This window comes from Papilio machaon, chromosome 24 (assembly GCF_912999745.1).
Source record: "Papilio machaon chromosome 24, ilPapMach1.1, whole genome shotgun sequence".
NCBI classification, from domain to species: Eukaryota; Metazoa; Arthropoda; class Insecta; order Lepidoptera; family Papilionidae; genus Papilio; species Papilio machaon.
In genome coordinates, this window is record NC_060009.1 from 5,654,960 (window position 1) to 5,727,048 (window position 72,089).

The window sequence follows — 72,089 nt, forward strand, 5'->3', positions numbered from 1 at the left end:
TGGCGACGGGTCGCCAAGCTATACTATATTGTTAGGACTGTTGAGGGTAGTCTCACAAAAAAAAAGGTTTTATAAAGAAGCGTGCACTGCTGCTCGAGACAGTCTCTTTCCATCCGTCATTGCGGAACGTCTGACATTTTTGTTTATTTACGTTCGGTTTGAGTTTATACTACAGCGAGGATTATTATGAAGTAGAGTTAAATTCATTATTTCGCTGTTAGTTTAATTCTTTTAAAATACTTTTGCATCAAATATCTTACATCAGAAGTGGGATAGGATCCGCGTGATTCTATCCACTTTGCTCACTCTGTGTTTGTGTTTGCATTTTCGTGAAAATAAATGCAAAGAGAAAAATGTCAGATCGTTACCGTGATAATCGATGTAGTCGCAGTAAGTTGAGTCGATATCAAAGTCGTACCAGTGTTCGCGAAACAAGGGTAGCGTGGACCAAGCCGTGTATTCTGCATGGGAATATGTGAGTAGTGAGGCTCACGCGCTGTCTGTGTATTTCACAGCAGACAGGATTGTCGACGCGATCTATTCAATTTGTACTGCGGTAAGATTGAACCAATATTTTTATATTTCAAGTTTTGATGCCAAATAAGTCAACATCAGACTTTTCATTTAATTTAAACATGTGTTCTTTACTAAAGACTGAAATTGAATACCTCGATCAGTTTATTAGTGAGGGTCAGGTAAGGCCGAGTCGTGGCAAGATTTAACACGTTACATGCCAATATGATTTTTTCATTTTAAAGTAAACTTGTAAGGCTAGTCGGTTGCACTGAGTGTGTTAAGCCATTACCTGAGTCAGGCGTATGTCATTATGTCGTAATAGTCATTGATGCGCTTTATTAGTTCAGTTTGTTTTGTCCATGTATTGTCGAGATGCTCAGCGTTGCGTAGACTGCGGGATACCCAACTGCAGAAGTGAGATTGTGAACGGAATGTAAAACGTTCTGTATCAGGAGATGCTTCTAGGGTATTTTCAGGACTGACAAACTGCGGGTTGCCATTAATATCATGTAGAGGACGGACTGCGGGACGCTTGCCCTACATGGTGCCACGGTGAGGGGAGTGGACTCCCGAGACATGCTCTGCTTTTTTTTAACGGTGAGACATCTTATGTTCGTATGACACGCAAACGTCGTGCCTATGTTATACGAACGATTGTGTGATACTACTTGCGTATAATAAGCGAACGTCGTGCCTATGTTATACGAGTAGTTATGTATCTGACATGTGTGTAATAAGCGAACGTCGTGCCTATGTTATGCACATGTAGATGACACATGATATGCGAACGTCGTGCCTATGTCATGTGCTGAAATCATTTGTGTAGATGAACTATGCAAACGTCGTGCCTATGGTTCAGTATGTTGTTGTAAACGAACTATGCAAACGTCGTGCCTATGGTTCACTATGTTGTTGTAAACGAACTATGCAAACGTCGTGCCTATGGTTCACTATGTTGTTGTAAACGAACTATGCAAACGTCGTGCCTATGGTTCACTATGTTGTTGTAAACGAACTATGCAAACGTCGTGCCTATGGTTCACTATGTTGTTGTAAACGAACTATGCAAACGTCGTGCCTATGGTTCACTATGTTGTTGTAAACGAACTATGCAAACGTCGTGCCTATGGTTCACTATGTTGTTGTAAATGAACTATGCAAACGTCGTGCCTATGGTTCACTATGTTGTTGTAAACGAACTATGCAAACGTCGTGCCTATGGTTCACTATGTTGTTGTAAACGAACTATGCAAACGTCGTGCCTATGGTTCACTATGTTGTTGTAAACGAACTATGCAAACGTCGTGCCTATGGTTCGCAAAGTTGCAAAGAAGTACAAGAGGACGAGGACGTCCTCCAGTCAGGAGAGGCCGTGTTAGGACTGTTGAGGGTAGTCTCACAAAAAAAAAGGTTTTATAAAGAAGCGTGCACTGCTGCTCGAGACAGTCTCTTTCCATCCGTCATTGCGGAACGTCTGACATTTTTGTTTATTTACGTTCGGTTTGAGTTTATACTACAGCGAGGATTATTATGAAGTAGAGTTAAATTCATTATTTCGCTGTTAGTTTAATTCTTTTAAAATACTTTTGCATCAAATATCTTACAATATATATTTTATGTGTAGTAGAGTGTATGGTGTCGCGACGGGTCACCACGCTATACTGAGGTATACATATATATTATTTTATATTATTTATTTATTTAATTATAATATTTAATATTTTATGCATATTACTTGTACACACACGATGTTTCACATCTGCCAGGCGTCCCATGACGGCTCACATTTTTTTTTACATATTATCATCAGTAGTAGGGCAGTAGAATTCTACGGTTAGGCCCTTCATACACGAGGCGAAAATTTGGATATTGGATGTAATTGTTTAGGTTAACCAATTTATCCAGTCTGTTGGCAATTTTGAACAAGATATACCATGATTGGCAATAGTGGTGAAGCTATTGTGAAGACATATATGTGTAAGTTCCAACTTATTAATGCGATGTTCCGGGTTCGAATTCATCAAGTCATCGTATTGGTTGTTGTTAACATAGTAATAAATTAAGATATGACGGCTGATGGAGATGTATGGTACAGTAACAGGGAAAAGAGCAGAAAGAAATTTAACTCATAAAATTTTTACATCATAAAAAATTAAATTCACTTCAGGAAAGAAAAAACAAATTTGATATTACATAACTTTAAATTATTTTAAAACATTCATAAAGTTCGTACTAAAACAACTGTCATTTTATATTCATATTTAATTTATTAAAAGTTGTGTGTAACAAATTGAATTATCGCATCAACATAAAAACCGGTTAATGTCGGTCCATTCAAGGATTATAAAAAAAACTCAATGAAGTTTATACTCATCTTGGTATTATTATTATTATACAATACACAACGGACCGGAAAATAATCTACACGTCCAGGTTCGATCCCTATATACCAACGTCTTTTTCGATTTTAAAATGTCTTATGTACAGTAGGGAAATCTAGCGGTTGCTTTTTTAATATTATCCCTTCGCAACTCACTATTAAGTTATTTTTCTAGATGATTAATATCTAAGATGCCAGAAAAAATTCAAGTCTTACCTAACTTCACTTCTGATTTATGGTGTTAAATTAATCTTAAATAAATATTATTAGAATTTTATGGTCATGTGAAAATAAAATATAAAAATTAATAAATTAGCAAGTATATGCCAATGTATATTATTATTTTAAATTGATTAAATATAATCTTAGATTATGAATTAAGTTAAAACAATCTAGATTGAATCTAATATAACTGGTTTAAAGCAGTTCTACAAAGTTCACGAAACGCTAATAAAAATCAGAAATCGTATCCATAAAGATGGTAAAATTCTTTCAAATCGCATTAAATCAAATAACTTGAAATTCAAAGCCACTAAGTAAGAGTAACCATGAGCTTATGTTTCGAAACTATTGTCTTAAATATATATTACTATCTCTACTTTCTTAAAGCAAATGATAGAGATAGGAACATATCTTCATACAGATGTTGAGTAGTAAAATACCGCTATAACTTAAGTGAAAACATTATCAATTGAACTTATTTGGTATTACAATTATTAATGTCAATAACAAAGTACCGGAGAGGAGCATTCAACCTAAGATGACCGCTTTTATGACGTCATCTTACTAAGTTTAAACTTTGATAGGTTTTTTTTTATATTATTTGATAGGCTTCATATATCTTAATAAATATAGTCTTGTGGTTGTTCCATATTCAGGTAAATTTAATATGTTAAAACTTGGCTTTTCATATTACATGATGTGTTTAATTAAACGCCTACATTATATAAAAAAAGTACAGCCAAATTCTATATTATATCAGTTCCATTACATTATACATATTTTAAATTATTTTATGAAAAAAAGAATACCTAATGTTGTATACTAATAAAAACTGCCTAAAACAAAATTCAATCGAACTGGGATAAGCAAGTAATGGACAGATGACCTCAAGAAGCGAGAAATTCTGATTAGAGAGAAACCTCTATTAGCGAGAAAAAATCGGGGTTCTTTGGACTTATGCTTAATCAGTTTCAACTGGATACGTTTTATATTTGGCATTTGAGTTATTGTTAAAGAATAATAAGGTTGTATTTGTCGCAATGTCACTGTTTACTACACTCTTAAATGGGACGAGACGTGTTAAAATATTGATTTAACGTGTTATCTTTCTATGAATCACTGCGGGCAGCCTCCGTCGTGCTTGCAGAGTTTACAATCTAACGAGATTGCGGAGCGGCGCGTGGCTACCGCGTGGGAGAAATGGCTTACGTCAATAGTATTAGAGATAGATACATAACTAGATAAGTGTAACTGCCGACGCAGAGTTATTTAAACTTGTAGAACAGGTGTGATGACTTAACACATTCAATGCCGCCTATTTGTATTGTTGACTTTAGTAAAATCGTAGTCGCATTAAGATTAAGAAGTCGGTGGCTCAGGGATTAAGCACTTTACTTGTAAGCTTGTAACCTGCAGGTTCTGGGTTCGAATTCTGCCATGTGCTAATGTGTTCTTCGATTTTCGATTTATATATGTATATTTATCCGACTTTCTTATTTCTTCGTCGTGATGCAAACTGCAAATATCTGAAAAAAAAAAATTCAAAGCTATGTGTGAAGTCAACCCGCACTGGTCCAGCTTGGTTGACTAAGGCCTAGTACCCCTAACTTAGGGTAGACTCCGAGACCCTCAGTGTGGACTTATAGCTGATGATGATTAAATGAGTTAATACAATTACTTGTCTGTACTGGAATAATTGATATGGAAATTACGAATTACTTAAAGTAAAAAAAGAAAAAATAACGATCATCTCTTTAAGAAGGGTATACAGAGTTTACAATTAGGTTAGTTTTATTAATATCAATGAGCCATAAATTGCATAGAAAGATAAGTAAACTATTTTTAAAGTAGAAAATTACATATATGTTATAATTATTTGTATAAACAGTGTTTTTTAATAACATAATAAATTAAATTATCCATTAAGTTATATAATTTTCCTAAAGAAAACATACTAAAATAGATTGTTTTCGGAAATGCAGCGAAATGTATTCGCCCATTAAACTAATCGCCTGCGGTTACCGAAATGGAATATATAGGTCGGTATCTGGTAGTTTCCATGATTACTGTTGTAATTAAGGATTACGGATAAGACAAACAATAAGACAGACAAACAATATTGGTAGAATTCTAGATAATGTAAACAACTGCTTATTGTTAGTAATATTTTTACTGGAGATTCAATTCCTTCAATAGTCCCCCTTTCCATCTTTACCGGATAAAGAAGCCATGGAAATAGGGTTGTCAGGTCACCAAACCTAATAGCCGGACAGACCAGCCAGTTTAGCCGGACATTTGGGTAGAAAGGCCGGACACAACCGTCAGTCGACTCTCGTCGCTGGCGCTCCGCCACTCTCGTTTGGGAAATGTAAAAAGCCGGACACGCAATAAAAAAGCCTACCTATGTCCGGCTTTATCCGGACGCCTGGCAACGCTACATGGAAAGGTGAAGAGGAAGTATTCTATTTCTTAATTTATATGTAAAGGGCCATCTTAACGAAATTCATCCGGACGCGAACTCAGCCTTGCGCCCATACTATAAGTAAGTCATTTTAGCCGCACCTGGTTAACATAGCGCTGGTTCCCTGTTCTATTCAAGTAAGAAAAGCATCTCATAATCTTATAGAGGTCACTTAAGATCAGATTATTTATAAATAAAGCATTATCGTCAAAGCCTTCGATACTTCATACATCGCGTGATCACGCATTGATTTTGTGATATTTCCACACGAGATTTTCTGATATTTTTGATGAGAATATGATTGATCCATGTGAGATCGCTCGATAAGATACGACCTCGTATTTGAGAGCTGCAGATTTTCACCGGCAAACTGCTACTTATCTCACGTAAGTGATATTTATTATGTAAAAGCTAATCGATATTTAAATGACCATCCTAAATAGGTTATATTAAGCATACAACAAGAGATTCAAACCTTCTATAAGTTGACTAGACTTTAATAGACCATGCTTGACAGGTGCGGATAAGTTGACTGCAAAAATATTTGAACTTTTTCGCATATTGAGTAGTTTGCATCATAATCTTTTCCTTCACCGTACATGATACAGTTCGAACACGGACCTGTAGATTACAAGTTCTTAACCCACTGTTCCACCAAGACTCTTACGCAAAGTCAGTAGACGTTCGCAAGTATATTTAAAAAGAATATATGGATAAATATATCTCTATACTTCTTTACAGAAAACAAAATCTTATCCTTCTTAGATATTTTTATGAAAAAAAGAGGAAAGAGGTTTAACCTAATGTTATAAAATATCGACTCAGTAATTAAGAATAAGATCGTGTGAGATCGATTACTATTATTTCTGGTGGTGGTGAATGGTATTATCCCAACAAAAAGTTTCGATCATCATCTAAAGTAGCACTCAAAAAACAGTTGGATTAAGGGACCGATACAAAATGCAGTTATTTTGTTAACCGCGCGCATTGTGAGGTATTTTCTCTGCAACTCAGGCCTTTGGTTGTTTGAGTCATAAGATTCCGCAGCTGGCTGTGCACAATTTTTTACATACATAATATGTATTAATTATTTAGTTGTTTTTTTTATGTTTTACAATGGGAATAAGAGAATAATTGAACGCTGCACTTTTACAAGCATTTATTTACTTTCACCTGTCCTGATGTTTGTCGTCAATTCTTACAAATTAAATTTAATCCACTTACCGTTTACTGATTTAACCGAAATTTTGCATACATGTGTAAATCGCGTGACAGTACAATACTATGGTAAGATGCTGATCTGATGACGAAGCTGGATGAAATTTATAGTTCTTTTAATTAACAAGAAAATAATAATAGATTTTTTTTCATACTCTTTTAAGGCTATCCGTGGTAAGGTATGACACACGTACCTCGTATGTCATAACTTTATCTTGTCAATGTGTACACAGCCTTAAACTCTAACCATGTCAAGAGCCTAAAAATAGATAAATGAAGTAATAATTACCTAAATTAGATACAAAACAACATTTTATTACAATTGAAATTTATTATATTATGTTTTTATGCTTTAAAATTAGACTCATATCTGAGTAGGTGAAGGTGATATAGTTAAGCTATTTTAAAACAATACGATAATCTTTCGGTGGTCTTTTTAGAACGATGTTTGTGTTGGTGACATGAAGAGTCATATATTGTGTTCTACTTTAATTAAGTTATTACAAATAACAAATAATAAAAATTTGGAGTGAAAATGATTAAAGTAAATGTCTTTACATTTTAGATTTGAATCCGCTATTACGTTTTGAATAGTTCCCTTGCAGTGTTAATGATCATATCTTAGTATAAGCATTAAGGTTAAAAAAGGTATTAATACAAAGATACCTCTTTCTTACTAGTAGGTACTTCATACTAACTTAACAAATCAAATTGTCTAGTTTTTGTTTTTATGAAAAAGCATAGTTAAATAAGGATATCTGAACCGCTGTGAGAGGCGCTGCTATCGCGTTTGGTTCTGCTAGAATATATATAAAACCTATTTAGACACATAAAGTGACATAGAAGAAAAAAAATACATAACAACTACAGTACAAAGAGCAACAAAGAGGATCTTTGATATTTTTTGACGTTGATAGAGGGGCGAATTTTAGTTTTTACTTACGACCACCGGTTTAGATAGCCTTATATAAGTCAAAAATTACATAACGCAATGTCATGCTGTTTTAATTGGAGTGCTGTAAAACCTTATAAGAAAACCCTTGTCAAAATATCGTTAAAATATCTCTAAATTTATAATTTATTTTAAAAACCTATCTCTTAAAGATAATCAATGACATTCATGACATAAGAAGTTGCAATAACAGTGTATTGCATTCAAATGTTATCGTCATAAAGTCAATCACAAATCACAATCGAATCGATTTGGTTATACCTTTTAAACCTGTCTCTTCATCTGTCAAATATATCAATTTAAAAGATATCATGAATGCTAAGTGTAAAACTGTAAATATTATGATGTATTGATAGTTATTTTTTTATTAAATTTTGTAAGGATTTAAAGATGATGATCAAAAAGTTTAATAACTTGCTCGGTCACTTATTGTGGGTCCCTAATGCCGAAACCATTGGATAAATAATATTATCGTCCCTTTCATTTTCTTTGAGAAAACAGAGATAACATAATATTTCTTTGGACTGTATAACATCTTTACACTTTTCTATCTTCGTACATAAAACGTATGTATGAAACTTTGTTGCATTCATTAATTGTTAAAAAAAATAACTTACATTTTTCCTTTGCACTTTTCGCTTCTCTTACCAAATAACAGATATTTTTTCACTTTGTTACTTTGTTTAATAACGAATTAACGTCAATATTAACTCAATTCACTTTAAAAAAACACTTTATCGATGTCCATAACTAATTTTTTATATTCAAAGAAGTTCACGGTTCAAACATTTACAAACAGATACATTGTTAGCTAAATAAAATATAGCAAAAATAGTTGATTTATTAATAATAAATGGTATTTAATTGCAAGACGTCACGTATGTAGGAATACGTACTAAGTACCAATGCGGGGACAATGATGTTGACGCAACATTTCGTACGTGCCTTTTGTAATGAAAACGGCTTTGTTAACTCCATTATCACAACGACATTACGTATATCGACACTGTTCAATTGTTTCGTGTGATTAACGAAGTTTTCAGAATACGTACTTTACTGTAAAAATATTTAACAAGGGATATGCAAAGATATTTCTAGTAACGCGAAACATATCGTCCACTGTCGCAATCAGAATTGTTAAGTCGTCAGTGAGAAGCTCCAAGTTCTACCCAAGTCAATTAATTACACACATATTTTTGAAATTCTTCGCAGATTTCTTTTAACAGTGGTAGATCCCGCAACAACAATATTTGTAGGGTGCATGAATTGGCCGGGTCGACCGGTGCCACCACGACCACACAGAAGACAGGCGTGAAGTGGACGCAATACCGCGTACAGTCTGATGAGTGTGGTACCGGAGGCCTAATTTAAGTCTTCTTTCTCTTCCCATCCTTTTCTTTATAGTAAAGGATGGGAAGTGGATTTGGCGGAAGAGGGGACGCATAGGAAGGAGAAATATCCTATTTGTGTGCTCCCCTTCTCCGTTGATTAAAGGTAGGCAACGCATCTGCATTTGCGGATGTCTATGGGCAACGGTCGCCTCGCTATTGCGGCGAATCAAGGTGGCCGTTTGCCACCTTATGTTATATAAAAAAAGATAGTTTACATATGAATTTCGGCGGGGATCGAACCTGCACGTATAGATTTCGGTTCAATCCGGTTATTAACAACTGTACCACCGACGCTTACCGTTTTTAGTGATAGTTAAATGATCTCCCTTACTGTATATTTAGTATGTAAAATCTACCCTTAGGGAACAACTAATCTATATACAGCAATCAGTTGAAATTGAATTTCAGTTTGTTTATATAATAATTACGGAAAAACGAAGTTTTAACTCACAGTTTAGTATGGAAGTTGCCTGTATTTCTTATTCATATTTAAGATGGCTCAGAAGTTAACCTCTTGACTTGTAATTACCAGGTCCTAGGTTCGAATTTCGTCATGTACCAATATTTTTTTCCATTTACGATTTACATATGTATATTTATCCGACGTTATTACGATGAAGGAAAACATTGTGATGTTGCACATATCTGAAAAGAAATTCAATGATATGTGTGAAGTCACCTGCACTGAGCTGTGGTTGACTATGACCTAGTCACTCCTAACTTGGGGTAGACTCCGAGTCCCTCACTGGAGACGTATAGTGATCTGATGATGGAATAAAAAACATAATAAATTGTCCAATGTAATTTAATAATAACAAATAAAAATATATCTTAATATTTTAGGTAGGATACAATTTTTTGGTTTCGTTTTGCCGAAATTACAAAAATCTAGCAAAATATGGATTTTTTTTTTCAATAAAAACAATTAACATTTTGTAAAAAAAATTTTTTTTGTTTGGTCTATTCATGGCACTATATTTTGTGGGTATAAAATCTTATAGTTATTGGTTAACATTTTCTCAAATTAATATAATCTTTATCACTTTAGATTAAAATTGATAATTGTTTGAAATCACCGTTAACGTAAAATAAAAAAATTACTTTCAGCAAGAAAACAAAGTTATTATGCACTTAAAAATGAAACAATTAAATGTCGCAGTCATTACAACTTTTCAGGCAATCCTGAAAAAGTCCGAAACTGGAATGAAAAAAAAATGTTTGTTTTTTTATTATAAATATAGATAATATTGATATTTTAATTCTATAATTCTAACTATTTTAATATTATAAGAAATTTTAATGCCTTTATTTTTATTAAATAATTAACCTAATTAACTACTTCAGTTTTATTTAACAATTTTCAGATATCTTAGCGGCTTTAAAACTTCTTGATGCTGCGTATGACACAATGTTAGGTATAGAGGATAAGGGAGGGAGGGGGGGAGCAGATTATTTGGGCCACCAAAATATATAAAAAATAATAATATCAACAATAATATCTTAATATAATTTTGTACATACAAATTATGTATATACAATGCTGTGACTTTAAAGCGTAAGAGAAATACTCTATCGTATCTCTCGCTCTAATATGTTTGTCTCGCTCACACCTACAGATTTTTGTTTCTAACTTATCTATTTAAAAATTACGCAATTACAATACTAAACAATTATTTTCCTATAAAAACAATATTTCTTTAATGTATTTTATCACAACTAATATCAAGATGTTTTGATCGCACTATAAATTTACAATCAATATAACTAGAGGTAACATTGAAAAAAATTGGAAGAGCTAAAAATTTACTGTTTTAAATCTTAAAATTTTGTATCAAAATTCTTTAAGTTACTTATAAAAATATACTAAAGCAACAATATATAGTTATTTACTAAAAAAATGAACTATGACACTTCGAGAATGAAAATTGTTAAAATATTAAATAACTAGCTTTTACCCGCGACTCCGTCCGCACGGAATAAAAAATAGAAAACGGGGTAAACATTATCCTATGTCCGTTTCCTGGTTCTAAGCTACCTGCCCACCAATTTTCAGCTAAATCAGTTTGACCGATCTTGAGTTATAAATAGTGTAACTAACACGACTTTCTTTTATATATATAGATAAGGTGAATATACACTAGAGTATTTTCTCAAGCATTTCTATATAATGTTCTTACGAATATTAATAATACAGGTAAAAGTGCAGTTTCCAAAACACTGGTTAATAAAAGTGTGATATACTAGATTAGGAATCCCCAAACTATTGGACAAGTGACCCCTTTTACAAAATGAACTGTTACCTCAGACTCCCCCATGGCCAAATTACCTACTTTTAAGATCTATTATTATTATTTTTCATTCAAACTTAGATCTATAGACAGACCCAAAACTAGATGGAAAGATGTAGTGCTAAAAGACACGAGTGAGTGCCAAGTCTCAGAGGAAGATGTCGATGAAAGGGCGAGGTGGAGGAAACTGATTGGGGAAGCCGACCCCACCACCATGTGGGATACGAGCTAGGCAGAAAGAGAGAGATAGAGACTTAGATCAATAGAAGAAGACAGAGTGAGAATTAGCAATACTTTAAGTTCGTTATCGACCACTTTGAGAATCCCTGCATTAGAACAAATGATAGAGTTGCTTCTTGTTACAAGTAAATGTCTCTAGTCCAGTGATTGTCAAACTTATTTTCTTTCACCGCCCCATTTGAAAATCAATTATATTTCAGAGCCCCCTAATTTTTATTCAGCTCTTAAACTTAAAAACCACAATTTCATTACTTTAATTAATTTCAATGCCCCCATTTTTTGGGCCCCTTATCGCCCCCTCCTAGGTTTCAAACGCCCCCAAGGGGGCGTTATCGCCCACTTTGGGAAACACTGCTCTAGTCTATACTCACCTTTAGATGAAAGTGTCAAAGCTAAATTATTTGAAAAAAACACGTGAAATAAAATTCAATAAATTATAAATGTTTATCCTTCTGAAGATTATTATTACTTACTAGCTGTAGCACGTGACTTTGTCTGCACGGCATTGAAAAAAAAGTAGTCTATATGTTCTTCCAGACTTACTTCTGTGCTAAATTTCACCAAAATCTGATGCGTCGTTTTGGAGATACCTTCTGACAAACATACATCCATCCATACATTTGCATTTATAATATTAGTAAGATTCTGTTTAAGAAACCAATATAAATAACTACAATAACTGTATATAAGTCTAATGTATGGATATTAAGGCACCATCTCTATACATAATATTTACAAATAATAAATACTTCTTTCAAATATAAAAAACTAGCTGTCGCCAGCGACTCCGTCTGCACAGTAAAAAAAAACATAATAAGTAGCCTATATGTTCTAGACTATGTTCTACATCTGTGAAAAATTTCATCAAGATTTGTTGAGTTGTTCCGGAGATACATTAAAAAATCCATCCATCCATCTAAACATTCGTATTTATAATATTAGTAAAATGTATACAACATATTTGACCTACCTTTTTTATTTAATATATTTTATCGTTAGTTTCTGAGGATTAAAATCTTAATATAAAAGATATTGTTAATTCTGTTTTGTCAAAAACAATGAAAAGGTATGAAGATATGTTTCATACAGTTATTTAAGTCTCAGAAACCAACGATAAGACATTGATTAATAAATCAACAATTCAATAACGTCTAAAACTATTTGTTCACCCTAAGGGTGGAAAGATACTTGTCAGATGATGGGATGGGAGATAAAAATCACCTATTAATTTCTTATTAACACATTTAATGCCACAGATTCTCATGTGGAGTTTAATTTTTAAAAAATAGTGGCATATAAAGTGTTAGTTAGATTACTTTTTGTAACCAATATTATAACAATATCAAATGGCAGAAGAAAACTGAGTAAAGTAAAGAGATAAGAGAGATAGAGAGAGAGATTTATCTCTCTATTTCTTTTTTTTATATCATAAGGTGGCAAACTAGCACCTGAATTCGCCTAAATAAGCGACCATTCCCCATAAACATCCACAAATGCAGATGCGTTGCCTACCTTTAATCAACGGAGAAGGGGACGCACAGAAAGAGGATATTTCTCCTTCCTATGCGTTCTTTCTTCCGCCAAATTCACTTCCCCTTCCCATCCTTTCCTAATAAGAAAAGCATGGGAAATAGGATTAAAATTAGTCCTTTAATCTAACTTTCAACTCTTCGTATGATCAGGCATTGTTTTGTGCGTTCTTCTTCTTAGGTGGTGGTGTTGGAGGACGATCATTTCTTCTTGCAGCTATAGAGTTATATAAAAATGAACCACGAGGTGTCCAAACTGTGTCATAATTATTCCTTGGTAATACTTCTGGATTGTTATTCTGATCGCTGTCGATCTCTGAATGACGTTGTGATTGTGACTGCTTTTGTGGTAATGGTGGTGGTTCCTCCTCTTCCTGGTTCGAATCTGTCGTACCTGATACAATTAATGATTGGTTTAATTCTCCTCAGTTTAGTCCTCGGTAAACCTACCCTAAATTAAAGTTAACTTTACACATATCTGTAAATATCTTCTCAGATATGTGCAGCATCTAGATGTTTTCCTTCAATGTAAGAAATTTAAAATGGTTTAATTAATTTCGTATAACTGAAAATATGTCAAATTGTTTATATTACTGAAGATCAATATAACTATGATATGGAATATAGCTTAGTGTAAGGATACATTAAGGACAGTCCCTAAGTGACTAATTAACTCTGAGTGCGGTAATTAATCTTCAAAATCGATGAAAGCTTGGAGTGTTAGTAGTTTTGTTAATAAACTTCACAGTTAAAGACATTGTATTCTACCAATCTTTAGTGTTTAGGCTTAGGGGTTAAGCACTTGACTTGTAATCTGCAAGTCCTGGGTTCGAATCTTGACATGTAGCAGTGTTTATAGTTTATTATATACATATATAAGAAGAAATTCATAGATATAGAAGTCAGTGTTGTTGACTATATCCTAGTCACCCCCAACTTAGGGTAAGTCCCCTCACTGATGATGTACTTTAGCTAATCGAGTGTGACACTAGTTTCTCTGATGGTGTATATGAAGTCCTCACCGAGTGAATCCCTGTTGGAATGTGGTGCTGATGATGATGAGGCGAGCAGACTGGCGCGCTGTGACAGACGTCTCTCGCGCTCCGCCTCCGCACGCAGTGGACGTTCTGTCACCAGCTGGAATACAACCAATATGTACAACTGGATTACTTCAATATATATCAAAGTAACACTGTTTAAACCTTACAGAACCATAACATTTCCAAGACCAAAAAACCAATACAATACAATATTTTAGCTAGAATAATAATAGTATAGTGATTCCTAGTAATAAGTGATTTGTTATTGTATTGTATGTTAAAAAAATTATATGTAACGACGCCTAGAAAAGGCAAAATGTTCAAATCACTACATAGTATAAAACAAAGTCGCTTTCGCTGTATGTCCGTATGTATGCTTAGATCTTTAAAACTACGCAACGGATTTTGACGCGGTTTTTTTTAATAGAAGGAGTGATTCTTAAGGAAGGTTTGTATGTATAATAAATGCATAATATAGTAGAGAAACACTGATAAATTTAAAGTTTTCTAATGTGAACGCTGTGAACGTTGTGTATAAGGACATTCTGTAGTAGGTATATTTTGCATTGCACCCGTGCGAAGCCGGGGCGGGTCGCTAGTAAATAAATAAAAATACAATAACTTAGCACAGTTTTTTTTATGCGTTCAGAAGAAAAATTTGCTACTTTGGATATAAATTTTATTTTGAATTTCAGTAAAAAAATATCGAATTGAATAATCGATAACGATTTTTGTAGAAGGAAAAAATATTTCCCTTTTGAGCGAAATCGTTAAATTAGAGTTAATGAAAGGGTTAGTCTAGAAACAATTATATCTGTCTGGGTTAGTCTTATCACAAAATATAAAGACATAGGATAAAAGAGATTTTGTGACAATTTTTTGACATTGAGTGGCGCTAATTAGCTGTTATAATTTACTTTAACTTATTCCCACCTAGTCAGATATGTTTATCGATGTATAGAAAGGTTCAATTTAGTTATATTAAAAGTATAATATAATAGTAACAAAAAAAGATAAAAAAGGTGTCTTCTCAAATATTTGTTTCAGAATTATAGTCATTTTTAGCCGACTTCAAAAAGAAGGAGGTTATCAATTCGACTGTATTTTTATGTGTGTTACCGCGAAACTCCGCCCCTGGTGGTCCGATTTTGATGAAAAATATTTTAATCGAAAGGAAGTGCTTGCAGGTGGGTCCCATTTTTTTGTTTTTTTTTTTTTAAATAACTAGAAGACTAGTACATTTTTTAGTGTTAAAAGATAATAAGACAGTGATAAAGTTAATCAAAGTTACTAAGTAAATGTATGTATATCAGACCTCTTGTCTCAGTTCGCGTAATGGAGAGGAGGTGGAGTCAAGACTGGGTGTGGTGGGTGTGGCTTGAGGTGCGAGGGGCGTGGCCTGCGGGCTGGCGTTGCCATTGAGCGCTGCACTCGGCGCATACCATTGGCTACCGCCGCGTTCCGGCGTCTCCGATGACGCCTCCTATTGGACAATCAACAAATCAAATTAAAGAAACCTCGACTATAAAAATCAAGGGAAAAATACAATAAGACGATAAAAATCTGTTTGCACAAAACTTGAGAATGATTTTTTTCTTTTTGGAACGAAGTTCCTTATCGCGCGTTGTGAAAGGGGGCTAGACGGAAAAAATTCTTACGAAAAGTTGTCACGACACTTTTTGCTATAGTAAGTATGTTAACGACTAATGAGCGCTACTTCACCATGGCAACGACGTGACAATATATAACGAAAATTCATAGAAATAAAATGTACTTCTTGTGAAGACTTAAGTTTTTTATTCAAAGAATAAACAATGATTCCTTCACTAATTAATTGAAAGGAACTTCGTTCCATTCGGGTGTCCCAACACACCTCTCAAGTTTTTTTACACAAGTAAGTAAGTTTAATTTGTATGTAAATTAATGTCTTACCTTTTTCGCTCGCCTTTTATCTCGTCTCCTGGGTGAGTTCTGCAATGTACCGAAATAACTCACGACACCTCCGCTACTGTTCCTGTTAATAATAACTAGATTGAAGATTTGCATGTATTAAAGATACAATAATGGAAAAGATAAAAAATTTCACGTACCTTGTCAAAGGATTAATAGCACTGAAGAACTTTGACTTTGCAGTACTAAAACAATAATTTTACAAATTAATCTCATATTTTTATTACTCATTTTGAGTTTCTAAGAGTCGATGGTCTATTTTTTGAAGAAAATTTAATAACGTTTAATAGAAAAGATTATTTATTAGGAAAAAAGTCAAGGCATTTTATTTCAGTCTGCTCGAAGGACCACATACTAACATAGGAATTGGAAAAAGAAAGAATAACCTAATTTAAACTATTAACTACTGTAATTAGTTATTAAATAAACACAAAAGGGTGTCCCTTAGTGTAGATTTTTATTTTGACAATAATTTATATACATTTTGGTTAGAGCCTTGGCTTCTATTAATTCAGTACATATTACGTTTAGTGTATAAATGGAGAGAAAAGTTTCTACACATTTATAATGAGTAATCTACACTTAGAAACTAATGGCTTAGTGACCACTTAACGACTGTGAGTGCGAAATTTAGAGGTACAATGTAATGTTATCTCACTCGTTTCCAGTAGAGATGTCAGATATCCTGTTGTTGATGATGCCGGGCTCCGTCTGTATGCTGTCGCGTAGTGCACGTCGTCTCTCCACCAGCTCGGTCTCCAGCTCGCAGTTCTAACAAACATAGCGCTGATATAACTGTACCTTTATTTTAATACGTACTAGCTATCGCACGCGAAATCGTCTCTCGACTCATCGTCCGAAAAAAAACGTAATTAGGAGCTTATGTGTTCTTCCCGACTATGTTCCTACATGTATGCTAAATTTAATCCAGATGCATGAAATGCATTCTGGATATACCTTCTACATATAAACATATTACGTATTTATAATATTACTAGCTGTCGTCCGCGACTCCGTTCGCGCGGAATAAAAAAAATAAGAAAAAACTAGTAGCCTATGTGTTTTTCCAAACTATGTTCTACATAGTGGCTAAATTTCAATAAAATCTGTTGAGTCGTACCTTCAAACATACATCCATACATCCATCTAAACATTCGTATCTATATATATAAAAGAAAGTCGTGTTAGTTACACTATTTATAACTCAAGAACGGCTGAATCGATTTGACTGAAAATTGGTGGGCAGGTAGCTTAGAACCAGGAAACGGACATAGGATAATTTTTACCCCGTTTTCTATTTTTTATTACGCGCGGACGGAGTCGCGGGTGAAAGCTAGTTTATAATATAAGTAAGATTGTCTGTGACACATGATATATATTCACCTTACGTCCATACCGCTGGTGCACGTGGGTCTGCACGCGCTGGAAGCAGAGCTCCATGTGCTCGTGCAGCCCCTGCAGCGCCGGAGAGATGCGCGCCTTGTGCACCTCCAGACCTGGTGCAACTTCCACATTGGTACATCTCGCAACAATATTTCCTCCACGACGGCCGCCACGCAGAAGACAGGCGTCAAGTTGAAGTCAAAGATTTGGTGCAGGAGGTGACAATTGCAAATGTCTATTGTCGGCGGTCGCTTCACTATTTCAGCGAACTTAGATGGCCGCTTGCGCATTTGTTACGTTTGAATATAAAAAAAAACTAACGTAAAAAGACCTTGAACCCTTGTTAATATGACCCGCGACACTAAAATTGTTACGACAAACTTTTCTGTCAGGGTGGACAAAAGAGTAACTAAAATACAATAGCACACTAGCGCCACTGGTAAAAGAGTTACACTAAATAGTGTGACTGACCCATCTTGAGCAGCGGCACCTGATCTGCGATGAGATCTCGCAGCTGGTTGAGCAGCGGCAGGTGTTCAGGACGACGCGTCTCGTAGGCAGGTGTGAGGAACGCGCGCTCGTAGTTGACGATGCCGCCCTGCACTGCCGGGTCCAGGATACCTGAACATATATCATTACTTACAACTTCATCTCAGATTACAAAATAACTTTAATATTCATCATCAGCTCTGTATACGTCCCCACTGAGAGCCTCGGATCCTACACCAAGTTAGGTATGACTAGGACATAGTCAACCACAGCCAAGTGCGGTTTGACTTCACACATATCATTGAATTTCTTCTCAGATATGTGCAACATCACAGATGTTATCCTTCATCGTAAAGTTCCAAAGTTTAATTGCGAAGGATAAATAATAAATTTATGTATAAAATACCAAAAACTGATTCACATCAAGAGATATAAATGTATGTATCATATAGTAAATAGTAAATAAATAGTTTCTATTTTCGAAATAATAAAATTGATACTTTAAAATAGTTTTACATGTGGTAGATCTCATAACAATATTTGTTGGTTGCACGAATTGTCCTCGCTCAGTGAAATACCACAACCTCACAGAAGACAGACGGAAAGTGGAAGTAATTACAAGTACAGTCTGATGAGTGAGGTGCTGGAGGACTAACATTAGTCCTCTTTCCCTTCCTATCGTTTTCTTATTAAGAAAGGATGGGAAGGGAAATTGGATTTGGCGGAAGAGGGGACGCATAGAAAAGAGAAATATCCTCTTTCTGTGCGTCCCCTTGTCCGTTGATTAAAGTTAGGCAACGCATCTACATTTGCGGATGTCTATGGGGAATGGTCGCTTATTTAGGCGAATTCAGTTGCTAATTTGCCACCTTATAATATAAAAAAAAGGTTTGTATTATAGAAGGCGATTGTGGCGCCCCCTTTGAATAATCTTAATGAAGCTATATTCAGTTATATACCGTTTAGTCTCATGCTGAGCTGGTGTAAAGGCGCGTCGCTGGTCCTGGCTTCAAGCACGAGAGCCTTAAGGGCGCGGTTTGTCTCCCGCAGCGCCTCCACAGCGGCCTCTAGCGGAGACACCCAGTATGTACGTACACTCACCACGGGGAACCAACGTAGGATACCTGATTATTATTTATTTATTTACACATAGAAGACTGACATATGTTTATATCTAGACTAGCTGTCGCCCGCGACTCCGTCCGCGCGCAATTAAAAAAAAACTTAATAGCGGTATGAAAAATAGATGTTGGCCGATTCTCAGACCTACTGAATATGCTCACAAAATTTCATGAGAATCGGTCAAGCCGTTTCGGAGGAGTACGGTGACGAAAACTGTGACACGAGAATTTTATATCTAGATATTTTTTTGTTAGATAATTTAGAACCAATGACAAGATATTGCTTTTAAGTCAATAAATATGTAGGCAATTATGACATAAAAATTTCAGAAGAAACCTTTTAAAACTAGTTTTTTTTATTAATTGACTATATTAATATAGTTGGTTTCGATTTCATTTTCTTGAATACACCACTCACCGGGCAATTTATCACTAATTTCAAGTTCAGTTCGCTCCAGCCATCTTGTAGCGAATTCGTTCTGACTAGACACGTCCTCATTCGATCCTGTCACGGAATCATCTGAAATATTAAGTATAAAAATATGTTACAGCGCCATCTATTTATATTCCCCCACCAATTATAAACAAAATGCCTGATTTATATTATACCAGTACAGTTACTGGCGCCAGTAAGTACATACAGTCTTCTTTTACGTAAATCTGTAGTAATATCCTAAGAAACTAGTAGGACTATTTCTAGTATTAGTAAACTCACCCGGTTTATGATAAGGTCTGGAGAAGACAAACTTGTCGACATTATTATGTTTGTAGTACTGGAGTATCTGCTCGGCGACGGGCCGACCAGACAACCGCTTTAACTTGTCCCCCATCACCGGCTCTACTGCATTGATTTGGAGATCTATTTACACTGGTTAAGGGAATCCAGTACATGTGAAGAAAAATTGACTATTTAAAATTCCGTGTCTATGAAAGCATATCTAAAATAATTTAAAATAACATTATTTCAGTTCAACCTTGTAATAATAGACAAACTGACAACACTTGATCTAAAACTAATGGTGAAAAGTGAACGGATCAAGATTTGATTCTTCGTTAGCCATCTTGGCTGCTCATCATGAGACTGTCAGATGGTGTAATGTACAAATTATCAAAGAATAGATTCGTAATGATGAGATAGTCAGTTACTGTATCTTCCTTGACGTCCACAAACGAATACTTCAACACTCAACCAGCGTTAGTTTTTTTTTTTTTTTTTTTTTCTCCTTAATCCCCCGACATATTTTTGGGTCGGAGACTTTTTTATGTTTTTGTTGCAAGTATTGTTGCAATGTGCGGCATTCACTCTGGGTATGGAAACATACCCTCAAGGAAGCCGCACTGGTACTTAGCCGTTTCTGCCACAATATTTGCATCATTATTTTACAATTTCCAGGTATGCTTGACCATATCGACTTTACCAGCGTTAGTTGGCACTTCGTGTCATTATATATACAAAGGATACACTGTCCATCTGAATTGGTGATGTCTTCACCAGGTGGGTCGAGACGCGGCAGTACTTCTGCATCAGGCCACTCATCCAGCAGCCGCTCCTTGAACTCCTGCAGCTGCTCGTACTCGTTGCCGCGATACACAAACCCCTGATAAACATATTCATTCTTACCATAGACACATTTTAATCTATATTATCAATTACATATATAAAAGAAAGTCGTGTTAGTTACACTATTTATAACTCAAGAACGGCTGAATCGATTTGACTGAAAATTAGTGGGCAGGTAACTTAGAACCAGGAAACGGACATAGGATAATTTTTACCCCGTTTTCTATTTTTTATTCCGCGCGGACGGAGTCGCAGGTAAAAGCTAGTTTGGAATATATAACAAACATTTCAATATGAATGCTAAAATGTATTAATCCATACATAATAATATAAAGAGAAATGATTTGTTTGTTTGCATTGAATAAATTCCAAAAGTCCTGAACCGAATTAAAAAATTACTTTCACTTTTGGGAATAGACACAAATCCCGAGCATCTTAGACTATGGTTTTTTTATATATAAACTAGCTTTTACCCACGACTCCGTCCGCGCGGAATAAAAAAAAATGCACACAAGATAAAAAAGTTCCTATGTCCGTTTCCTAGTTCTCAGCTACCTGTCTACCAATTTTCAGTCAAATCGATTCAGCCGTTCTTGAGTTATAAATAGTGTAACTAACACGACTTTCTTTTATATATATATATATAGATAAAGAAGAGAGAAATGAATTAACAACTGACATGAGGCACCCTGAGATGTTCAGGGAATCCAGCGCCGTGGTACATAACACGGAAGTACCCCGGATGTGACCTGGGCGTGCGCAGCATGGCCTCGTACAGTGCGGCGAGCTGGGCGTGCAGCTCCGCCAGCGGGGCGTAGCCCAGCGCCTCCTCCTCGTACACGCCCACCAGCTCCTTCACCACCTCCACCGCCAGCTCCCACTGACGTCCGCGGTTCAGGAGCTGTGCTATCTCCAGGTACAGCGCCTCCTGTAATATACAATAAAGGTTCGATAACTACAATAAGCAGAATTAACCTTAATGATACACTAATCGTTGGTTTCTGAGACCAAAATATAAATCCCCTCATTATCTCTGACAAAACAGAGATGAAAAATATCATTTATACTGAGATTTTGGTCTCAGAAATCAATAATAAGTTGATAGTTAAATTAATTTTACATAATATGTAATTAATTATTGTATTGAGTTATTATTTTTTTAGAAAGCGAACCACATGAGAAGTCTGATAAGTTATTAATTACTTAATTTAGATTTTAAATAAAAAACACTAAGAAATTAGTTTAGTAACCATTGAATTACTAAGCTTACGGCAGTTATAATAAATTTCATAAAACTCCGATGTCAAAATATTCCTTGACGATTCTAAATGAGGTATTCAATTCTTGTTTGTATGTGTATGTATTTGTATGTGTGTATGTTTGTGACCTTGAGGTCCCTGTGCGTGGCGTGGTGGGCGCAGTCCTGTGTGGGATGGCGCAGGCGCGGCGGCAGCGGGGCATCGCTCCACTCCAGAAGCTTGGCATGCAGCCGCAGCGCCAGCCCAGCCTCCGCCCACTGCTGGGCCGAGCTGTGCATCTGCGCCAGCTTGTGCACGTACCTATATAAAATATATATTGTACATATAGATAATCAAATTACAATTTAACAGCGCTATCCTACCAACATTAGTTACTAAGAAAGACAGGCATTAATGGGACATATTTATTTTTACATTTGCATAGGTGGCCAAATTCCCGGAATTCGACAAGCGAATTAAGCCGGGGTAAAGACATATAGGAAGAAAAAAAAATCAAAAAGATTGAAAGGTGATTGTAGGAGCGTTACCGAAGTACACTTACCGTATATACATATGTGGTCGTTCTATCTGCTCGTAGAAGCGCAGCACTCTAGTGGTGAGATGCATACGATGGTGAGCTGCGGCGCGGTACTGCAACAGGGCGTCCAGTTGCCGTGCTGCAGCCGCCACCAGCGCTGCGCCCGCACCGCCGGCCCCGCCCTCTCTGCAGCGCGCGCCGCACGCGGACACGAAGCGCGCGCGCCACGCCCCGTCACCCAGACCACGTGACGCCAACACGTCCACTTTGTCTATCAGCTCGCTCTCCAGAGCACGCAGCGGGTTATCACCTACATTACACATTTATAGTCACTTTATGATACATCCATACAAAACCTATTGTTATCTACATTTTTTTAAATAGAGATGACGCACAATATAATAATAATACTGTGATATAAAAGCATAATAAAACAAAAGGCACTGATTGACAATTGCATTTATTGTTTACTAGCTATCTCCCGCGACTACGTCCGCACAGTATTAAAAAAACGAACATTTATCCATCCATCCATCGTAAAGACGACAGTACTTACTGTTCTCCCCGCTGGCCACACTGTGAGAGTACTCAGTGATCATCATGTCGTAGAAGAGCGGGATGGTGGTGTTGCGCACCTCATCATCAGGCAGGAAGCTCACCTCCAGGAAAGGTCCCACCAGTGACGGGATGAACGAGTGCTTGTGCTCGCCTACACAAATATATCGTAAAACTCATTATTGTATAATATTTAGTGAAACATTGGAGTGAGACAATTCGGTAGAATTTCATATCTAAATGGTTAGTGAGATTTTTTTAATGTCAATTTCACTGTGTGTAAAATCTTTTGAACATCACAACTAACTTATTTTATGAAAACAGTACAGTTATTTAGTTGATTTTACGAGGTAAATTTGTGAATGTATGAAATTATATATTTTTTATGGTAACGTCAGCTTTTACCAGAAATCCATTAGTTAAGTTTAGTATTAAAAAATTACACTATAGAACTGTTTAAGTAACTATTATTTTTTTATATTACAACTTTGCAAACGAGTAAGAGGCCATCTGAATTCGCCGAAATGGCGAAGCGACCGGTGTTCATAGACGATGCAATTGCAGATGCGTTGCCTACATTTAAATAACAAAGAAGAGGACACACAGAAAAGGGATATTTCTGCTTCCTCCGCCACATTTCTTGCTCGTCTCATTTTTGCGTCATAAAAAAGGTTGGAGTAGAATTAGATCTGCGGTATTCGAGAATGGCAATTAATTTAAACATCTGAGAGATAAATTATAAAAAGTATAGAGTGTGTACTGACCGAGCGCATACCACATGTCTGCGATGGCGGTGGCGACGTCGCGACGCAGGTCGCCGTATAGCGCGGCGACGCGGCGACGTCTTGCTGCGCCCAGGTCGTGCAGCTGCAGCGCAGGCGCGGTGGCGAGCTGAGCACACACCATGAACCACTCGCGCAGACTGCTCTGCAGCGACTCCGTGTTGCACTCCTCAGAGTGCAGGCGCTCGCGGAGAGTGCTCGATAGTAGTCTGCAGTATGTTACATTAATTACCGCTTGAACTTTGCTTAACCTGTCACTTGGTCTACATTTCTCATACAAAATCTTGACTCAAGAAACCAAACGAATTGGACTATCTGACATATTTAGGAATCTCCATTAATTTTAAACATTTTAAGAACAATTACAGTTGTTTCACTTTTTTGTAATATTATTATTATTTTCAAGGAAATCAGCTTGATGTGCGGTATCTTTACCCCACGTTTCGCTACACTTAATATTGTATTCTGAGTACCGACTCAGGCTTAATTAAGAGACCCCAAGATATTTGAAAAGACTTATACTTTCTATTGTTTACACAAAATTGAACCTTCTGCTGATGCTAATAAGAACCATTATTGATTTATGAACCTGAGCGCGTGCAGCATGACATAGTGCTGCAAATGCAGCATGTCAGCCCAGTGCGGACGGAACACGGGTCGCTGCAGCAGCTGCAGCATGAGCGCCAGACAGTCGTCCACCAGCGAGCTGCCCGCGCCCCCCGCGCCCCCAGAGCCCCCCGCCTCGTGCTGCAGCGCGCGCACCAGCAGCGAGTACTGCTCCTCAGACATCTGCCGCACCACGTCCAGCAACACGCACACCATGCGGCGCTGCTCACAATGTGCACGAGAACATCCTTTTGTTATCGACATCATAATTTGAAGAGGACCACTTATGTAAGTACACAATATAAGTTTTCTTTCACTGAAAGATGACTACTAAGGCAGGATGAATGGTACAGCAAGTTTGTTACAATTTGAACAGAACATCTCACTGGCTTTATCCCGCTCATGTAGAGTCGTAGCTCCAGGTTCATCATCTAGATCAGTAGTTTATGGCCCAAACTATTTATTGACAAAAAAAGTTTTTGAGCAATGGAAATTCCTCAATTCGAGAATTGTACAATATCTCAAAATTTCTTCCTTACATCACTAAACCTAAACTTAGTGAACCGAAACTCACCACTAACGGATCATCAGCTACGGATCCATCTTTGTTAGTAGCTCGATCTCTGAGCATGGTGGCGGTTGTCTTGAGTACAGTGGGCAACATGCGCCGCGCGAACTCTCCCCTGTCCGCCTCTACAGCACCCACATCATCCCGCGCGAGTAGAGATACCACCTCGCCCATTGTCTCCACACACAGTTCCACCTATGTAAGTTTAACATTGCTAAAAGTTCCTCCTATAAAAATATTTCAGTGTCACTGATAATTCATTAAAAAAATACTTTGTTTTCATCATAAAAATTGATAGAATTACTTATGAATATAGCTTTCAAGTAAGAGTTTTTTTTTTTAAGTATTCTGAATTTACCATCAAATACAAAATGATTTGATTATTTAGTTATTAAATATACAGATAAATCGACAAAAATATCTGATCTGGTGGGCATAAGTCAAACTAAATTATGACAGCTCACTAGGGCCACTACAGTCACTGTCAAGAAAGTATCACAAGATTTTTGTCATACTGTAGCTGTCTTGTATTTTTAATTTTGACAATTTCTATGCCTAAGTAGGTTTTATATATTTTGTAACAGGACTAACCGCGATAGCAGCGCCCCTATCACCAGATCAGATATCCTCATTTGACTATATCTCTCTTAACATAGTAAAAATGATCTAAGCATTGCAAGTTATTATTGACACTAACCTTGTTTTCTAGCGGCGGCATAAAAACAAACAATCATTTAATCAAATTATATCATGATTTATGAGCCTTGATGATGCAATTGGTAAGCATAAATACACATTTACATTGTTCACTAACATTTACCCATTCAATACAGCAAAGATTTTGAATAGAGCTGTATAAGATTGTTTATTAAAACAATATGGATGACAATATCTATAGTCTAATTCTATTGAAATTAAATGTATTTACACATTTCACTAGCTGGTTAATCATTAATTGTCTACTTGCTGTCTTCAGCGATTCGAAAATTTATTTTACGCGAATTAAAAAATAAAAATTATAAGTAGCCTATGTGTTCTTCCAGACTATCTTTTATAACTGTACCAAATTTCATCAAGATCCGTTCAGCGATTCCAAAGATACCTTCAAACAAACATCCATCCATCCATCCATCTAAACATTTCCATTTATAATATCATATTCATAAGATATAATGATTATGGAATTTTTTTGTGATAAAACATGTCTGTTTTAAATAAGTCTGTGATTACAACCTTATAAAGGTAAAATTGATTAGATGGGTTTGTTGTAGTTTCCCATTTCTATTGTATAAGACTATACAAGTATTTAGGCAGTGGATACCTACGGTTATTTAAGATCTATAATAATAGACATTTGTCAACTTAAAACATTACAGCAACTGTAGAACTGTGCCACTCTAACGATACATGTGCTTTTTTGACTTACATATAATTAAAAATGCCCACACCACAGTGCATGAATAGACTACTATAGGGTGTTGTCACAGTAGATATACTTACGATGTGTTTTATGACTACTTACTGATAATTTTCTGCTCTACGTATCATAAAGACACTCCAAATTGCACATACACAGAGCAGAGTACTTACAGCTTGTGTTGTATATAAGTTAGGGTAACTCCACAGGACGTGTACATAGAGCAGGTTAGGGCGGTGTCACACTAGCGGTACGTACGATGTGGGCGTGGTGCGTGTGCTCGCGCAGACGGGTAGCGTCCGCGCCCAGCAGCCGCGCCGCCTTGCCCGCAGAGCGCGACTTGTGCGCCGCCTCGCGCTCGCACTGCCACACGCACGCACGCTACCGCTACCGCTTACGCTAGCACAACCTGACCGCACCCTTAACTAGTGCATACTGATCTTACGTTGTTTACACATACAAATTACTTTATCGTACACTATTTGCCAAAAAAAATAGTCGTATAGATTTCACTAAATATTTTATTGAGAACAAAACGGGAACGGAAAATTACTTGTGTTTTTTTTTTACTAGTCTTCGTAAATCAGTATACACTATAAGTATCGAAAAGCGTAAAATCAATCATGATTGCACATGCTATTGTTGATCAAAGTGTTATTTTTATTTAAACACTAAATAATTTTAAACTTTTCGACATCGGGCAAAGGTCAGAAGCACGCGGTAGCGTTAGTAAGCCAACAGTTACAAATATTACAAAAAATATCTTAAATTCTTAACAACTTTTCCAATAATTTAATTTATAACAGTTGGCTCTAAAACAAGCTGAATTGACAGTTCGTGAATGTAGTACACTCGACTGCATTTTAAATGTTCCAATTACTTTGAGTATAACAAAAATAGCCCTGTACAAAACATGTTTTTTATCTCTATTTTCTCAAAGTCAAACTGAGAGATGCTAATATATTATTGCAAAGTTTGTATTTCTACAGTGTAAAATAAAATACAATTATTTAAAAATCCGTTCCACTAAAAATGCACTCGATTGTAATAGTAACATCAAGAGATTGCACACAACTCATCTGTCAAGCGACATCGAAAGCTCGCTTTTTTAATTTCATTAATATTTTAATAGCACATTTAATTCAAATTAAAGAAAAAAATCATGTTACATTCAAAATCAAAATTGGTAACAAATTTATTGTGTTTGTAAAGTGTCTTATATACTGGAGGAAATAAAAAATAAAAAAAAAATTAGGTAAATTCTTAGTAAAGGCTAGCTTAAGGTAGTTAGATAAATTAATAATTAATTTAGGAATAAACATCACAACCGAGGGACTCGAAGCCTACCCTGAATTAGGGGTGACTAGGTCATAGTCAACCACAGCCAAGTGCGGTTTAACTTCACACATATCATTGAATTTCTTCTCAGATATGTGCAGCATCACGATGTTTTCCTTCATCGTAAGACATGTACATATGTAAATCGAAAAACACATTAGTACATAACGGGATTCGAACCCAAGACCTACAGATTATAAGTCAAGTGCTTCACCCTAGAGCCACCGACGCCCAAGGAATAAACTAAATAAATAAATTGTATAAAAAAATGTTATATCTGTGTTCGTGTATTGATTAATTGGACATATGACATACATACAACATATAAACAAACAGACTACATATAATACATTTGGTTAGTAATATAGTGATGACACACACATACACACAGACACACACAAAAACGCTGTGAGGATTATATAACAGCTCGTTCTATTTGCAAGACATACAAGTTATTTTTATAGGTTATGTAAAACTTTTTTTTTCGTCAAGATCCAAACGAGCTTACATTTATGTATAAAGCCTCGTCATATAAATTTCCATAATTAACAGAAAAAACTACAGTATACTACTAGTCGACACAAAAAAAAACATAAAGAAATAGTCCCAAACATTTAAACTTTCTAATCTATAAAGTACGTGTTACACAAAAGGCGTAGCAATATCGTACAATCTCTTTATTCCTTTCTTTTATTAAGAGAAAGTCTGTCTTCCGTTTTTTAAATCAAAAGAGATATGATTTCACTACACCTTTATCTATAACAACCCCGATTTTATATCTACCCACATAAAAACTTTGACAACAAATCTTCCACACACACATTAACTATCGAATTAAGCAATTTCAGATTAATTTCTCAACATCAATAATAAAGATTTCGAATAAAAAACTACAAAAAAATGAACAAAAAAATTCTAAATTTAAATTTAACTACTTAAAATATATCGCGATTATGTAACTTATATTGTGGAAATTAAAAAAAAAATCATATAAATGTATTGCTTAATCCGACCCTGTACATTGACCATACAATCTACATACAAACATACAAGTGACGAGTATTTGTATGCGATATTCTGTTACGTTAGCTCACGTTGTGTGCAGACCTCACGATGCTTGCGCCACGTGGATTAAATAAGTTACAGAATTAATATTACTAAAGCAAATTTATTATTACTAATATTAGTAAGTTTGTATCAATTTTATTCAATATGTCAGTATTCTTAGGAATATTTTTGTTATTTGTTGGTTATTTTATCTTAAATGTGAGAAATTACTAATGTAAAATATTAAGTTTTACTATCACAAGTTATTTGGAGTTATTTAGAATTTACGTACAAATTTATGATTATTTTTATTTAATATATAATATATATTTACCTTTTATTGTTCAGATATCAATTAAACAAAGAAAAAATGATTAAAACTGACATATACAAAGGTTTTTTATATATATTATATTATTTTTTATTATTTTTTTATATATATATATACAATCTGCACTAGTTTTAATGTAAATAAAATTGCTATCAAGTCCAAAATTAATATAAAGTTTAAATAACATTTACCATTGTCAGATTGTTACATTTTAAAAGCCAGTATCGATACGCATATTCGCTAAATGTTTACTAAGGGCGTCCTTTAATGTATATTTAATATCAAATAACTTTGAATGTGTGCAATTAACCTTATAATTATTACAATAAGCATTTTGTTAGTCACATTTTTGTCAATAAACACTTGTCAACATTTTTTTCCATTTATAAAAAGAAAAAGCTTTTGTATTCATCAGTCACTTTTGTCTATAAATAAATAAAAAAACTTTTATCCATCCATTAATCAAACATCTGACTCGAAGGACCAACTTTTATTATGTACCATATATTTAATATTTTACTTTCTATTTTCATATCTAGTCCAAATAAAGCTATAGTACAACATACAGAATACAAAAGCTTGTCCAGATATAACCGTGTAATTCCACTGCCGCAACTTGTACTTACACAAACGGGTCCTATGTATAAGGGCCAAAGTAACAAATAGAAAATTTTACTTTTTTACGTTAAAAGCTACCTCTTAGTTTAGTTTTCCTATATGGTTGAAATTTTAAGAACCTCTCCTGAAAAGTCAATTTAGACATAGGTCCTTATTCGTAGGAGCCATCAATATAGAATGAAAGGGTTGTCAATATGTTTTTGTACAAGTTTTTCAACAGTGGAAACTCAACAATTACAACATATAAAAACACATTACATGCTTCATGCGTGCTTACCTCAGGACCAGCGACCACCAACTGCCGGCTCTCGCTAATACGACCCAGTTTTGGGCAAGTATTTATAAAAAAACATCCCCAATGAGAGGTTCAGAAGTCTACCCTAAATTAAGGGTGACTAGGTCATAGTCAACCATAGCCCAGTGCGGGTTGACTTCACACATATCATTGAATTTCTTCTCAGATATGTGCAGCATCACAATGTTTTCCTTCATCGTAAGAACGTCAGATAAATGTACATATGTAAATCTAAAATCACATTGGTACATAGCGGAATTCAAACTCAGAACTTGTAGAGAGCAAGTCAAGTGCTCAACCCCTGAGCCACCGATGTTCAAAAGTCACTTTGTTTATATAAAATACTTCAAACATAGAAAAAACCAGTACTCGCCTAAGACTGAGCCGTGTTATAAAACAGTGCATGTGCATACATACCATCACAGGTGAGGTGTAACAGACGGACACAACGTTAATACCACATGTATGGAGTTGTATGATGATACCTTCATCAATTAGTGTGTATGTTATTGTATGACAACAGTATGTTTTGTATGACAACAGAGATTTTTGTACTTTCTATATGTTAACGCAAGGAATATTCAACTTTAATAGCGCCTGAGTATTTCCATCCATGGATGGATAAATTTAAAAATAATAAATGTTGAAATACACAGTTGCTGCACATTTGCGTGTGTTAGTATACGTATAAGTTACGTACTTTAGTACGTATACGTGTTTTTTAATTGTGGGGAAAATGCCTTGGATTACCCTCAGACATGAGAGCTACCTGTCTTGTGTTTAGATCTTAGATCAGGGATCCCCAAACTAATGGACAAGTGACCCCCTTTTCTAAAATGAACTGTTACCTCAGACCCCCCCATGGCCAAATTACTTACCTTTAAGGTCTATTATTATTATTTTTCATTCAGACTTAGGCCAATAGAAGACAGAGTGAGAATTAGCAATGCTTTAAGATCAATATCGACCCCTTTAGGAATCCCTGGTCTAGACTGATTAATGTTCACCTAATTTAAGAAGAATCCATACATGACGTACATGTATGTATGTATGTTTTTAGAGGAAAAAAATGCCTTAAGGCACCGTCAGACATAGGAGCTACATGCCTCGGGTGTCGGGCTCAGGCTCATTAGTGTTCACCTAACCTACCAAAAAGTCCATAGAGAGGATCTATGGACTTTTTGGTACCCCTCCGGGACTACCTTCAGGTATATATGTGTGTACCTCTGCGGAGGCGCGCAGCAGGGCGCGCAGCGTGGCGGCGAGGTGGGGCAGCAGACGTGCGCGGGCAGCTGGCTCCCGGCCCAGCTCTCCACGTGTCAGCTCCAGCAGCGCCAGCAGCCGCTGCTTGCTGAGCCGGCCCAGCGGCAGCGCGTCCAGTGCACGCACGCAGTACGCACTGGATACGTTGCACACAATTGTTTAATTATACACAAGTTTTAATACTTTCCCATTTTAATTCATCCAACTAATATTTGGAATATACAATTTGTATAGATACTATTTATTTCGGAAAACTTTGGTACAGATTCGTAATAAGAACAAATATTTCTTTTCATATTGTTACGCACGATTCTGGTATATCTTTTAAAGTAATTAATTTAAACTTTTGCCATATTTATCGAGTTATTTTTAATTTTATGGAATAAATAATGGCGACTGTTATAAACAAAAAAAAATATTGTAGAAAGAAAACATAAAAAGGAAAAATAACTAAAATAAAAAAGGAACAAAAAAATTGATTGCTCGTGAATCCGTTGATTATTTTATTGTCTTTGAATGATTATTTACTTAATATTAATTTTTTGTGTAGCTTTAAACTGTATCAGTTTGTACACTGACCTGAGCTCGACCTCGGGGAATATTTTGATGGCGTGAGGCACAGCGTGAGGCAGGTACTTGAGGGCGGAGCCCTGACATGTGAGTGCATGGTCACCACAACGCATCAGCCACACCAGCGCCTCCAGCAACTCCTAAACAATAATTCAAAGTTATAATATAATTTATGAAACCAACTTCATATGTGAATGCAATGACTCCAAGTTTTAGATAGTATACCTCAAGATGATAACAGACGGGATCACCATGATGCTGGTGTGTGTCTAACGCGGCTCTCAGTTGCCAGCTGCGTACAATGAGCCTCATCAGACTCTCCAGACACTTCATACAGAGCAGCAGCCGCTTCAGCGCCGCCTCTCCGCAGTCCGCCGCGCGCACCGCCCACACCATCACTGATATCAACTTCCTGGAACACATCACCTTATTCATTAATATATAAACATAGTCTTTTTTTATATTACCACCATACATAAATTCGCCGAAATGGCGAAGTGACAGCTGTCCATAGACATTCTCAATTGCAAATGTGTTGCCTACCCTCAATCGACGAAGGAAGAGACGCACAAAAAGAGAATATTTAACCTTCCTATACATCTCCCCTTCTCATCCTTTGGGAAAGAGGACTAATATTAGACCTCCGGCACCACACTCATCAGACTGTAGTTGGAATTACTTCCACTTGAAGCCTGTCTTCTGTAAGGTCGTGGTATTTCACTGAGCGAGGACAATTTGTGCAACTGTTGTTGCTGACGTCTACCATTGTTATACTGAATACATTGTATTGATTTTCACAACCAAAACATCTTTACAAAGACATATCCTCATCGTATATCTAAAGTATATATAAAGATTATAAAGAGAACAGATTTGATTGTTTGTTTGTTTGTTTGCATTAAATGAGTTTCAAAACTACTAAACATTATTTAAAAAATTCTATCAATGTTGGATGTTAGAAACAATAAAATGTTTAAAGTGTTTGACATTTATGATTAAAGACATGCAACTGTCAGTTTACTATGTGTCAATGTGTATGTAATATTTTTTAAATACTTGCAACACTGTAACGCTCTCTATCTCTTCCTTTTGTAACTATGGCTATCTCACAAAAATAAATCAAATTATCTCAAGTGCATCTGCCATTTTTTGTTCATAATCATTGGGAAGCGACACTAACCCCAAATTATATTTACTATTTTTTTTTTTAATTTCACACAGACAAAGTCTCGGGCAACTGCTAGTTTTCTATATAATAGTGTATATTAAATACTAACTGATAAGCGAGCGCGTCACAGAAGCTCTCATCAATGTATACATGAAGAACGGGCTGAAAGTGCTGGTACTTGTGATCTGCCACCAGAGAGATGACACGCAGCAGACACTCCAGCACCAGCACACCGTAACTCTGCTCCTTGTACTCCGCTACATCACCTTCACCATCCTCCACCTGTACATACATCACTACATATTATCAAATGGTAACTGTTTTTAGCCGACTTCAAAAAGAAGGAGGTTATCAATTCGACTGAATTTTTTTTTTATGTGTGTTACCGCGAATCTCCGCCCCTGGTGGTCCGATTTTGATAAAAATTATTTTAATCGAAAGGAAGTGCTTGCAGGTGGGTCCCATTTTTTTTTTTTTTTAAATAACTAGAAGACTAGTAGATTTTGAATATAGCTTCAAAATTTTATACTTTTTACTAGAACGTCGGTGACTCAGGAGTTAAGCAGTAGACTTGCGATTTGCAGGTCTTGGGTTCGAATCCTGACATGTAACAATGTTTTTCTATTTACATATGTACATTTATCCGATGTTGCACATATCTGAGAAGAAATTCAAATATATGTGTAAAGTCAACCCGCACTGAGCTGTGGTTGATTCTGTCCTAGTCAGCTCTAACTTAGGGTAGGCTCCGAGCCCCTCAGTGGAGTATAGTGAGCTGATGATGAACTACTTATTACTATGAAATTACAACACTTGTAGAGTCAACATCTGACAAAACAAACACATGCTTCAACTTAAAGCATTTCCTCCTACAGTCTAATGAAAATGCTAGCTGGAGGCTTTATTTTGGTCCTCTTCTCTCTCCCCCCTTTTATTAGGAAGAGATAGGACGATGCATCTCCCCTTTAGATTTACGAGTTGACACATGAAAAAGAGAATGCCCTTTCTGTGCGCACTTGTAGATGGGCAAAACCTATGGGAAGCTATCACTTCGCTATTTTGGCGAAGTTAGGTGGCAACTTGCTCGTTTACCACATACTGTAGAAGAAAGAATCTCAGTGTCAGATTCAGTATGAGATCCTCTGTTCCATCATGGTGTCACAGTATACATTGTATACCTGTGTGAGTATGGCGAAGAGAGCATCGAGGATGTCCTGCAGGAACTTGACGAGCTCCTCGCTGGGCACCAGCAGCAGCCGCTCCAGCGCAGCGCGCAGAGACCCCGCCTCGTGGTGCGCGCTCCACTTCAGCACGCCCAGGATCTCCTCTACACAAACACAAACAGCACTCAGAGACGTTCAGTGGTCATTGAAAGTCACTTAGTGTAGATTTAATCTTATACTACATTCAGGGAGACTAATTAATAAATCTGAGGAAAGATTCTAAGCAGTCATGTAAAATAGTCCTTCGAGCCGGATATACCTAAATATCTGAAAAATTGCCATAAAATAAATACCTCGTTGTGTTAACTTAGTGGAGCACAACTTGGTGGCAACAGTGAGTGAGTCTCGGTAGACCAGTGAGAGGGGAGCTCTGGTGAGGCCCTTCTCCGCACCGGCGGGCAGCTCATCTCGCTTGGACGGCAGACCGAGGCACACGGCCGCCGCCTCCACTTCCACGTCACTACTCGCTCGTTTATTATCAATCTGTGGGTTAAAATACACTTAAGTAAAGAAAATTTAAAGTTTATGGACAATTTCGATTAGAAAACTATCAAGTACTTTAGAGATAGAGTAAGCTATCCACTATCTTGTAGTCACCTTGTAGACACAGAGATTGTGCTGGTTGTCAGGCGTGGTGGTACCCTCGCGCTGCATCAGACGCAGGTAGGATAGCGCGAAGTACCGCTCAGCTCGATCCTTGGCCTCGTTGGAGCTGCGATGTCGGCACAGGAACACTATGTGTGCCTCCTTGAAGTCCTCGATGTTCAGACACACCTGACAAACATATTAGTTTCGTAAGTGTTTATGTAATCAACCAATTCGCATTTGACTTTAGCTTGGTACAAACGCCTTCGGTGAGTATGAACGATATAATAATGTTACCTTAAAAACTTCTTGCCATCGTGGTCTATCCTCATGGTAGTAGACTAGAGACGTATATTCATCCACTAGTGGAAGGTCTGCACCTATCGATATCACGCCCTGGAACAACACTATATTTGTCTCATCTATATCTCTTAAATGCAAAGAAATCTTTTTTTGTTTTGGAAAAATATTTTAAAGAAAATAAACGTACGTGAAACACGTCTCACGTTCGTTACACGTGCCTCTCTTGCGTCAGACGTGCCTCACTTAAGTCAGCAGACATGCCTCACTTGCGTCAAACGTGCCTAATTTACGTCGGACACGCCTCACTTGAGTCAGACGTGCCTCACTTTAGTCGGCAGACATGCCTTACTTGAGACAAACGTGCCTCGCTTGAGTCAAACGTGCCTCACTTGAGTCAGACATGCCTCACTTAAATCAGACGTGCCTTACTTTCATTAAACGTGCCCCATTTACGTCTGCTGACTCAAGTGAGGAGTTCACTTGAGTCAGCAGACATGCCTTACTTGAGACAAACGTGCCTCACTTGCGTCAGTATACATACCGGGACGAGTCTGCCGTGCTTGTCTACAACTCTTGCTGTGAGCTCTATGTTGCGCTCGCTGGACTTGCCGCCGCCGCGCGAGTACGAGCCGCAGCACAGCGTCACATACAGGTCATTGCGCGCGTCTCCCGGCAGGATCACCTCGGGGAAACCCATCTTTCTTGCCACGGCACGGTGTCCCACCACTAGGTGGGGATTTTCTTCTCGTACCTGGATGACATTATAAACAATTAATACGAGTACATAAAGAATTTAAGGAAAATCCCTAATATTGTGTTTGCAATAAAGTCGTTCAAAGAATTAAATTTCCTATCCATTTTAAATAGAATATTGTAAAGCATACTATGTACGTTGCTATGGCAACTTAAAAAAAATGTAGGTGCATACTAATGTTTGTCACTAACTTGTTTCAAGTCTCCTTCAATGAGCTGCAGCGACACCCACAGACCTAATGGATTCTTAGTGTCTTTCAACTCGCGATTTGCAATCACCTTCTTCAATAATGTATCCATGTTCTCTTTCTCGCAGCTGAAAGTTAATTATCTTATAAAAAAAACGCTATTTAAAAACGAATTAACCGTCTATGAGAGAGACTTTCATTGAGAGTACAACGTGGAAACAATAATCAATAGGACAGAGGATAGTCAGTCAACTTTAACTAAGTTTCAACGGAGTAAAACTCAAGTTAAGTAGTCTGGAACCTAAATTGTTGAAGTTATCAAACCACAAGCACTATCAAATGGTTAAAACTACTTCAACACTTCGGCTTCATTGATTTTTAGGCCAGCATGGTTGACTATGGCTTAGTCACTTAACTTAGGGTAGAAATCGAGCCCCTCAGTGGAGACGGAACAATGCAATTATTGACTGTAGGTGTGTATTTAAGATGCTACTCACGGGTAGAAAGGCACCTGCATCTCCTTGTCAGGGCAGTCAGTGGCGAGACATCTCGTGACATCAGCCGCAGCTACACCGAAGGGACGTCGCATCGCGTGTCCTGTACATACACTCGCCGCCACAGAGCTGCGTCTGCGCACACAAGTACATTGCCCGACTTACATGAGGGCAGTTTTACAACTGACACACTCCAGAGTGACTTTGAACAAGGGACTCCTTTGATGTACTTAAAACTTTTTTCCTCAGAATGTTAAAGGAGTATTTTTTTTTTTATTTATAACAATTAGACTTCCCTTTTTGTTGACACCTTTGTATTTTTCAATCGCAAAACCATAGATAAATGTGACATTGACAGTTGACAGTAGTAAAATACATAGATAATAAATTTTATCTCTACCCATAAATAATGTCATCATTAAATGTCAAAAAAGCAAACAAAGACAAAGTGAAATGCATCTTAACTTTGTAACATAGAGCTTACATTTCGAGTATTTTAACAAAACTGAATGAAAAATTTAACTTACGATAGCTTACTTCTGGTGTACGGCGATAGACTAGCCCTGTGGGAAATTAAGCCCTAATCTATATACCTATATTTTATATACATACGTCATAGCAGATACATAATCTATTTATATATAAAAGAAAGTCGTGTTAGTTACACTATTTATAACTTAAGATCGTTCGAACTGATTTAGCTGAAAATTGATGGGGAGGTAGCTTAGAACTAGGAAATGGACATAGGAACTTTTTTATCTTGTGTGCATTTTTTTTATTCCGCTCGGACGGAGTCGCGGGTAAAAGCTAGTTTAAAATAACAAAAATTATTGATATTTAAAATTATTTCTTCTATTGAAATGTAAACTCGTATGTCACAAAGCCAGCTCTGGTTTGGAACTACGAGTATATTATGTTCGTTGCATATTTTGGATGGAGAAGACGGAGGACCACGTACCATGGAAGGCATTGGGAAAGTCATATGCCCAGCAGTGGGCAGATAGAAGCTGTTGACGATGAAGATGATATTTTGTATATTTACAGCGACTAGTAACTTACAATATCCAAGATTTTGTTGACGGATTTATATTTTATTTGTTATATGTGTTTTGATAATGCCGTTGAAAAATAAGAAACATTTAATAAAATCTCATGGAATCATATTTCAACCTGTGATCGATGTTCTGCGCCTCCATGGAGCCGATGCGCACCACGTGACACACCAGGAACACCTTCTCCTTCTTTATGTCACTGCCCAGGTCCTGCAAACAGTGTTACAACTGACATAAAGTTTCATTTTAGAGTCTACTTATTACATCACCACTCGAAAAAGTGGGTCCGAAATGATATTTTGTAGGCGAACATACGGTGAACATGAGCTGCGCGGGCGCAAGGTGGTGCGGCGGCCAGGCCAGCACCAGCTGCTCCGTCAGCTTCTGTCCGGCCGCGTCGTGCAGCGCCAGTCTCAGCTCCGCGCCCTCCGGCACGCGGCACACGAAGTTGTGCACGCGCACCACCAGCGTGTGCGCACGCGCAGCCCCGCCCCCAGTACTGCTGGGCCCGCCCCCAACACCGCCCCCACCCGGCGCACTCTCCTGCACGAACAAATAATTGTAACTAGAGTTGTTTCTTCGTGTAGATTTAGTATGAGAAATCTACGCTAAGCGATTTCCCGAGTGAACAATTTCCCGAGTGACGCAGCGGGACATACAACGTGTGCAAAATGCTTGTATGCGCTTTTGTTTTAACATACCAAGGCGGGAACACATTACTCCATACTATAACAAGTACAATATATTAAAAATGTCCGGACGCCGACTGTTGCATCTGGCTAATATTACCCATAAAGTGGTCATCTGCAATCGCCCGAAATACCTCTACGAGAAGCTAGAATGGAGAAAAGACACGTCAGTCCATCTTACTAGGTGCACTATACAAAAAATAATGATAGTTCCAAAGCACAGTACTACTGGTTTTAGAGGTGGTTTTAAGTTTTCAGCCTCGAAGGTTTGGAACGATCTTCCTCCACCACTAAATAAAATAATATCGCATTCAGGTTTTGCAAAGAAGTACAAAAAAATTCTACTGGAGTCACAAACCAATCAATGACGTAAATAGATAAGACCTATAGAGAAACAGTTTGTTATGTATTTATATTTATATGTATATCCTTTAAACACCTTAACCTTTTTTGTTGTTTATTTATTTATTAATTTTTTACTCTCCATATAATGTTATTGTTATTGAAAGTCAAAATTATTATTAACTTCGCACAAACATTGTTTAAAAAATTGCACTATAATTCTCTTTTTTTGTTATTTAGTTTAGTTACCCTACACCTAAGTGCATATGTTGTGAGAGCAAAGGGGCCTGCTGAAAACCAGCTCAGGGAAGGCCGATGTCGTCCCTGTATCAGCTGAGCTGGCTACCTTTTGCCACGTTTTTAATCTTTTTGTTTAATTTTAGTTCATAAGTTTCTTTTGTGTGGCAATAAACGCTTATTCTATTCTATTCTATTCTATTCTAATTAACAACTCTGAGTGCGGAAGATAGTGGGAGTCACAAAATTTGCATATTTCTAGAAATATTACCATATTCTTATCAAGTCTTGCGTTCGCCTCGTCGTGCAGCGCGTTCAGTTTGTACGTGGATATAGTGAGGGGGTCCACCAGCTGGCCGCTGGGGGTCCGTACCGCTAGCTCCATGTCTAAAGTTCTACAAAACGATACATTTTATATGCAGCAGTCTTTAATCAGTTAAAATACCAAAAAAGTAAAAAGATCTCATATTATAGGAACTCTTCATCTTATGACTGAGACACCGTGGGACTAATCCGCTTCTAATATCCTCCCTTAATTACCTGTTGCCCTTGTCGATGGTGAAGATGGCGGTGCGCGCGACCTTCCGCAGCTGGTCCTGCGGCAGCGCGCTGGAGGCGGCCTGCGCCCGAAGCTCCAGCAACGCCCGCATACTCACTTCCATAAACTTGAAGTGTTCGCTATTCGTCTGACAGGATACAACCAATCATTACAACAGACAAGACAAAAATTTCAACCAATCCGTAAAGACACAGCTTATTTGATGTCAAAGAGTTGAAACTTTTCGGCTTTACACTCACAATATAGAGTTTCTTCCAGTCCTTGAGCCATTCTCGTAACGTGACGGCGATATCGTGCACCACGCCGCGCCCGCCCGCTGACGCCACGACGACGTCTCCACATCTACAGCAACGACCACACGTGTCTCAATGTAAAGTACTGATACGTCACTAGCAAGTGTAATATGATCCTATTGCTTACAAACACCAACACTTAAAGGAATTATTGAAAGTGATTAAAAGCTAAATTTACCCAGACCAGCCCGGCAATCATTTTCTTCGTGAACGTTTCGTAATATTACACGTGCAAACATCCTACACACGTATATAGAGCATACGGATGTTAATAGCAAGATATATCACGCCTCAGAGACTGCTCAACTCTTATCACGTCTATATTTTTTCCTGCAACATTATTTACTACGAGCCGTGCAAACGTTCTCTAGGGAAATAAGGGGAGAGCTCACATGAGTTGAGGATAAAACTTACCATGTACAAAATTGTGTAAAAATATCCTTAATGTTAACTTTCCCCAAAAAATAAAAACCCAATATTGAAACCAGTTTTTCGAAAAAAAAAATGCTCTAAAGTTCAATTTAAACACCTATTTTTGTTGGTAACAAGCTCCATAATACATAACTATATTTTCAAAGCCATAACATTTATCCCAAATATCGTTATCTCGGTTTTTTCAACAAGTTAAAAATATTGCAAGGACTCTAGCATTATCTATATTTAAATAACATATTATCCAACCACTGGCTAATCTTAAATGCAATCATATCAACAAAAGTTATACTCAGTACCGGACGCTCGGTTACCCAAAGCGTAAAGATTATCTCATTTGATAAAAATATTTTCATTGCCATTATCTTATCTATCCTGGTACAATGTTTAAAAACAAACGAGATTTTTTTATATATATTATAAACTGAGAAACGAACAAGTGGCCACATGAATTCGCCGAAATGGCGAAGCGACTGATACCTATTGACATCTGCAATTGCAGATGCGTTGCCCAAAGGTATTAACGAAAAAGGAAACACATAGAAAGAGGATATTTCTCCTTCCTATGCAAAATTCACTTATCCGTACCATAATTTCCTTATAAGTAAAGGGTGGGAAGGGAATGTGGACTAAAATTTGGCCTCCGGCAAATGCAATTGGGAGAGGGATCTCGCAAATATCATATCTTTGATACTTGAGTTTATATTGTGCTCCCCAAAAAAATTAGCTCCGACAAAACCAATACAGCTAGATCTAATATATAAAATTCTCGTGTCACAGTTTTCGTTCCCGTACTCCTCCGAAACGGCTTGACCGATTCTCATGAAATTTTGTGAGCATATTCAGTAGGTCTGAGAATCGACCAACATCTATTTTTCATAACCCCCCCCAATTTAGTTTTTTTTTAACTGCACGCGGACGGAGTCGCGGGCGACAGCTAGTATTCTATATAAAATCATCATCTCCTTTCAATCGTATTATTCCTATCTTCTACAAACGGTTACAGATAACGGAAACGTTCAACATTCGACTAAAGATGAATGGTAGAGTTTAAAAGGAGCGTCACGCCCTCCTTGTTATTACTGAAGCTATTCCTTACAAATTGCCGAAGCGTGTTCAAAATAACCAAGTTTGTGAGTAAATTTATTTTTAACACTCTTATCGACGTCATAGAATTATTTTACGTAGAAGATGATTTTTAAATGATTTCTAAACAAGTTGTCGCCGCAACTCCGTCCGCGCGGAATAAAAAAACCATATTAAGTAGCCTTTGTGTTCTTCCAGACTATGATTTACATTTATGCCAAATTTCATCAAGATCCGTTGAGCCGTTCTCGAGATACCTTCAAACAAACATCCATCCATCTATCCATCTATCAAACTAAACATTCTAATTTATGATATTAGTAAGATATTAGTAAGAAGCAAGATTATAAAGAAACGTTACATTCAAAATATCCATTTGAAAAAAAAATGTCTTTACAATTTGGCTAGGCATAATATAAAAAGGCAATTATAAAAACGAGTCAATCACAAAAATTTGATCATAATTAATAATAATTATATAATAATAATATTAGTGTACCGCTCTTTACGATGTAGTACAAAATTTTACCGGAAGCATTGTCGTTGTACAGCGGTTGATAAATTGTTAAGTGAAGTGATAATATCAATTAGCCGGACGGCCAGCTATCAATGGGGTCAGAGACCCGGTCAATTGGTGGCCTCGGACATCAAATATGAGGTCACGGGTTCGGTACTCGCGTGAATTAAAACCTCATTATTGAATGAAGAATGGCTGACATCTATGGTTTCCACCTCCAGGAAACCGTAGATTTAGTCGGTGCAATCCGAAATAATCCGACTTCGCCCCAAAGAATCGCATATGAGCAGTCATTTCCCGAATGAATGTCTTCGGAACATAGCAAATTTTCAAAACCCTACCACGGCAATGTCACTTGTTTTCTTTATCCCCTAAAACTTAACATCGCTTTTTTGTCTTTTATCAAGAGATTAAAAAGTGGTCACTTCTCTTAGTATTTTTGGCTGCCAGACTTTTGGTATACGTATATTTTAATATGGCAACGCTATTGATATCATAAAATATTGCTTGTTATCAAGATATCTTACCTATCGACGGTGCAGTCTCGTATGACGACGTATGTCTTTGGGAAGGCGCCGCTGGTACCCGCGCGTAGGCTGGTGCCCCAGTACCAGTGGCTGGTCTCACGGTGCAGATGCACCAGCTCGCCCACCTCCAACTGCAGGTGATGCGGCGAGCTGCTAGTGTAGTTGTATACAGCTGGAAACATTAATGCAACTTTACATAGTTTGTCTAGGTTTGCTTGTAACACAAGGGATACAAGCTCTTCGTTCTTTTCTGTTTTCCTGGTAATGTGTGTGATAAATTCCGATTATCGTATTACGTAATAAAGTAACTGAATTTCGTACTAGCATTGTTAATATGAATTATGTTTTATGTTCATATTACCGTAGGTTTCCACTGTTGAAATACAAATACAAAAACGTAGTCATTTATCATCCCTCTCGTTCCGTTTAAAAAAACAGATATAGTAATATGCCTTTAATTTTATTCGGCAGTAGCCAAACCTGTATACTGCAACAATTTTTATAATTCTATTTCTCTCTCTCTCTCTCCTCTTCTTTATTTGCTCTTTTGTTCAACAAACGATTAATCAACCTATCCATACATATTCAGGTTCGACTACCAAACTGAGTTAGACAGTACAACGTACATCGGCATTCCTTCGACCTTACTAACAACAAAATACGTGCTAATTACATACCAAACACTTGCCATTACCGCACGCTGAATAGCTAAGCATCCGTTACCATTGTGCCGAGTCGGGCAATGTATGGAATTGATTGCTAAGTCAACACGTGGATATGGCATTGCGGGTTCGATGCCCGGTTATTTGCTTTGATTTTTTTATACAGTGAAAATAAAAAATGACATGTTCTATGTCATGAATGATTTGAAAGAAATACATCAAATATTTCCACGTATAGAAAGATGTAATGGGTCTAACTCTAATCACACTCAAAGATAATATTGCTGTCTACGAAAACTGGAATTTACTTTAATATTAACTACAATTTAAACACAAGTTACAAATTAAACAAATCAGGGTTCAAAGCTTCTATGCATGCAAAATATTAACTCAAAATATTTATTCATATTTACTCAAACGACAATAAATTTGTAAACAATAGCGAGTTTCCTTCCTTTAGCAGACAAACCGAGATGGTCGCTTCGTCATCGTGTCACAAAACGAATTATTAAAGTCAGAGGTAAATTGTTTAGAACGCACTGTTCATTTTATCCAGCGGTCCAAGAGGACAATACAGCATCGTTGTACGTATTTTGTGTTCCAATACAAACATCAGAGGGTCAGATCACATTTTTGTCTTAAAGATGAATCTACTAAAGTTTAAAGTGAAACAACAGAAATAAAAGCAATTTAACATACCAGAATCGGGAGATCGCGCTAGTTAATTAATATCCCAAGATACACAATTATTAGTTGTTACTTTAAAGTCCAAGTTATACTGGTATTCTGGTATACCTGTATATACGATCTTATATCACAATAGAAATGTTAGACCTCTGGTAGGTACAATTTACATCTATCTCTAATCACGTAAGAAGCAAAGAACTAAAAGCGGTCGATCTTGTCTACACTATCCATTTACTATTGAATTCCCATCTAATATATGTATTAAAACTTTTCCTGTTTTATTATACTTTTTGTTTATTATCCGCGTATTGTTTGTACAGATTTATTATTAAAACAAATCCCATAAGTATTTTATTAGAGAACACAGAAGACTTGCAATAGGACGTGGAAGTCGTTAAGAAAAATACATATATCGCAGAAGTAGCAGGTGATTTAATAATCTCGTGAGTGACGCCAGGTAAACACTAGGCTTATAATAATTTTTCTATCTTCTTGACACAGTGGAATACTTATTAGTGAAGTCCAGACAATTTCTATCAAAAATAACACTATTTGTTAGTTAAAATATTAAAAAACTCGACTAACTGTCCCCCATGCACAGATAGTACAAATTTTGCATTCATAAGATAATTTAATACCAGGAAAGTGCTTTTACAAAAAGTTCTATATTGTAAATCTCTATAAAAATATATATTTTTGGGGTGGATTTAAAACCGTCCCTGTGGACCGCCTGGTTACAGTGATAAGGGACCTTTCTATTGTCATATGCATTATCTTTGCTTCCCGTCGACAATGAATCCTTTAAAACATTTCTCAATTTAAAAAAAAACAGTCATGAAATAAAGTGAAAGAAAATGAAAGGACGTTTTAAATATTAAATCCACCCTAAAATTTGGCATGAAAGCCCTTCCCTTAAACCATTTTTGTTTTTAGAGATCCGTTGTACCGATATGACGGTACTTAAAGTTTGCATGGAGTACTTCGAACCTTTTAAAAACCAAACTTTTAATCCGTAGTATTGTACTCGTACATATTACGCATTTATGTTCTCTAAAGACAGAACGCAGTTTGCAGGTTTACGAATGAGTATAAAATAGCATATTCTTGTAGACCTTCAGTTCCAGATTCATCTAGCTAATGTAAAATGGCTCCATCTCTAAATTATATGCCCGTTAAAGGATACCATTTTTTGTTAAACCTCTAACAAAACACAATTATTATCTGGCTTAATTTTTGAATACAATATTTCTTATTCTAAAGTTAAATACAGATTAAAAATTATTTCCCGTCAAACTTTACGATTCAATCTCGGGATCCTTATGAAAGATTAATTTGTATTCCTCATTTAAAAAATCCAATAACACCGGCCGAGGAATACTGATATTCTTTTATCACTTGAGAAAGTCGCTTTGTCTTCAAGATATTGTCGAGTTGTTGTCCGTTGGCGGGAAAATTTATTAAAATTGTCTAAAAATTGCGCAGTAGATATGTAAAACTGAGAGATTAAGGGGAATATTTATTGCCAAGGCGGTCTGATCCTGCTGGATTAAGTGGTGATTGATAGAGGGATAGAAACGTGGGAAGGCAGCACTTTTTCCTGAAATTTTTAAAGACAAATTGATACTTGTTAGACACTTCGTACAATTCTGTCTTACTTTGAAATTCCACTGCCGAAACAATTGCAAAAACCATATTATGTTAGTCTATTTTTTTTTTTTCAAAGATCGGTTTTATCAATTTTTGTTTAAGGCGAAAACGAGTAAGCTGCTGATTAAAAATCGTATCAATATCTTCAATGTTCTTGCATGGAAAAGAGAAGTAGCTAGGAAAGGACTTTTCTTTTATAGGGTCTGGAAAGTATACTCGCCCTTAAATTTAGTACTACAGTGTTTTTGTAAGTGAAGCAACCTCCAGCCTTCAGAAACGTATACTATCAGGCTTAATTTCTGTTTAAATGTTTCTTTCTTGTATTCTTCTTTATACTACATATCGATAATCTTACTAATATTATAAATGGGAATGTTCAGATGGTTGGATGTTTGTTTGAAAATATCTCTGGAACGGCTCGACAGATTTTGATGAAATTTGACAAAGATGTAGAGCATAGTTTGGAAGAACACATAAGCAACTTATAAAGCTTTTTTTTTAATTTCGCGCGGACGGATTCGCGGGCAAAATCTCGTATTGTTATAATTACCATCAGAGCTTTAATATTACTTGTTTTTTATGAGATAATAAAGAAGCTGTTATAAGATAGCCCGCATCCCAGTTATGATTACATTTTAAAACAATAACGCCCCTAGCTAAAGATCCGCGTACAAAGTAAAGATATATCCCGCTTCGCTTTTAGTATCAGATTTTTCCTAAAGGCAAATTGTCTGCATTATAATAAAAATGCTTACATTTTACAACAAAATATTATATATACAGCATTCAATTTAAGGTTTTATCGCATCATGTCAATACCGGGAGGATACAAAGACCAACATCTTCATTCGAACGTTTAAAAACAACGCCATCTAACGGAATAATTATTAAAAACGATAATACGTATTTCTCAAGCGTTTTATTTAAATACTGCTGACGCGACATGAAAACTTGAACATGTGTTTAATTCAATATTAACGTACAAAACGAACAGTTGTATTCCAGACGGGCCGGATATAATAAGAAGCAATTAAGAATCACTTAAAGCTGTTAATTGTTAGCTTTGTTTATTTCGGGGCGGGATTAATTTTAACATGGCGGCATTCGAACGCCGTTTGAGATGATCGAATTTAAAACAATAATTTAATAGACGATCGTTTAATTTTAAAAATTTAAATGTAATTAAAATACAAACTATATATATTTATATACAATCTGAGACAAACATATAACAAATAGCAAATAGGTTTGTTTGTTTTTCTGTATGGAAATATAGAGAAATAATTTATTTCCACTCCATTAAGATATTACGATAGTGGGCGTATTTACAGTTATCCTTATAAGTAAGAATAACTTAACATACGTAATATTTAACATTGTGCGAAATCCGCGAAACCCTACTTTCACATCCCACGCAATCAGCTTTTATCAAAACCCTTGTCGTGGCTAAACCGGTATAATCGCTAAATATATGAAAAGGATATTTTTAAAATCAAACATACACAAGATTTAGGCTATGGAGAATCAAAAGGTTTAATATTCTTGCAATGATTCGTTGTCTAAATTACTGATTTAGATACTTTCGCAAGAATTATTTTTTTCCCAATTTCTTCCTTTTATATTTATCAATTACTAGCTGTCGCCTGCGACTCCGTACGCACGGGATTTAAAAAAAATTCTAGCTAATTAAAAAAGCTATTGAAGCTTATGTGTTCTTCTAGACTATGCTCTACTTATATGCCAAATTTCATAATGATCTGTTTAGCCGTTCCACAGATACCATCAAACAAACATCCATCCATACAAACACTCGCATTTATAATATTAGTAAGATTAATATAGTACTTTATTCCAATAAATTTGAAGTTAATGTCGTAGTTAATATATCTTCTACTTTGTTAAAACATCGTCATTAGCTGCGGATATCTTTAGCGCGGTGTCGTATGCTAGGTGCACTGGCTCAGATGTCATAGACCATGAAATTAATAGAGGTGGAATTCTATTCTCGAATTTATTGAAGTTATAGTAAGGTTAAAAACGAATATATTGACCAAAATTGTATTACGCTAGAGGCGTGAAAATCAGCCAGATATGTAAGGTGCATTATATTGGGGATTGCATTCTCGTACTTCGTATCTCAATGGGTTTTATTTTTGTTTGTTCTTACTCGAGGGAAACTTTGTGTTAAAACATGGAAGGCTTACGATAGGCAATGAACTTTCAATGAAGATCCAAACGCTAAGTTCGTGTCGTATATGTTGAATAGTATCTCTATCCAATGAAATTAATGCATCAATTTTTTGGTATATCGTATCCACATCTTCTATATTCTATAGTTATCCAATCAACATGCAGTGCGCGACGATGCGTGTTTTGGTGCGCATTGTTGCCCGTTGCGTACGCATTGTGTCATATTAGTTGTCGCCTTGTTTGTACCATGGCATATATGTTATGTATGTATAGTAATTGCTTCATAGGAGGAAAAAACTGGCAAGCGGTTGAACTGTGGTTAAATTACTACGCTCATAAACATCCACAAAATGTCTTCGAAAAGAGACGCATCTTATTCATTAAAAAATTGTTTACCATGCATTTTAAATCCTTCCATCAAACGGCAATCTAATCACACAATAATTGTCCGTGTTTTCTATAAAAAAAATACAAAAATATCAAAATCGTGATGTACCTAGGAATCATACAATCCATTTCGAGGGTCCGGATTGCATTTCGGGCAACGGCGACGGCGTCCCCGATTATGTGACGCGACTTTGACAGTTTACAATTGGACTTCCTCAGGTGGGGAATGGGGCCGCGTCGTGTACAGTTAATGCGAATTTAGGGGGACCAGACGCAATGGAATGCCAATTTTATTAAGCAGCATTTTACGCATATAATTTTATCCGCTTTAGCTTACAGTAATACTGACAATAGATACGTTAAATACTTCAATACCTACTCATCTTTTACCCACCCATTTGGGCCATATTAATAGCTCACATTTGACAATTCATCAAAATTCAACAAGGTAACCTTGTAACGGCGGTTATAAATATATTTAAAAATAAATATGTATCTTTGAATTTCTTTCTAGATATGTGCAGGTTGCATCACGATGTTTTCCTTCAATGTAAGAACGCCGGATAAATGTAGATATAAAATTTAATAACCGAAAAACAAATTGGTACATAGCGGAGACGTTTTTAAATTACGGTCTGGTCCGGTCAAGCACTTAACATCTGTGCCACATCTACATACTTAAAAAAAAAAAACCCTAATAGAATTTAAGTAATTTGTAAGTTAAAAAAGGACGCATTGACATCGTTTATTTAGCTAATTGTGTCATACAACGGTATCACAAACAACTGGCAATCCGGCCCTGTGACGATTTACCTACACACCATAAAATCTTTGTACAAACGAGGTTGCTTTCCAAAAATTAAAATTGTAAATAAAGCAAATGTATCTGATCAAATCGGGATACTCCGACTAAAGTTTTTAAAGACGTGAAAATAACATATTTCGAAGTCAAAACATTCAAACAAACACAAATTGTTGTCTTTGTTTAAACAAAGGGAATAAGATGGATAACGACAAGACTTTATATACATTTTAAGAGCACATTATTTCGATACACATTTTCCTTGTATCCAGATATCTAACAAGAAAAGAATTGCTGTAAAAACTAGGCTATTCTCAGCATCTCCTTGTATGCACTAAGTTAGATCTAAGTTTAGCACTTGTAGTGCAAGTATTGGTTAAGGAGAAAATCGAAGGGGAAAGTTACCTATACCATAATGTGGTTTATAAATACACTTCATCTTGATCAATTTATCGTTGGTTTCTGAGATGAAAATCCCTGTATAAAAATATTATCACCATTATATTTGAAAAAAAAACAAAAATAACAACATGATCAGAAACCAACAAAATTCCTTACTTGTAAATTTAAGATTTAAAAGATACGGGAAAAACTTTGAAAGTTAGTGAACATTGAAACAAGTACATTCATATTAATACTAGTTTCTATTATATTTATACTAGCGGTTGTCCAGGATGTCCTCAGCACAGAATATAAAAAAAAGTATTTTTTGCCCGCTTGCACCTTGCCGTCAAATCGGTACTGCCTCCAAGCCTTGCAGACAGATAGACAAAAATTTTAAAATGACATCATGCATATGAAATATTTTTTTTTTTTTCAGCATTACATACAGACACTCCAATATTATCATATATACAGATGACATATAACATAAAAAAAAAGTTAATTCCGATTTTTTTTATAAATAATTACATGACAAGTACTAGGAGCTCATAAACTAGTAACATGACTACATACTCAACATCCAGAGGTCACTCAAACAATAGCAGTGGACTTTATAACGATTGTATGAGGAAACACTGCAGGAAACATAGGTTGGCTTCACATGCAGTATAGCTCTGACCAACCTTTGTTGTGTACAAAGGGTTAACCTACTTTAAAGGTTAACCTTTTTTAATAAAATCTGACATTATTCAATCAATTTAGATAAAATATATAGTTCATTTCACACAAGTAGGTACTTATTATAGGAACAGATCTAAACAAAACTTAAATGGCCTGAGAACTTAGTGTTAAAAGGCTGTAAGTTTATATTATTGAGCTCAGCAACCTTCTTAAGACATTCCAATAATTACTATCAATATGTAATAGCATATTTTTGAAAAATTTAAATTTGACCAACAAGTCTACCTAACATTAATTGATCTGATAATAATCTTACTAATATTATAAATGAGAATGTTTAGATGGATGGATGGATGTTGTGTAGGTATCTCCGGAACAGATCTTGATAAAATATTGGCACAGATGTACAAAATAGTCTGAAAGAACACATAGGCTACTTGTTAAGTTCTTCTTAATTCCATCCAGACAGAGTCGCGTGCGACAGCTAGTTATCAATACATTTGATAATAAAAAAATTAAGGTTCATAATACTGCTTAATGCTGGTAATTTATTGTTAAATCAATTCTCTCGACAGATTGTAACAGCAAACAAATCTTTATGAGGTATTTCCTCATTTAAACATCACTCTGCAAGGCCTTGTACTTGACCCCAAAACATGTCTATTACAGGCCTACACATATAAATACTAGCGACATCTATTATAAAAAGAATTAACTACTGTTGGCAGAAATTCTTTGAAAGATGTTAACTTATTTCTTAGGTAAACATGATTTAATGCTTTTACCTTGTCTTTATATTCAACTAACTGTCGACCAAGACTGTCCGCGCGGAATAAAAAAAAGCTAATAAGTATAAAATAATAAGTAGCCTATGTGTTCTTCCAGAATATGTTCTACATCTGTGCAAAATTTCATCCAGATCTTTTGAGCCCTTCCGGAGATACATTAAAAAATCCATCCATCCATCTAAACATTCACATTTATAATATTAGGAAGATACTTTAAAACTTTTTTTAAAATACTTGTAAAGCATTTCTTATTATTTCACATCCTTATTTCTAACATAGCAAAAATAGAAAATAGAGTTTCTGCTGCAAAAATGTTTATGTTGAGATGGATACCTGTTTCTCAGGCAGATTGGTAACAATGAGTTATAAATGAGAAGGAAATTCTGAAATAACATAACTATGAAACCATCAACCAAGTAAAGGATTCAATGGAATCACTGTTATTTATAAATTTAAACTAAATTTTAGTCTAGAAAAATATTTTTTGTAGTTGATGCGGGACAGAGAAAAAAAAGTATCAGACATTCTTTCAATGCACTGATTTGAAACTATATATATTTTTTTCAATAAACATGTAGATAATATAAAGATATTTAATAAAAGCTTGACCATTATCTTCTTATTGTCATTAATGTTTTTATTTAATTCTTTTATAATTGTTAAAAATATGTTCATTGTTTTAAGTAAAGACTTATCAGGGATTTATTAAATTATTTCTTCTCGTGATTTTTGGAATTCAAAAATATTACTTAAGTCACTGAATAGGATTAAGATCATTTAATCCATGCTCTTTTTTTTTTTTTTTTTAAATACAAGAATAAATATATTACAGATAAATACAGTTGAACTGTGAAAAGTGAGAACTAGATACCTCTTGGACTGTATATGACAAACAGTACCGTAATTTACAATATATTAGGTCCTTACATATGAAATTGGCGTTTTTCGTACTGGCCACTTTAATCACGAATTTCTCCTCTTTGGTAAGGAATTCCAAATTCAAATTTGTACAGCTATAGACTCATGTATTTGTGGTTCGATGACCGTCATTCATTTGTTTTTTTTCTTCTGTTTTTTTCTGTTTGCGTCACTCATTTTACAAAATGGAAAACTTAAAATATCGCATTATTTACGAGTACGAGTTCCGCCGTGGCACTAGTGCTGCGGAAACGACTCGAAGGGTGAATGATGTGTATGGCGGTCGTGTTGCAAAAGAAAACACAGTTCGTTTTTGGTTCCAACGTTTTCGTTCTGGAAATTTTGATCTGCAGAACAAGCCCCGTGGACGGCCTGAGACTCAAGTTGATAATGAAGAGTTGAAGGCTATTGTGGAAGCGGATCCATCGCAAACCACGTCCGAGTTAGCTGCAGGCTGCGATGTTAGTGATAAAACTGTTTTAATTCACTTGAAGCAAATTGGGAAGATTAAAAAGCTTGAAAGGTGGGTACCTCACGAATAGACTGAAGCAAACCGGCAAACGCGCGTCGACTGTTGCGTTACATTACTAAACCGGCACAATAATGAAGGTATTTTAAACCGAATCATTACCTGTGATGAAAAATGGGTTCTTTACGATAATCGGAAGCGCTCAGCACAATGGTTGGATCCTGGCCAGCCAGCCAAATCCTGCCCCAAGCGAAAATTAACCCCAAAAAAGTTACTTGTAAGCGTTTGGTGGACTAGTGCCGGTATTGTTCATTACAGTTTTCTCAAATCTGGCCAGACTATTACGGCTGATGTCTATTGTCAGCAATTGCAAACCATGATGGAAAAGATAGCGGCTAAACAACCTAGGCTGGTCAATCGTTCCACGCCACTGCTGCTTCACGACAACGCTAGACCACACACTGCGCAACAGACGGCTACTAAATTAGAAGAGCTTCAATTGGAAAGTCTAAGACATCCTCCGTACTCCCCGGACCTTGCTCCAACAGATTACCATTTTTTTCGAAATTTGGATAACTTCTTGCGAGGGAAAAAATTCAACTCCGATGGGGCAGTCCAAATCGCCTTCAAAGATTTTATTGATTCCCGTCCGACTGGTTTTTTTAGTAAAGGGATCAATGAACTACCTATGAGATGGCAAAAGTGCATAGAAAATAATGGTTCATACTTTGATTAATTAAATATATTATATTAAAAAATATTCGACTTTTTGTTCCTCCCATACAAAACGCCAATTTCATATGTAAGGACCTAATATAAGAATATAAAAATACAGAATATTAGGTTTCCACTGTCTAAACACTTGTATAAAAACCGGTTGCTATCTTGCTACATTCAAAGGGTTTTTTCATGATAAAGATTAGACATCTTACAATTTTGTTCTGTACTTTAGCTTATTTTTTATGTCCTGAAGAAGGTATAACAACCCTGTTTGGTATTTTTAATGAATGTAACAAATATATTCTTTTCAACAATTGTAAATGGCAAAATAATTAAATTGAGAAGCTCCACTGTTTATTTACTTTTTTACACATTTATGAAGAAAAATACAAACAAATACTACTCAGATAAAGAACGCCAAAAGCATGAATGAAATGATAATTGTTTAGTGTTGTCTCCCGCGTATTTTCCAATTGTTATAAATCACTTATCATTATACTTAATCATATGTTTATGGGAGTGGTCAAATAACTCATAAAAACTTTAATAAGATGTTATGTAAAACTGCAATTTTGTACCAGGATGGAACTGATAGCAGCGAAGGGAATGAGGCAATGTTTATATTTATCTGGACTCCGCGGGAGGGAAGGTCTACAAGCGATTAGGAAACTATATCAAAAAATTTGATAACTCCTTTATACGATCGTTATAAGTTATGAAATAAAAAACTCACCGACGGCGTAGCATTCCTCATTTTCAAGGTTTTTCCACACAGTCATGTTTATAAGGCACTTAATTTTATTTAAATTTTAATTAAAATTAAGGATCGTCATTTTCATCTCACGACAACTTTGTCAAAACACAATGTCTATGGGCAACTGTAGTGCTGTGCGGCGCGCTGCGAACCATAATGGCTTTTCTTATGTCTGTCTATGGTGCGCTGCGCTTCGTGCCGTTGTTTTTTTTTTTAAGTTTCCTATTATAGAAAAAAAATGTAGTAAGCTGATTTTAAATAAATATTATGAATTTTATCGTTAATAATTGCTTATACACTTGGGAAAAAACAACGATGTTGTTCTTGTATGAACTCCAAAAACCGAAAAACGTCGAGCCAAAATCTTCGATTTAATCCAATATGCGTGTTTTGCAGTATTTAATTTTAACTTACAAAAAATGGATGCTCATACAAGATGCAAGCGTCGTCAGGACGCTTTTTAAAAATAACCTGCTCTATAATTTTACTCAACTATCAATTTATTAGAATTCTGTCAAAAAGTTTAGATTAAAATGTATACTTTAAATGTTTGCTATTAAAATAATTCAGGCACTACGATTCTCATTTGGTATAATTGTTCTTCTCGATGTGCCTATTCCAAGTATATTACTTTTTATACATAGTCGAGGTAGATACGTAAATTTTATATAGGTACAATTACAACAATATAGAAGAAAAGAAACTTAGAATGTGTGTGATTTAATAATTAATAATTAAACATCATACTTACAATTCCAAAAGACGAACATTTGTAATTTCCAGTTAATTTGTCTAACAAATTAACCTGTCCACATAGTATGTAGAAATCTAATTATTGCCAAGACCCAAGTTCCAACTATCAAGGGATCTTCAAGTCGAATCCAAATGACCTATAAATTCCTTTTAATTTATACCACGTGTTGAAGTTTCGTTCAATTAGTGAAATCTAAATGGAACGTGCTCCACAAATTAACTACATCAACTCCAGGACTCGGGCGAATAAATCTAATTAATATATGATTTGATGAAATTATTTTGCTATCGAGTTTATCTTTTGCTATCAATTAATTAAAATTGTTGATATACGCTTGCAAATTAATAAGTTATGTATATTTTAATATGAATTGAATTACAAATTAATAATATGATTTATTAATTATTTGTATGATTTACCTTTTAATTTGACTTTACTCTTAATTAAATATTTATTATTTGTAATGTTACCTAGTTGTTTCAAGATGAGTTGCGTATTTTCATATTGCATTCAGAAAAATATGTTGGATAAAATGAATTAAAAAAACCTTTAAAAATCTTTAAAATCGTTTTTGTGTTAAGACAAGGTTTTTAAAAAAGTTTTTACAAGAATATTTTTGCCGCCATTACTAGCAAGATTTTGAGCGTTCCAAATACAAAATTCAGGGCTACTTAATACAATGACGTAAGCAGTTAAAGTTCGTTCTGAAAGAAAGTTAGAGAAGCAATTTGGCTGTTTGTGACGTCATTAACACATTGTTTGGTGCCAGATGTGTTCGAGTATTGCTTAATTAATACAATGAGTTCAACGACCTTTGGTCCTGTACTTTACATTCTTAGACAGATTATATTTATGGAATTCTAGTTTATTTCATAATATACTTTTACAAATAAATATTTTTTTTTTTTTGATTATTCCTAAAGGTTTCACGATTTAAATATTTTTGTCGATATTAGGGCTGAAGAATACAAGTTGCAGTTGTTATTTTTTCTTTAATGTTTCTTTTTAATCTATATAGGCCACGGTTGCGCCTACAAATAAATGTTTTCATAATTAATTAATTAAGAAACGGCTTAACTCACGTTTTGATCGTCCGGTGGCGGCACCGACTAGTTTCGGACCCATCTCGCAGTGCGAGACGCGACGCGACCGCGAAGTCCTCGAATTAAACACTCGCCCTGAAGATGGACCCCCGATGGGTCCGAAACTAGTCGGTGCCGCCACCGGACGATCAAACGTGAGTTAAGCCGTTTCTTAATTAATTAATTATGATGTCTCACGAAAGTTTAAACAATTTAAATGTTTTCATTTTTTTTTTTTTTTTAGAATTTACGGTCTATGCATAAAAACAGAATTTTATGTAATGGCGCGAGCAAAACTGCAATAGTAATTTATTATAGTCATTATCTTTTAGTCCATGGTTTTAGTATCAATGTCACCAATTTGTGACATGGTGTTATCACAGTTTGAAATTTTGTTTGTAAAATTTCTACTTTTTCGATAGATAAAGGTCGACCTCTTCTAAAACCCTTTATTTATTCACAAATTTATTTAATAACTGCTACACATAGTTAACTTCCTCGTTGACGCATACATATTTAGAAAAAGTTTAGAAGATAAAAAAATGGTAAAAAGAAAAGAAAAACAGTGAGGCAAAAAGTAAAACTACTTACAAACTATGTTTCCACCAGAAAGGTTTGCTGTGACGTCATTAAACTATAAACTATGACAACCATGTTGTGTATTTCGTTCATAAAAGGAGCATAGACTATAACAAGAATTTGCAGGAGTACTTATTATAGATGTAACTAGCGACCCGCCCCGGCTTCGCACGGGTGCAATGCAAAATATACCTACTACAGAATAAATGCACAATTTATTTAAGGTACTTAAATGGATAAGGATTAATGCTGTATTGTTTAAAATCACTTCGTAAAAGAATAAAAATGGTTATGCTGGGTTATCCCTAAGAGATAGACATATACCATCGCGGACTTTTTTGTTGAACTTTTTAAGGTGAACAATACTGTAGTACATTATTTTGGTCTATCTCGTAGGGTTCAGCCAGCGTTTGCAATATAAGCGCAAAAAAACGTGCTTATTTACGACATCACATTAGAAAACTTTAAATTTATCAGTGTTTCTCTACTATATTATGCATTGATTATACATACAAACCTTCCTTAAGAATCACTCTATCTATTAAAAAAAACCGCGTCAAAATCCGTTGCGTAGTTTTAAAGATCTAAGCATACATACGGACATACAGCGAAAGCGACTTTGTTTTATACTATGTATTGATTGATGATGCGGATCGATAGATTGTTCCAGCGATTGCCTTTTGTGTAGCTCAGAAAAAAAAAACACGTATTAGCATGGGTTTTTACTGCCGAAACACTCGTTCAAATACAAACCCAATCCGGTAATAATAATGAAGTAACAGCCCGAGCCGAGGCTCCTGAGGGAGCCCTCGAGACTAGTTACTCTTAAACGAGGTTTAGGCTAAGCGCCATCTGCGCCCGGCCACCTCAAGCCCGGTGAAGCTGTAAATGCCTCTTCGAGGCAAACAGTGACGACTCAGTCACAAAAAAAAAATCAAATACAAATTGTCATTCTTTTCATACTTAGTGACAAAGATGAGACAACAATATCAAACATTCATAACCTAGAAAGGAAGAATTTTGTACATAATTTATTAGTTATGTAATTTTAAATAATAACCTTGTTCATTTGCCTTTGCTGCAATAAATAAGAAAAATCAATTGTATACAAAACAGCATTAGATTATGATATTATTAAAAAAGAAATCTGCAATAATTTGACACAGCAGTGCTATAATTGCCTTTTTCGTATCACAAATCCCGTCTTTGGTTGCGATCCAATTCATGCAGATTCTGTTTTCAGTCTGCAGTGTTCACACAAGATTAACTTTGTTGATCTCGTAATTGCCACGCAGCCACTCTCATTGCTATAAAATTAAAGTCATTCAATTTGAAATAAAAAAAAGAAAAAATCATATACATATTTGCAGCGACTTGTTTCTAAATATTAATTAGTGTTTGTTTAATCCAAGGGTTTTCATTGCCGAAACATCTTCGCAAAAACATATTGCCCAGATAATATGTTTTTGTAAACATCTTGTATACGTATGTCTGTATGTGTTTCGACTTTGGACGTTGTTTTGCCAACTTTATAAATTAAATATGGTATTTTTTTCTGGAACCTTCTAAGGTCTTATTAGTCTAACTGCGATTTATATTTCCAACAAAGTCCCTAACTGGCAGTGGTTGGCAAAGTGCGGCTACAGAGCCGCATGTGACTTTTTGGCTCCTTAATGATGTTTCTAATGAGCTTTTCCTTTGTAGTGGAAAACACGCAACTGGGTCACCGAAATTGACCGTCAAGAATTGCAATTCGTTATCAGAAAAACAAATATGGTAAGAAAACTGAAAAATAGTGAACCGAAATTTATCTCTTTCTTACTTATACTTTAGTACAGTTGTTTCGGTAGTGAAAACTCGATTTGTAACTTGATATTTAATTGTAAAGCTCATTAACCTTAGTTAAGTTAACAATACGACTGGTACACTTACGATCAAAAGCGAAACTTTACGAGAACTGAAACAGAGCAACCGGCGTGGTACAATTCGCTGTTCTAATTAACTAATAATTTAACTCCGACAATTGTACACTTTCTAGAAAACTATCCTTTTGGAAGGGAGCAGTTTATGGTGGTTATGGCTGAAAATATATAAAAAGCTAATGATAAACCAGCCCCCGTAGATGATGTAACATTCGATTATCGCTATCGCTAGTAGATTCGACAAAATGTGTCAAAATGTATAGGAAAAATACGTGACATATCGAAAGTTATTGTCACTTTCATACATTTGACTTTTCGCTTAACGATTATTAAATTTTACTTTGTCTATGGTGCAGAGCATACCGACATAACCACTTAATATCAAATGACATCGTGGTCAAGCGCTTATTTGTATGTTAAAGATATTGTTTTTGGAACGAAGTTCCTTATCGCGCATTGTGAAAGGGTGCTAGACGGAAAAAATTCTTACGAAAAGTTGTCACGACACTTTTTGCTATAGTAAGTATGTTAACGACGAATGAGCGCTACATCACCATGGCAACGACGTAACAATATATAACGAAAATTCATAGAAATAAAATGTACTTCTTGTGAAGACTTAAGTTTTTGTTGTTTTAACAGTTTAACATTGGCTCCTTCACTAATTAATAGAAAGGAACTTCGTTCCATCCGGGTGTCCTTTGACACCTCTCAAGTTTTTTTTTTTAATTATGTTTCTAATATATTTTTATATTATGCATAGACAATTACTCGATGTTTTGGAGATACAGTACGCAGACAGATTTCAATCTAATTAGCGCTTAGGCTACTGATTTTATTTAACAGCGCATAAATTTAAGTAGTGTAAATATTAACTTTACATTTAAACATGAATTTTAATATATCATATGTATTTTTTCAAAAGACTAAAAGTGCGCACAATAGTATGTCAGTGATTGTTCCTACATCTTGAACACAGAACAATGGCCGCGCAAATTACAGCACATTGTGTTCCCCTTGTGTCCTTTTTAGATTAATTCAGCGTTTCACACAATTACACATTCAGTTTCGAGTGAAATTTTTCATAACACAGTCCCCAGTTTGGTTTTTAATTAAAAAAAAATTAACAACTTTCATTTGTTTTTAAGTTCTTTTGTCTTTTATTTTTATAAAAAAAAACACAAAAAGCATTAAAATAGTTATAATTAAAATAGCTGATCAAACGTTTTACTATATGCGATAATCTGGTTTTAATTAAAGTTAATCTGGATAAATATTTAGGTAGAGATATTTTGCTAAAACAAAATATGCAATTTAAAAAGATACAATTGAAACACTAAAAAACTGATCATATCTCAGTGAAGTGAAATTTATTGTTATTTGTATTTTGTGCGATTTTGCTGCGTCAGACGCTGAAGACAATTTCACACGCCGCTGACTGGCTGCGAAGTAAGCCATTGACAATAAATGTATTCAATGATACATTACGATATATTTATGGTCTATATCTATGTTATTCATGATAGAACAATTGAAATACGATCACTTACCTCTCAGTAATTAATACTTCGTTATACTATCTCTCTCTATCTGTGTATAGTAACCTATGTTTTTTATAATCAATGTTGTTTTGTTCACAGACATATCTTATGTATATCTGTATATGTCCCCACAGAGGTGCTCGAAGCCTACCCAAATTTAAGGTGATATAGTCGCTTCGACGCTGACTGTATGATGAAGTTTGTACAGTAAGATTTTTTGGTTTCAATCAAACTTGAAAACTAACAAATCGATTTTATAAATTATTCTCACCGTAGAAATTTTATATCAGAGATTTTCTCAATTTTTTTCTATCACCCCACGCAGATATAGCTTTTATTTATAAAAAATCCTAACATGTAACAATTTGTTACATAAATTCGACCCAAAATGAAGCGATCTCAATGGCAACGTCTCCCGGTATAAATTGTGGGTTCGTACACTTTAGGCCACGGTAAGTGGTTAATTCGGTGGCTCTCGCAAAATCCTTTGCTCATATTTTACGCAAAGGTGAGCACAAGTGTTACCTAATTACGGTAGGGTACAGGAAAATTTAAAGGTTAACCATACGTATTTTCCCGATTCGACTTCTTTCCCGGAGGGTTATAGGGTTATATTACATCGTTACAAAACTCCAATAGTTGACGTGATAGATCAAATTCTAGAAAAAAGGAAAAGACCGGGATCAAATCTCGAGTATATCCTAAAATAAGAAAGTGTTACACTAAAACATTAAAATTTATTTATTTCAAATCAAATTTTTTAAAACGCATACAATGGATGTCGCTATTTCATGTTACAGAGCCTCGGTCAGTCGTGTTTTACAGTTTTTTTTAAATAGTTGTGAGGTTAGGTTAAAAGGTTTTATATCTTTGTGAAGTGTACTTTCTAACGCTGCCCATAAATGTAAACAATAATAAGAAATCCTTTGGTAAAAAAACGGGATAAGAAAAGGGATTTGTGTTTTTTTTATCTGTGATTCTATATTTCCCCGGTCGTGTTTAGTTTTGTTACAGCATTATAGCAAAATGTGCAGTTTATATCACAAGAAAAGTTATTAAATTGTTTAAACTTTCGTGAGACATCATAATTAATTAATTAAGAAACGGCTTAACTCACGTTTGATCGTCCGGTGACGGCACCGACTAGTTTCGAACCCATCGGGGGTCCATCTTCAGGGCGAGTGTTTAATCCGAAGACTTCGCGGTCGCGTCGCGTCTCGCGCTCAGAGTGTGAGAGAGAGAGCAGTGCGAGACGCGACGCGACCGCGAAGTCTTCGGATTAAACACTCGCCCTGAAGATGGACCCCCGATGGGTTCGAAACTAGTCGGTGCCGTCACCGGACGATCAAACGTGAGTTAAGCCGTTTCTTAATTAATTAACAAGAAAAGTTAGTTAATTTTGTCCGAAAGTATATAGATATCAGTTTACAGAGATATAGCGAAAGTGAGTTAGATGTAGCATAGCCGCACTTGAGGTCAAATAGCAATGAGATATAAAACTAACGCACGATACCTGAAATTATCTTTGTTAACTAATGTAATATTTATGTTGAAGTTTTTCGTAAGTTTTAAAATTAAGGTTACCAATTTTCACTATGGTTATTTTGGCATATTTTCGACAAAATCTTAATAAAAGTACAACCATTTTTTCTTTTATTTAATTACAAGATCTATTCTTTTTAATAATGAACGTTGGGAGGTTAAAACTCAATTTGTTTCGGCTTTAATTCTCTTAGTGTGAAAAAGAAATTATTTTCCTTAACGATGTAATATGTAAACTAAAATTGAAAAAATCAATATCAATTTAATTAAATATTAAAAACTCTAACTTAACGGAAATTATAGTAAAACTTATACTTATATGGATAGATAAGACACTGCGGAACATTTATTAAAGTTATGTAATAATATTGTTTGAATGTAACGGAATCGCTTGCGGAATTTTGACCCGTTTACAATTTGTTATTAACAAAGTTCAGTAACGATTATATACAGGTCAAATTCTAAGGCCCTTCGTACACAAGACAACATAAATCGGTTTCGTCTCTCAGCGACATACGCAAAATAATTTCATACAGATTATATATATACTAGCTGTCGCCCGCGAATCCGTCCACGCGTAGTTAAAAAAACTTAATAGGGGTATGAAAAATATGTTGGCCGATTCTCAGACCTAATCAATATGCTCACAAAATTTCATGAGAATCCGTCAAGCCGTTTCGGAGGAGCACGGTAACTAACATTGTGACATGGAAATTTTATATATGAGATAAAAACAGTAATATATAAGTTCGTATATACATACATTAAGAAACTGCTTTGTTTTAACGAAGTAAGATTTTAATAAACATAATGGTACATGGGTTTCATTTAAATATACAGAAGTTTCTGAAGTGATTACGATTTTGTGTACAAAAGTTAGATTGGGACGGCATCCCGCTAACTGAGGCGTATCATCTGCATATTGGAGCCCCGCCAGAGGCAATTCACGGATACAAAAATGCAATTACTATGGAACTTTATCTTTCAAATGGGATTAAGTAAAAAAAAATTGATATAAAAAACTTGAGAGGTGTCAAGGGACACCCGGATGGAACGAAGTTCCTTTCAATTAAATAATGAAGGAATCAATGTTTATTCTATGCATAAAAAACTTAAGTCTTCACAAGAAGTACATTTTATTTCTATGAATTTTCGTTATATATTGTCACGTCGTTGCCATGGTGATATAGCAAAAAGTGTCGTGACAACTTTTCGTAAGAATTTTTTCCGTCTAGCCCCCTTTCACAACGCGCGATAAGGAACTTCGTTCCAATATGCTTAAAACTTACTTATTTATAAAATTAATAATAATTTTATTACGTACGTACAAATTTGCTAAAGAAAAGTTCAAGTAAGTATCCATAGTACCCAACTTGGGTAGACCCTTGAATCGGCGCTTAGACTGTATCAGTTATTTTTTCAACTGAGACAACTAGTATGTGCTTAAGATAAATTTGCGTCGGAAAAACGTAGAGATAATTTTGTTAATGCGAGTTGCAACACTTTCGTAATGATTTCTTTAATTAAAATCTTTCACTGACTGGGCTTAGTAATACGCACTTCAATTAACTTGAAACGTAATTACAACTAAATATAGACTGATTATCGTCAAAGGAATATCTACTACCAGACTAGACGTTAACAATTTGTACCAGATTTGATCATTTGCCGGAGTCAGTGATTCCATCCAATTACGACATTGACTTTAAGAGTAAGCAACCAAGCAAGCGCGTTGTTCGATAATACGAGGCACAAATGTTTGTGTATTCATTATAAAATATCGGTGATCGTACTATTAGGATAAGCCAAAAGACTTTAAGCATTTAATTACAATAGTATGAAACATTTTTCATACGATTATAGTGTCAAAACTTATCCTAATATTTCAGAGACCATTACAAAAGCTGTCAGGGAAGTAACAAATTGTACTACAAATACAGTGCGACGTTGACAAGACGAAAAATGTACAGAAATATTATTTTTGAAAGTGTCTTTATAAATATTATGGTTTAAATTTAAGTTACATATTTTGTTACGATTTAAAAATGTGAAAAGAAAAATTAAAAGTTCAAAAATATTTGTATAGTTTATGTGACAAATGAAAGCTGATTTGATTTTCTATTTTTTTTAGGTAAAACTAACCTAAATAAAATAATGAGAACATGTTATTACTTACGGCAGTGGAATTTCACGGTTATAATCACTTGAATAGGTTTTCTTCGCCAACACGTTACCATGTATTAAACAAAGGTAAGAGTTACAATGTTCTTGATACTTGGAGCTTTGCCAAGCGAGCGGTGCCTTTGTCGGAATGTAGATTATTGTTTTTAAAATGAATTCTTTATAGTATAATAAGTTTGTACTTAAGTTAAAGTAAGTAATGACGAATATAAATGTTTTTTGTAAAAAAGAAATTGGATAAATAATAAGCAAACAAGTTCTGACTTTCTGTTATGTTCGAACTTGAACTCCTCCGAAACGGCTTGACCGACTCTCATGAAATTTTGTGAGCATATTCAGTAGGTCTGGGAATCGGCCAAAATTTATTTTTCATACCCCCCCCCCCATTTTGTTTTTTTTTTAACTGCGCGCGGACGGAGTCCGGACGCTAGTATCAATATGTAATTTTTAAGAGTGTTGAGAAAAGCGAAGAAAATTGAAAAACATCTTCAGTTTTACATATAGGATATAGCATGAAAAGATGTTTTAACTGAGATAAATTAAATTTATTTAGTGTGAAAAGTGAAGTTTTCTACAAGTCTAGCAGACTGATAAAGAGGTCCACGGAGCTGACATCTGGCGGCAAGCCACAAAACTCACTGCTTGAATGTTAAATGAACAGTTACTTACTGCGGCTCTGCAGTTTGTGTTCAAATTCCTAATTCCTAATTCCTATATGTTTAGGAAATATTACACGTACAATGATATTTTAAAATAATAAATAATTTAGGTACTTATTATAATATATGCATTTTTAAACCTTGTAGAGTATTTCCTGGTTAAATTTTAATGAGAGTTTTGAATAAATTACAACAAACCTATTTACAATAATCAAAGATATTACTGGCAAGTAAGAAAAATTAAAAAAGTTTTTTTTAAATCGCCACTTCATTATCAATGTCAGGAGTAACACTTCTTCTAGCTTCTAGTTCATTTTATGTCAACAGTCAATTGTAAAGTAAATTTAATAGTATCAAAACTATTGAGAGAATATTGTGTCGTGTTTACAATTACTTGAGTACTAGAATTTTAGAATAGAATATGTTTGTGTTACAAACAAAACAATAGTAATGCCAAACGTATTTTCAAGCAAACAAAAATGTGCACAATAACAAACCTTTTTTCAAACTCCCACAAAAAGCTAGCGCAATCAATTTGAAGTTTGCTTTGCCTCTGTCGCCGAAATCAGTTTCATAATGCCACAATTTTTTACTTATGGCTTTAATTATCACGCACTCTTAACAACGAATAGCGTCTAACTTACTAACAAAAATAAAAGTCACAGTCATTTGATTGGTAAGATTGTTTTTTAAATTTAACAAGTAACTTTTACTAACTCGTATATTAAAATACACTTTATTAATTTAAGCTTTTACAAGTGATTACTTGAATCAATAATTGTTTTATATTATTTTTCATATATTTTCTGTATATATAATATTTTATGCATATTTAAAACAAGCTTTTACCCGCGACTCCGTCCGCGCGGAATAAAAAAAATGCACACAAGATAAAAAAGTTCCTATGTCCGTCTCCTAGTTCTAAGCTACCCCATCAATTTTCATCTAAATCAGTTCAACCGATCTTGAGTTATAAATAGTGTAACTAACACGACTTTCTTTTATATATATATATAGATAACATAAGCTCCCTCTAACGTATATTTGTTGTCACAGGCATCACTTAGCTGTCTGTCACAACAACTGCCAAGATAAAACCTTATTGAATTACATCAGCTTTCATAACTCTGAACTAAATAGCTATATGTTTTTCTACATTTATTTTTACAGTGGAAACTAATGGTCGTATCTCTATTCTCTCTGACGTAAAGCGTGAAATTTTCTAACGAACCGCTTACCCCGACCCTAGTGTTAAGAATGTGTCATTACATGTGACCTTATGTTTATGTTAAGGTCGGTCCAAAATAAAATACTTTGGGAAAATTGTTATACAAAATTTGTTACAAAATAATACTGTGATCAAATCAAGCATTATATGGATTACGTTAGTCACATTGTAAGTGTACGAGAATAGTACATTTTATGTACTTCGTATACAACGAAACGTTAATCTTCGAAACTTATATTGTATACTTGCGTCGTAAGTATCGCGTAGCGCGCGCTCGGTACAGACAACTTTGAATCGTCGACGCGAGACATTTATTCTTTTTTTTATATCATAAGGTAGCAAACGTGCAAACTGCCAGCTGAATACACCTAAAAAGCGAAGCGATCGCTGTCCATAGACATAAACATATGTGATTTAGTTAGGAAAAAAAAAATGCAATATTTCTTGGAGAAATCAACTTTTTTCCGCTCCACTTACGTTGCACGGTTAACTACAAAATTCTTGTTATTTTAAGGTAATATTAAAAATATTGCTTTTTAATTTTTATTAGTATTTTAATTAACAATTTGCGTGTACAGTTCATATACAGCGTGTTAATGAAGAACTTCATCTGAAGAACCTTGTTACGTTCTGTGTTGACGTGCCGTATCTACATCTCTTCATATTGTCAGCTGACCTAAGATAGGTTTGCTGGAAAAAGATAAAATTTGCATAGCTTTTTTTTTTACAAAAACATACGTAATGTTTCATGTTTTGATAAAACGTTTGCAGAAACCTTTGTTTAATAAATGGAATGTAGTAAAATTTTCTTTTTCTGTTTTGGGTCGAAAAAAATGATATTTAATCTTTATTATATACTAGCTTTTACCCGCGACTCCGTCTGCGCGGAATAAAATCCTATGTCCGTTTCCTGGTTCTAGGCTACCTGCCCACCAATTTTCAGTCAAATCGATTCAGCCGTTCTTGAGTTATAAATAGTGTAACTAACACGACTTTCTTTTATATATATAGATTAATTAATATTAAATTTGAAACAAACGGTCATTTTGAACTTAAAGAGCTCCGTCTTTTTCAAATTGTATACGTAGTATTATCGCATCATCAGCTCTTTATACGTCCCAACTTTAGGGGCGGGGAGTCTACCCAAGTTACAGTTCCGAGTCCCTTGGCCATGGTCAACCACGCTGGTTCAGGTTTCCTTCACCGTAAGAACATCGGATAAATGTACATCGAATCGAAGATTGAAAAACACATCGGTACATGGCGAAATTCGAACCCAGGAACTGCAGATTGCAAGTCAAGAGCTTAACCCCTGAGCCATCGACGTTTTAAAAACAAGTGCAACCGCTTGCATATTCCGTTTAAAACTTCCAAGTCTCCCAAGGGAAGTGAAGGGTTGCTGTCTGTCTTACATCAAACACTTTACACTAAGACTATGAAAAGAGATTTCGAAATTTTAGATATAAACCTTGGCAGCTTAACTTTGACAGAAATTACATACTCCCGTTTTAATGAAAATCGTTCGTTGCTACAATAATTTTTCAACCTAACTGGGTTATGATATGTGGCAGTACACCGGGTAGGAAATAAATTTCCTCAACTGTAAAATGTTTTGAGCATCTCGTGTGAAAACTTGTGGCGCCCTCTGGCGTCTTGTTTGTGTTTGACACTAATGACTCTTGTGCCGGCCTCACACGGCGAGCCCTTTGTCACAAATTATTTTCTCATGTTTGACTTAGACGTACGGTTATCTGAGATACCAAATTTTTTCTTGCAGCAATAAATGACTTATAACTTGTTTTCATTACACTTGTAATTCTGAAATAATTAGAAATGTAACTAAACTATAGATAACTAACTTTAGGACAACAAGTTTGGTGAAAGAAATCTCTCTCTCTCTAGGTACAATCGCGAACCTTCCCGGTGTTCCACCTCTAGGGCTATAGTCGTTTAAACGTTTCGTACGCATTGAGACTACGACGCGGAAACAATAACCAATAGGGTGCAGCCTTTAACTCTAATGTTCGAAACCGGTCTGTGAATGGTCAGCGTTGTAACAATAGACTCAATAAAAATATTATTTTCTTTGTTGTCGTTCGTAAACGAAAGCAGCGTTACTTCGGACTCCATTAATTCATTTTAAAATTATTCTGTTTTAAAATAAACAACGTAAATCATCGGAAGTTTTAATTTTTTTTCTACCAATATTTACTTAGTCATATGATAATTATAAATTAAAAAAATTAAAGTATGTTTTAGAATTATAAATAACAATAAATATTTATAATTTTAGCAACATAATATTGTATAATTTACCTTGTGTTATCTTTCTTGGAAACATAATGATGATTTAAAATTTAACCTGATTTAATAAATTTATTTGAGTTCAATTAAATTATATTATTTTTAGTGACATAACATGTGTCATGTCGAATGAAACGACGAGCTTAAAACATTAAATAGACGCTATAAAATAAACTTGAATATGTTTGATTTTGTTAAGGAATGATAGTATTCGAGTATATAATAAAACATCATACTTAGAGACTCTTTTCTGTGTGGTTGTGGTATTTCACTGATCGAGCCGTTTCACTCGTTGATGTTGTCACGCTAACAATTAATACCAAAATCATAATAAGCGCTCTCGCAGCAGCTTTATAATTTAAATTTATAATTTCACGACTTGATAATCGCCCATGATTAGCGCATGCCTATCAAAAGGTGATACATATTTTCAAAATGTCTTAAGTCATTAATAAAATATGTTTAATGATTACTTTAACCAAGATATGTATACCATACTATAACATTGAAAAATATATGATATGATATAAGAGAATCTTTTTTGATTCTCCGTTCCGCGTAGAAAGTCCCATTTACTTTGTTCTAACATTGCACTTATGTTGCAATTTAGATATCACGACAGTTACCCTTTATCTTAAAACCCGCCTATCGTGTCTGATCAGCCGAATCCGCTGAATGATAATAAAATCTTTTACAAAGAAACATTTCTCCTTGGTATCAGATGCAACAAATTATGTTTTATACGGCTGTGTGATCATTAGAATACGGATCGGATTATGATGTTTTTGTTACGGGATAGACTACAAAAAATATTATAGGTGTTTGAAGAAAAATATTTTGCTATTTGCAGTTTATGACAGTGTAAATTACTATTTAGAAAAATATTTGCAAAATTTTCGAAGAATGCCGCAGCAATAACAAAAGATTACTATCTTGTTATTGCTGCGGCATGCTTGTATCATTGTTTACTGTAGAAGCATTTACTACTTGCACCTGTTGAGGCGGCTTTTTACCAAGTGCAACCGATTCAAGGAATAAAACAAAATAGACGTGCCGGGTTGCCAATGTATGAATATTGCATGCCAAGTAAACATTGAATAGTTAATATAAATATATTTCAGTATTAAAAAAATCATTATAGTGAGATTTTACTGTAACTATAAATGCAAGCGTTTATAAATTTTCAGTGAGTAAACTATGGTATTGACTCCTGGTTAAGTAAAAAATATAATTATTTTTCAAATCATTTATTTCTACTTTAATATTAACATTTTAAAGAGGAAAGAAAGGTTGTTTTTGAAGAATGATACATAAAATGTGAGTAACATAGATTCAGCGTCTTCAGCACATTGTCAAAATCTTTGATAATGTGCAAACTATAGCCATAATAGGTGTTTCATACATGTGCTGCGAAAACTGGAAATATAAAAAAGATAAACAATATTTAAGAACATGTCAATATCTGTAAAAAGTATAAACTGTAGTTGTTTGTCAACTTGTTATGATTCTGAATAAAAATTAAAAGTATACAAGAAGTTGTAAGAGATTTTTATTTTTTGTGCGGTTGTTTTGTCCTAACTGCTATCGTAAAACAATAAACAATTTTAAAATGAAGCACCCGTAATGCCGCTCAGGTGCGCTAAGCCTAAACAATAAGAATAATAATTGTAATTACCATCTGTCCGGGGGATTTTAGAATTCACAAAAAATGTTCCAACTAGTTTAGTTGTAAAAAAATGAACACTTACGCTAAGAGATGTGCGCGCAAATTACAATATTAATATTGATATCCTGTGATTCGCATCATCGCGTTTATACTTTAATTTATTAAATACATATTTTTAAGTATAAAAATAAAACAAAAATAATTAATTCTTTAATCTCACTAATTCATTCAATTAAAAAAGTTTTGGGATGGATGGATGGATATTTACAAAAGATATCTTAAAGAAACTCGATTAAATTCCGCCTAGATGTAGAATTTAATAACAACCTTTTTTTCTCAATTCCCTGCGGACAAAATTTCGGACCAAAGTTAAAGATGAACTTAAGCTAAAGATCGAGCAAAGAGTCAAAGTATAAAAGGTTGACATATGATTAAGCTTAACTGTTACTACATACTAAGTTTGTTAGTAATGGTAATGGTAAGGCCTTTAAGGTTTTCTGTATTTAGATTTAAATAAAAAGCTTATTCGTATTTCATTCATTTTATTATATAATAAATATGGTTAATAATTATAAAGTGTATTATTGGGTTGACATCGTTTTTACAAAATGTTTAGGTTCTTAACATTAACATTTAAATAAATTATAACATGAATCTATATAAATAAAATTGAAATAAATATATTTTATACTAATATACGAGTACTTTTTATATAAATATTAGAAACATACGATTCCTATGTTATACGTATGTTTCTAGTATTTTGTCGGTCCACCATTCGCAGCTATGACGGCATCGCACCTATCTCGCATAGAGAGGACTATGTTTTGACATAAGTCTGATCCTCTAAATGATTCCCAAATTTTTTCACAGTGGGCTACTAGCTCTTCTTTGCAGCGCTCATTTCTACTGTCCCACTTTTGGACCATGAGCGCCCACAAATTTTCAATCGGGTTGAGATCCGGCGACTTTGATGGCCACGAAATCGTTTGAACTTCGCTATGAGACTCAAACCAGTCCCTGACCACGCGCGCACGGTGTATCGGACAATTATCTTGTATGAAGTTAATTCCAGGAAAATCTTCGACGGGATACACCGTGCGCACTGTTGGTAACATTACGTCCTGTAAAATCTCTCGGTATACGTGGCCATTTGATCGCCCGGGTATAAAAACTAGCTCCCCGGGTCCCGCGGAACTCATCCAACCCCACATATTTACTGTTATTCTGCCCGACTGGGTATTTGAAATTACATTTTGAGGAGCATACCTTGTATTATTTGCTCGCCATAAATTCTGACGTCCACATTGATTGGACTTAAAACATTTTTCGTCAGAAAATATGGCGTTTGAAAAATCGAAATCTCTAAACTCTCTAGCGAAACGTAGTCTTGCGGTGCGATGCTCTTCTGTTAATCCAATTTTTTTAGCTGGTGTCCTATTATGGACACCGTTTCTGTGTAGATAATTGCGAATGGTTTTTACCGAGCACTCAAATTTTTGAGCAAAAACTTTTGTAGCAGTGAAGGGCTGCTCGGAGTAGTGTTGCAACATCTGATTTATTTGGGGCTGCTGCGCAACACGCAACGGCATGATTCGTACTCGATCTAACAGCGAGCCTTCGTTCTCGTAGCGCTCCACCCACCGGCGTACTGTAGCTCTCTGTAAAATAACTTTTATATTAAACGAAAGACAGAAAAATTAAAATTAAAACATATGTAACGTAATATATCTGTAATTCCAACTGTTGCATCTGATTTTTATTTTAGATAATATGTTTATAAATTGATTTAATAAGTTAACTAAATAAACAGATATTTGTATATTTAACCATTATAAGACAATAGAGAAAGGTCTTGTTATTAAGTCTAGGCTAAAAAATAGTTTTAGATAAGAAGTGTTTAAGTATATAAAAAAGTCAATGTGGTTTGTGATATTTTTTTCTTTTAAGATTTTTTAATTTACCTTGCGTTGCCGGTTATAATTTACATTGGGTTAAGCTAAACCTAAGGTTATAAATATATTTGTATACACATATAAATTTGAAATATTTACGCTGTGTAATCTTTACATTACGAACTTACGGAATTGCTGATATTATGGCTTTTAATTAAAAATCGATATTTTCAATCTATTATTACATTATTTCCAAAAACATATAGTATATAGTCTAATATGGCATATTCAAAAACATGTAGTTTTTAGTTTTTGAACGATAACTTGTAACAATCAGAGAACACTAAGTGGCAAGCAGATATAAACGTGTTCAAAGTAATAACGCTAATCAAAAAAAAAAACCTACAATGAATCAAAGTAATAAATACAGTTCTTATTTATTCAAAAGTTTTGAGTTACATCTTTATAACTAATCAATTACGTTTCATTGTCTATAAAAACATATTACTTACTGCAACATTAAGTTCATCCGCTATTTGAGAGATGTTGAAACCTTCCCGATGCAAAACGATGATTTGTTCTCTTTCATCAGCAAGAAGATTACGCGGCATTATGTTAAATGATTACAGATTAAGTCCAGGGTTCTAGCACAGGTAAACGTAAGGCGATCTATCAGTCCGGAAAACAAGCAGAGGTCACTAATAGGCACAAATCACAAAAGTCCAAAAAACAAACAGAGGTCGTAAAACTTAAAACGCATAACAAAGACAGCGGCAGCAACAACACGCAGGGATGCAGAGCAGTACGCAACTGATTGTTTTTACTATTATCCAGTCGCTTGCGCAACTCATTGCTAACTCATTGGCTATCCGTAAAAAGGGGGCGGAGTTTGTTTCGTTGCACGGTGCAAGGCATATTTTCGTTAAGTGGAACACCGGGAATTTCCGCCATTGTACCTCTCCATTAATGGAGGTTGGCCGTCAGCTCAGTAAACTTTTGCCGGTCTTGTGTCAAGCGAAATAAATGTTCCACGCTGGCAATATTCGTCCACTCCTTGATATTACGCAGCCACGATTTCTTTCTTCGTCCAGTGCGTCTTTTGCCTGCAATTTTGCCCATCATTATAAGTTAGAGAAGGTCGTAATCTTTGTGCCGCAAAACATGTCCTAGGGCGACCTTTCTCTTTTTGATAGTCTGCAATAGTTCGCGGCACATGCCGACGCGCTGGAGTACCCGTTGAAAGAAATAAACAACCGAAAATTCATGTTTTCGTTTTTTTGCGATTTCATTTG

General features: G+C 35.2%; 1 protein-coding gene across 1 annotated transcript; it reads right to left on the reverse strand.

Moving 5' to 3' along the window:
• Positions 1 to 13,275: 13,275 nt before the first annotated feature.
• LOC106713980 (dedicator of cytokinesis protein 1) lies at positions 13,276 to 53,551 on the reverse strand. The gene is made up of 38 exons (XM_045683931.1): positions 53,424 to 53,551; positions 42,356 to 42,527; positions 39,740 to 39,842; positions 39,482 to 39,627; positions 39,213 to 39,336; positions 37,989 to 38,216; positions 37,792 to 37,883; positions 36,625 to 36,756; positions 36,132 to 36,255; positions 35,728 to 35,937; positions 35,181 to 35,279; positions 34,896 to 35,072; positions 34,592 to 34,781; positions 34,254 to 34,402; positions 33,185 to 33,357; positions 32,133 to 32,319; positions 31,917 to 32,047; positions 31,299 to 31,473; positions 26,704 to 26,808; positions 25,035 to 25,223; positions 24,444 to 24,682; positions 23,837 to 24,063; positions 23,074 to 23,226; positions 22,542 to 22,827; positions 22,129 to 22,300; positions 21,421 to 21,669; positions 20,643 to 20,778; positions 19,896 to 20,039; positions 19,599 to 19,700; positions 19,019 to 19,183; positions 18,042 to 18,191; positions 17,571 to 17,683; positions 16,846 to 16,958; positions 16,328 to 16,372; positions 16,170 to 16,251; positions 15,553 to 15,720; positions 14,220 to 14,334; positions 13,276 to 13,591 (listed from the first exon to the last, which is right to left on the reverse strand). Exons 1-38 carry the CDS (start codon positions 53,467 to 53,469, stop codon positions 13,347 to 13,349), a joined length of 5,856 nt encoding a protein of 1,951 aa, XP_045539887.1. The 5' UTR covers positions 53,470 to 53,551; the 3' UTR covers positions 13,276 to 13,346.
• Positions 53,552 to 72,089: the final 18,538 nt, after the last annotated feature.

Coding starts and splice junctions, on each gene's coding strand:
- LOC106713980 (XM_045683931.1), bottom strand. CDS start 53,469: ATGACTGTGTGGAAAAACCTTGAAAATGAGGAATGCTACGCCGTCG. Junction 39,337..39,481: donor ACCATCGACAAGGGCAACAG/GTAATTAAGGGA, acceptor ATCGTTTTGTAG/AACTTTAGACATGGAGCTAG. Junction 35,073..35,180: donor GATGGCAAGAAGTTTTTAAG/GTAACATTATTA, acceptor TATGTTTGTCAG/GTGTGTCTGAACATCGAGGA.